The 72,089-nt window shown below is 38.5% G+C and overlaps 1 protein-coding gene and 1 pseudogene across 1 annotated transcript; one reads left to right on the top strand and one right to left on the bottom strand.

The window, feature by feature from the left end:
• Positions 1-7,428: 7,428 nt before the first annotated feature.
• Positions 7,429-8,334, bottom strand: LOC101964682 (growth arrest-specific protein 7 pseudogene; annotated as a pseudogene).
• A 46,811-nt stretch (positions 8,335-55,145) lies between these two features.
• Npbwr1 (neuropeptides B and W receptor 1) lies at positions 55,146-60,054 on the top strand. Its single transcript, XM_078017171.1, has 2 exons — positions 55,146-55,446; positions 55,753-60,054. The coding sequence occupies exon 2, from the start codon at positions 55,955-55,957 to the stop codon at positions 56,945-56,947; it is 993 nt and encodes a 330-aa protein (XP_077873297.1). The 5' UTR covers positions 55,146-55,446; positions 55,753-55,954; the 3' UTR covers positions 56,948-60,054.
• The last annotated feature ends 12,035 nt before the right edge of the window (positions 60,055-72,089 follow it).

Here is a 72,089-nt window from a genome sequence, read left to right as displayed (position 1 = left end):
GTGTGGCATTAGGGCTGAGCAAATTAACATTTCTCACCTGGAGTTCAAAGTCTGGTCCTAAGATGATTGGTGGTAGAGGGAAGAGAAACACTTGACATTAGTTGTCAAAACTGAGCTCCACATTTTATTTATTTTTGGGGGGTGGGGTGGGGTGGGGAGTGTTGCTAGGGATTGAATCCTGGGTTTTGTTCATTCCAGGCAAGTGCTCTCTGTCACAGAGCCACATCCCCAGCTTGAGCCCAACCATTTTAAAATCAATGTCTGTTTTCTTTACAATGACAATTGTGATGCTTAATTTGAAGTTTTCAAATATGAAATTCTAGTTGATGAAATAAGTCACCTTTCCAATGAAGACTCAATTTAGGAAGTCTAATCAACAAAAGGAGAAATTTATTATAATTCATTTGGACAGTTATGCCTCCCTATGAATAAAAGTCACACTAATTTGTTATTTTGATGACCCCAAAACAATTTTTCCAAAATTATCCTTTTTACTTTGAAAACTGAACTTATGAAATTTGTATAACATGACTTTCTTTTTAATGTAAGGAGAGTACAGTGTTTAGTAAAATTAAAGATTAGTTTCAGATTACAGGGTCATAGTTTTCAGCTTTTTTTTTTTTTTGGTTCCTAATCCCCCCCTCCACCCCCCAAACACTCTCTTCCTTTCCCTGTTTCTCTTTGTGCTCAGGATGAATCCAGGGCCTCACATTTGCTAGGCAACTGCTCTACCACTGACCTACCTCCCTAGCCCTTTGAAAGACTTTTTAATTTTGAGACAGGGTCTTGCTAAATCTCCCAGTATGGCCTTGAATTTGTGATCCCCCTGCCTCAGTCTCCTGAGTCACTAGGATTACAGGCATGAGCCAGTGCATCCAGTGGGAGGTTTTTATTTATTTTTTATTTTTTCCCCTATGATTTGTTAGTGCTATTTCTATCTTAGTAGTGACCAAACAAAAATTAAAAGAGTGCATTGTGGAGACTACATGTGGATGAACACATCAAGCAGTGGGAACAAAAGAGAAGAGAGGGTGACAGAAGAGGAAAACTGAAAAACATTTTAGAGATCATCTCCCGCTGGGCACAATTTTAGAAAATAGAAATAATCCTGAAAATGTAGGCTTAAGAAATTGGATTGTCACCATCAGCAATGAAGAGATGGGGAAGAAAAAAAATATATTCAATGAGAAAGAGCAGCAGTTTGGTTTGGTGTTTTGCATTGTAAGTGACATAGAGCATTCAAATAGAATTAAAATAGTGACATAGAGCAGTCAAAAATAAAATTAAAATGCTACATTGTGATGGGCTGGGGTTGTGACTCAGTGGTAGAGCACTTGCCTAGCATGTGTGAGGCACTGGGTTCAATTCTCAGCACCACATATAAACAAATAAAATAAAGGTCCATTGACAACTTAAAAAAAAAAGATACTGCATTGTAGATACTGCACAAGCTACAGGAACAAGAGAGAACAGAGAATTCTCTCTTGCCAAAAAGTTGAAATGCCTAAAGATCCAGGATTATGCAAGTAAATGGGTATCAAACCAATCTTGCACACAATTTTCTAAAACAGGTACCAACATCTCATAGATGGGGAGAAAAAAATAAAATGACTTTTTATTTTACTTTGGTTTTGAAAAACAGGTCAGTGCAATATTTCAGAGAAGTTAGTCGATGTTGGACACTGATTTATATCACAAATCAAAAATATCGATAGTTTGACTCTACCTATGAAAAAGGTGTACCTGTTTTCCAGCCACTTAATTTATACATTCAAGAAAATATTTGACAATACCAAGAATTAAAATGTTTGGTGAAACTGCACAAAAAAAAAACCCTAATGGCTTATAATTCTTTTTAGTATATTCCTTCTTAATGAGTGCTAAAGGAAAATGGTCATGACCACAAAGTTTATAAGAATGGTGATACTTTTGTCCAGAGAGGATGGGATATAAATTAATTGATAAACTAATTGATTAATCCAGGAGAAATCATGGACTCTGCTGGTAGTTGAGGATACAGAGCTGCCAAGACAAGATCAGATCCTTTCCATCAGGGAATGCCCATCTCCCAGGGGATTGGATGGCATAAATTTGTACTAGCAATGTCAATTGTTTCAGAGTGGAAATAAGAACATATTCCAAATACATATTTACTATTGTGTGGTTATTAGGGAATGACCTTTGTACTGTAAGCATTCTACCATTGAACTATATTCCAAGACCTTTTTATTTTATTTTGAAATAGGGTCTCAGCAAATGTCTCAGGCTGGCTTCAAATTTGACATCCTCCTACCTCAGCCTCCCATGTAACTGAGATTACTGGCATACGTCACTGTGCCTGGCTTCCAGATATTTTTATTGTCACACAAATTTTCTTTTGTTATATTTCCAAAGCTATTTGTTTCTTTATAAAGGCAGCCCTCTGTATGGATGGATTAGCATTCACAGATTCAAAGAGACTGGGATCAAAAATCTTCTGAAAAGAAGTTAAATCTCTTGAATGGGTATAGACTTTTGTTTCCTTGTCATTATTTCACAAATAACACAGTGTGACAACTGCTTACAGAGCCTTGATATTGCATCAGATATTATAGGTAATCTAGAGAAAATATAAAGTACATTCGAGGATCTTGGTGCAATGCGGTACATGTTGATAATCCCAGCTACTTGGAATAGGCAGGAGGATCACAAGGTCAAGGCGATCCTTCACAATTTAGTGAGATCCTGTCTGAAAAAAAGAAAAAAAAAAAGACTGGTGATGTAGGTCAAAAGTAGAGATTAGAATGCTCCTGGGTTCAATTACCAGAAATGAAAAGAAACAAAAATATCTGCAAGGATTTGTATAGGTTAATAAAAATGCTATGTTATTTTATATAAGGGATTGGAATATCAGTGGATTTTGGTATCCTGGAGGAGTCTTGGAAAAGAGAAAAGAGGGATGATTACATTCCTAATTCCGCCATCAAGTTCATCACAAAGGTCTGCATTTCACATACTTCCCTCCTAACCCTTCCCTAAGTGCAACTGGATCATCCCCATCTTTTCTCATGAACTTTAATGTCTCCCTGTTACCTACCATCTTAATTCATAGGTCTTGTTTTTTTAATTTTTAAAAACTTTTTGATAACAGGAATTAAGCCCAGGGCACTGTATCACATCCCCAATCCTTTTTTTTTTTTAATATTTTATTTTGGGGCGGAGTCTTGCTGAGTTGCCAAGAGCCTTTTTAAATTGCTGATGCTGGCCTTAAACTCATGATCCCCCTGCCTCAGCCTCCAGAGTTGTTGGGATTACAGGCGTGAGCCACCATGCCCAGCTTAATCTATAGATCTCAACAGAGAATCCAACCCTGTAGCCATCTGCACTCATCCATTTGTGGACCAATGACCAGCTTCCCCAGTGTCCTCATGTAATGCCAGGTTCCTGGGACCCAATAGACCTCCAGGAGCCGAATCCGATGCAATCATACAAGAGTCTTTATTGCAAGCTCGAGCCTGGACTCACAACCGTTCCCCATGCAGCGGTCCCAGGGAGTGAGTCCCAGTCTTTTGTTCAGTGAGATTTTATAGGTTTGGGGGGTACTCTATGCGTCACAACATCACACAGCAAACCATTCCATAACACGGGAAAGTCAAGCAACAACTCTTAACATTGATTAGCATACTCACTGGTGGCAACAAGTTGGGCAGGGGTGATTGGTTAGTACAAGAGGGGGATTCCTTTGAATTGATTGGTTTAGGCCACGAGGGGAGTACTTGCTGAACTACATGGTTTCCCAACATGTTATCAACCACCATAAACTACTGGGGGGTCATCTGGCATCCAGGTATTTTCCCTGTCTCATGCTGATTGGAGGTTGCTAGGGGGTTGCTATGGGTCCTCACCTACCCTGACTTCACCTAGCCTGAGTCAGGGGCACTAGACCACCTGGCGCAGCAGATCTCTCTTTTGATTTGCAGACAAACAACTCAGCAGGGTGGGTATGTGCTTAGGAGTGCTCTGTGGGCTTTTCCCAGGACAAGGGTCATGCCCCCTTCCTTAGGACAGGCCATGAGGTAGAAGCTGGTTTCTCAAGAATGGAGTCACATCAGTTTCTCACTCATTCATGCTCCTTCTTTTCTCATTGTCATTTGTACAATTCTTGAATACATCATCCCCACAAATGTATGAATTTACTCACCTCTTATCTCCAGGCACCCTTCTCCCCAGTTGCCCAGAGGATGTGTCTTAAAATAATCCCCAGGGATACATGTCTTCCTGATTGTTCTCTGCATTTTTTGGGGGGGTGGGGTGGGTGTACCAGAGATTGAACTCAGGGGCACTAGGACACTAAGCCACATCCCCAGCCCTGTTGTCTGATTTTTTTATGGGGACATGTATACAGTTCTTATCTTCTCTCATGAATTATAAGATTCAAGAGCATATCTAGTCCTTCATATATTCATGCTCACAGAAACACAAACATGCCCTGGCCTCTTCTCTTTAGAAGCAAACTCATGGGAGAGGGACAAGGTACAAAGCAGAGGGCTGGAGAGCTTGGTAGGTCAGAATTCTCTTCAAGAAGAACTCTAACAATGAGTAAGACTTATCTGGGTTGGAGGTAAGACAGTGGAAGACCTCTGTGTGGACATTTAGTTCACCAACAAGTCTTCAGCCATGCAAAGATAACTAACAAATATTCTATGAATGAATGAGGTGGCAAGCAGCAGAGCTTGCAGAGAGAATTGCAAAAGCCTTTCGGTTACGTTGAAGCCTGAAGTGAGAGGGCAGGAGCACTGACATAACAGGAGTGATGAGTGGCGCTTTTGTTAAGGAGGAGTTACCTGCCAGGTTAACCCCCTGGACATAGTCTCTGAGGGTGCACCAGGGAGGGGTGGATGGAGGAGGGTGATGAGGGCAGAACTGGGAATTAAGTCATTTGAGTCACAGATGACTCTGGTATTCTGTGAAGGCTACAGGTGAGCAAGACAAGTCTGATGGCAGGAAGAAATATAATTACGTTATCATAGGAGGTCAGACCTAAAACTGGGTAAAGGTTTGTAAAGAAGACAAGGAACTGGAGAAAACCAGCACATTGGTTAGATGTAGACAAGGGGAGAGAACAAAGTAAGTAAAAATGGTGATTTCTTTAAGTTCTAAACATAGAAAAAAGAGCACATAATGGGACAGATGATGAACTCATCTGTTGGGGTACATAGGGGAGAAGCACAGACACTGGTGATTGAGGTTAGAATCAGGTACATTTGGGACCTATATTAGTTAGCTTTCTATTACTGTAACAAAATACCTGAGGTAATTAACTTATAAAGAGGAAAGGCTTCTTTTGGCTCATAATTTTGGAGGTTGTCAGTGGACCAAGCCTGTTTGCCTACCATGCAGCATGCCAATCACTGAAACAATGACTTTTGCAGAAGAGAAAGAATTTACTCTTCAGAGGGCTAAGTGTGTGGAGAAGGGAAAGTTAAGTCTCTAACTACCTTCCAGAAAATGGAGTTCAGAGGTATATATGGAACAAGGAAGCAGGGTGTCTGAGGTGTGGAGAAAGTTGATTGAAAGTAATCAGTGGTCTGCATGTGTGTAATCAATCTTCATAGCTCTTCACTGGATTCATATCCAGAAAATGGCAGCATTTGTGTGATCCGAGGGTGGACTTATTAGCCCTCTGATGCCAAAAGGTCACCCACTGGACATGTGCTCAAGCTGAAGTGAAGAGTCAGTAGTTTCAACAAAAACATCCTTCAAGTCCCTGAAAAGTTACTGAGGCAACAATTTCTCCATAGTCAACATGTCAGAGGTGTTATCTATGGCAAAGCTCGTGGAAGACTAATAACATATTGTTTAACTCTGTCATCACCAAAATCACTGATTTTTTTTGGTTTGCTTTAGTATATTGAACATCTTTCTAAAATAAACTATAAGAAAGCCATTCTAATTCAATGGAAGAGAAGCTGAAAGATTCAAGATTAACATCCATTATTAGCAATGTAAAATGGAGGGAAAGATCAGCGAACTCTGCTCATAGAATTCTGCCCCCATGGGAGACGGAAGGGTCAAGCCAAAAGCCATCAATGGGAAAGATGAAGAAAGGTGGGCTCTCAGGGCAGGGGTTTCTGGCTAGAAGCTGTTCCTTGCTCACTGGGTCAATTTTTCCTCCCCGCCCCCTCAGGCTGATTCTCTAGGCTAAGATGGTGGAGATGGTGCTTGCTGTAGTTGAGAAAGAAAGTGGCGGGCTGAGCCCAGGGGTAGTGCTGAAAAGCTTCCCGAGTCACACTTGGCTGAGGCTTCTCCAGGGAAGATGGACAGAGGAGCTGGAGGCCCAGGTGGCAGGACACGCCTGAATAGCAAAGAGAGAGTCTGCAATGCTCACACAAGGGACAGCAGTCCAAACCCTATCTTGCATAAGCAGATGGAGTCTGACAAAGACTTGCCCGGACCTGTCTCCCATGTGGGACTGACCTAGCCCTATTAAGCCCTTGGTGGGCAGCCTGGAAGAGTGGGGATCAGGGTAGCTCAGTGTTGGACAGGACACCATGGGAGACAGACCCCATGTGGTTTCTGGCTCATCTCCATCTCTCAAAGCTTTTGGACATGCACACAGCTGGAGGAGGTCTCCCTGGCGGAGAGCTTTGGAAAGCTCCCTCTAGTGAGGCTGGGCAGGGGTGGCAGGGTAGGGGTGGGGACGGCCTTGAGAAAGCAGCTGAGGAATGGAGGGATGGGGATTTCCAGAGACTTCAGAGATGATGCCTGGATTGATAGGAACCGTGATTCAATGCTCCCACTTGGGGCTAATTTGCCGAATGAGGTAGTTCCATCCTGACCTCTCTGAGCAGGGTTGGTCAGGGAAGACAGAAAACAGACCTTCCCAAGATCCATGGGGATGAAAAGTGGCCAAGAAAAGCCAGATTTGGGCTCCCAGAATGCAATGAGAAAAAATAGAGAGAGGGCTGTAAAGGATTCTAGGTGCAGGATGAAACTGACAGCGCCTTCTATCCATGATTAGGATCCTGACATTGGCTCGGAGGCAGAGACAGCCCTTCCCTGATCTTTCAAAGCCCCAGAGATAAAGGGACTAGCTGGAGGATGGGCTTTGGGGCATCCAAGGGCACAAGTGTGTGACAGCCACCCCTATGGAACTCAGCAGGGACCACAGAGTTCCAGCCTTAGTTTGTTCTCAGGGTTGGGGGGGGGGCTTCAGTCTTGGACACAAAGGCGGGGTTGCAGGTCTGTCTTCTTGGCCTGGGAATATTTGGGATTCCCCAGCTGGGCCATCCAGATCACCCTTCTGGAATTGCCAGCTCTCTCCTCTCTCCTCAGTGGACAGGAGAGTGGGTGGGAGGGCAGCTTCACCCAGCGGGAGCCACCACCCCCTCTCCACAGGACCCCCAGCCCCTCTCCTGGGCAGGACCCCCGGGGGGCGCACAGTCGTGTCTAGATCTCCATGTCCACGGGGCGAATGTTGCCCGTTTTATGCTCTCTGACCCACAGCTCTCTGTCTTTGGCTGGGTCCACTTTTCCAAGCAGTTGGTCCACAGGCTCAAGCTTTGGTTGAACATGTCTGTCTCATGTGGCAGCTGTGTGTACTGACACAGATCTTGCCAGATCATCTCCACCCTCTCCACCTCCAGCCGCTCCAGCTCCAAAGTGGTGGTCACCATCTCTTCAAACCACTTGGACTGGGCCTGGTTGTAGAGGTCCACGCAGCGCATGGGGTGGTCACCAGCCTGTGTGGACTTTCTCCGTGCCTTCTTGATGTCCTCCTCTGTCTTGTTGCTCAGCTTGATCTCCAGCTGCTGGGTCTTCATCTCCAGGTCTCTCTACCGCTCAGTGAGGGCTTTCTGGGCCATCTCCACCGACGCGCTGCGGCTGGCGAGCTGCTTGCGGAGGTCAGCGATATGGTGGTCACACTTTTTCATGTCTTTCTTGAAGTTCTCATGAAAGTTCATTAGGGGCTTCTCTACCTCCCTGTGAAGCTTGGCGGAGAACTTGAGATGAGCCTCTGCTTCATCTGCCAGACTCTTCTTCACCTGGCCCAGGCTTCTCCCAAGAAGCCTTCCTCCTGTGCAGCCAAGGAGTTCTGAGAGAGCTTAGCCAAGTTCTTTGCATATATTCCTCTTCAATCTTTATCCTCTCTCAGACGAATTCAGACGTTTCTTTCTGCATTTGTTTGCCTTTCAGTTGCTTTTGGAGCAGCAGTTCGAACCCAGCCACCGTGCCATTGCCTTGGGGATCCTTCTTATCAGCCCAGAAGTAGTCACAGTAGCTCCACTCGGTTGGCTTTAGCAGTTGCTGTTCTGGCATGGTGTCTGGGTGAGGGAATGTCACGCAATTTATCATCTTCTCTGCGGGGTCAACTTTATTTTCAAGATTCTATATTTTGTCTTCATTGCCTGAGGTTCCGTCTTCCAAATGGTCTTGTCTGTGGGTGATACTTTCCATTGAACTTTTAAGTTGGTTTAGTGATTCCTTCCCTTCAAGGATTTCTTCTTGATTTCTTTTCAGGACCTCTGATACATCTTTGCAGAAGTGATCTTTCATCTCCTGAAACGAATCTCTCATTTTACTGCTTAACTCCTGCAGTTGCTCTCTTATATCATTCTTTAAGTCGCGGAGCAGTTTTACTAAATACATCCAGAACTCCTTCTCTGACATTTCTTCGACTATTTTGTCAATGGATTCTCTTACGGGATCAGCTTGGTTTGTTTGGAGCACTTTCCTGTCTTGTTTTTTCATTTTGTCTGTGTGTCTTCCCATGGAGCCGTGTGGATCTGAGACAGGACAGTTTCTACTCTGTAGATGTGAAGTGTCCCTGAAGGTTTCCGGAACCTCGCAGATCCAGGTTCCGGTTTCTGTAGGCTCTGCCACCCAGCAGGACCCAGATGGCTCCCCGACCAACGACAATGGATGAACTCAAAATTACTGATTTTAAAAATCAACTAAAAGCAAGTAACTAAAAGCAAGTGAAGCTAGAGGGTTATTCAGCGTTTTCCAATCCACGATGCAATGGCCCCACTGCCTTTGGCTTTTGGTAAGGGTGCTGTTTGGTAAAGGTGGAAGTGGATAGTGAACAAAGCCACACACATCATGGGCCAGGAGCAGAGAGCCAGGGGGACAGTCTAGGGTCCCACAATCCATGGAAGGCACATTCCCAATAACATAAGGACCCTGAACCAAACCCCATTCAAAAGTCCACAGCACCTCTCAGTAGCGCCACCCTGGGGACCAAGGCTACAGCACACAGGCCTTTGGAGGATGGACTTCCAACATCCACACAATATCAGGACTTAGCACATGGACAAAAATTGAAACCCTGAGAGTAAGAGAGTTCAGGGTAAGCGTGAATGGTGAGAAGCCGGCTGATGTTATAACAGCTAAGCTGGAGAAACAGATTGCCTGGGCCAGAGGCTAGAAGGTAGTGAGTGCTCAATAAATGTTTGATGACTCGAAATAAATTATAAGTGAGAAGTCCAGTTTTCTTTTTTTTTTTCCTTTTTTAAAAATTTCTTTGTATGTGTATTTGTGTGTGTCCATGTTGAACTCAAAACTATTAAGGGAGAGGGCTGCATAGGCCAAAATGTGACCATTAAAACTAAGCACTTACAGGAAGATTTGATCAAATTAATGGTGAGATGTCCTAGCTAACACACCTTTAAAGTAAATGTCAAGATACTTGCAAAAATGTAGCTGCTTAACAGATCGGAGATGAAAATACTACTTGATATATTCTCCCCGAATGCTTCAAAACTATTCAGAAGGTCAACAGACAACCAGTCCAAATTCTTTCTGATGAAGAAAGCACATTACCTTTAACTGTCCTTGCACAGGGCAGGTAGATTGTCATGAAACTGACAAATAGTCTCAATTTCCCTTACCAGAATCAGCAGATGGACTCATTAACTTTATTTTTAAGAACTTTTTTTTCCCTTTGTAACCTTCAGAGAAATGCCAGCAATTATAGAAAAGGCAAACCCACAGGCCAAGCAGGTTGAAGAACATTAACCATTGCACTCTCGATAGCCTTTGGTAGCATAAAATCTATCACAAAGTTAATATAAGAATTTAAATATATTTTAATGTAAATCATATTCTATGAATTTTACTAATGACTTTCAAACTCACGATGTCAGTTTCAGCGGCCTTCTTACGAAAGTCAAATTCTAAAATATGAAATCACTTGCCAAACCTAGAACTATTCAACCATAACTGAATATATAGATCACTTTGACAAATCATGCACTAAACACTAAACTGCTCTTTTGGCATTTATGAAATAAAGTACTGTTTAACCAGTGAGACCATTAGAAATTTATTCATTTTTACAAATGTAGTTTGAATTACTTACTTGCATTATTTCTTGGGAAAGCACATGGAAGAAAAAATATTTAGGTGAAATATTTTATATGCTCACAGGTTTCAGCATTAAAATGAACTCTCATACTAATAATTTCATCTTTCTTTCTTTCTTTCTCTCTCTCTCTCTTTCTTTCGTTTTATTTTTCTGTCTTTCCTTCCTTCCTGATTTTGGTACTGGGGATTGAATCCAGGGGCTTTTTACCACTGAGCTAACACCAGCCCTTTTTTATTTTGAGACGGGGTCTCACTAAGTTGTGGAGGCCGCCATTGAACTTGTGATCTTCCTGCCTCAGCCTCTCGGGTTGCTGAGATTACAGGTGTGCACCACTGTGCCAGTCTTTTCAACACTTAAAATAAACATGATATAAAAGTTATAAGAGTAGAACATTGAGTAACCAAGAAAATTCTAATTTTAAATAATGATTTGCTATAAGATGCAATTTTATCTCTCTCTCATGTAGAATGTAGAATGGTGGTTAGTAAAGTCTGGAGAGAAGAGAGGGGAAGGAGAAGAAGGAGGAGATTAGACAGTGAGTGCAGAGTTACATATGATAGAAATAAGTTCTAGTGCTGTATGGCACAATAGGGTCAATGTTATTAGCAATAATTTATCGTGTATTTCAAAATAGCCAGAAGAGAAGATTTTGAATGTTCCTACCAAAGAGAAATGATAATGGTAGATGTGATGAATATACTAATTACTCAAATTTTATATTTAGATATTGTATATATGCAAGGAAACATCACACTCTATCCCATAACTACGTACAGTTATTATGTGTCAATTAAAGGATGATAGCATTTTAAAAATACTTATTTTTAGTTATAACAGTATCTTTTATTTTTATTTTTATGTCATGCTGAAGATCAAACCCAGTGCCTCATGCATGGTAGGCAAGCGCTCTACCTCTGAGCCACAACCCCAGCCCAACAATAGCATTTTTAAACTGATAAAAAAAATTAATGCCAGATGATATTTTGTAAGGTGTTTAAAATTCTCTCCTAACTTTATGAAAAAATTAAAAACTTGATCAAATTCATATAACTGGTTAGTATGTAAATCAAGACTCAAAACTTGAACCCTTATCCTCTGAATTTGTTATTTTTCCACAGTGGATTTTGTCTCAGTATGATCTCTGCGTCTCATTCTCAAACACATGTGTGAAAGGCTACTTCTTCAAAAACTGTAAATGCCTTTTCTTTGGCCTAATGACCACTTGCTGCCTTATAGAAGCAATCGGAATGCCGCTTGAAGGAGGCTGCACATCTTCTAGCCTTCCTCTGCATGTCCTGGTCTCCTCTCTTCTCTCTCTCTCATGGGTATTACTGCTCTCTAGTCATACCAAATTCTATCCAATATCTTGCACATCCATACTCTCTCTTGCCTTGACACATTTTGTTCCCTATGCAAATAATGTCTCTTCCTCTTCCTCTCTTTCCATTTCTAAGAGATGTCTTCTTCTGCTTTATGCTCCCACCATGATTACTACATTGCCACAATCCCCAAAAGTAATGGGCCAATAGACCATGAAATGAGATCTCAAAAACTGTAAGTCAAAATAAACCTTTTTCTCTTTTTAAGTTTATTATCTCAGGTATTTTGTTATAGTAATGAATGAGCTCCAACACATGAGCTCCAACACCATGCTCTCATTTCTTCCTATTTGTTGAATCCTGTGTATGTGGGTGTCTGAAAGTTTGTGCACATCCATCTTTGCATTAAAAAAAAATCAAGAAAAAGTTAGCTTTGCCCTGTCCCATATACCAGGAAATGTCTTCACTGAAAAGTTCAAAAACTTCATTTAACATGTATAACTCTTTAATGAGGCTGGCACTCGTAGGCCCATTTTAAGGATGAGGGAACTGAGTCCCTACTGATTTTATTTTTGGCTCATTCTCTCTCACAATGTTATAATTTTCTTTCTACATTGGCTGAAGAATTTATTAAGCAAGAGGAAGTTCAAGGTGAAAACGTAGATTCTAGATCACAAAAGTTAAATAGGGAAAAAGCAGTGACTCATTAAATTCTTATTAAGTTCAATTTGTTGATTCCTCGTACATACAATTTGCTGTCTGGATAAGCACAAGTCATTTGCTCAGGTGACATTTGAGGTGGAGCAAAGCCTTTTCTCAGAGTCACTCATGATGTGTGGTGTGGTTGCATGGTTCATTTTGTGCTTGCACCAGACATGACAAAACTCTCTAAGCTTCAAATGATTTTTTGCTTGGCTGTAGCCAAGGGGTTGGAAAGAAAAACTACACAATTATAAGCAAAGTGCCTTTTCCCTCCCCTGCTCCTAAGCTGAAGTGCTGCTGTTGAAGCCTTGGCAGGGCTGGTGGGCTGCCAGTTGCTTATCTTCAGGTTGCTAGACGATAAAAGCAGAAAAAGAATGAAATCTGAGTCTCTTCTTTTTGCCTTTTAAAATTTATATTTAAATATCTGATTTCCCTCTCTCTTCTCCTAATTGTCACAATAAACTGTGATTCAGAGATTTGGAGAGATTTGGGGTACCCTCTTTTGGTGTGTGATGGGTGAATTTTACCTCTCCAGCAAATTCATGTGTTGAAGTCCTAACCCTGCTTCCTTACAATGTGACTATAATTGGATTGGAAAGGAGTCATAGGGTTGGCTTATCCTATACAACCAGTGTTCTTAACCAAGAGAGATTAGGACACAGACATAACATACCAAGGGAGAAGGTGACTATGTTAGCCAGCTTTTCATTGCTGGGACCAGAACACCTAACAGTAACAACTTAGAAGCCGGGTGCTGTGGTGCATGCCTGTAATCCCAGTAACACCAAAGGCTGACACAGGAGGACTGCAAGTTCAAAGCCAGTCTCAGCAACTTAGCAAGGTCGTAAGCAACTCATGGAAACCCTGTCTCAAAATTTAAAAAAATTTAAAAAGCCTGGGGATGTAGCTCAGTGGTTAGGTGCCCATGGGTTTGATCTCCATCACCAAAAACAACAAAACAAAACAAACAAGCAAAACAAGTTAAAAGAGGAATGATTTACTTTGTCTCACAGTATCAGAAGCTTCAATTCATGCCTGGCTGAATTTTTGTTGCAAAAACCTCACAGCATATTGGCTTGCATTGTGAAGAGTGGAAGGATCATAACAAAATCAATCTTTTGAGATGTGTGTGAAGATTGTGGCAGAGACCAGGTGGTGTCAGAGTGGGCGTCACAGAATTGTGGGGAGAGTGGGCTTTGTCACAAGCGCCTTCCGATGAAATCCTCGTCTGCCACTCTGGGTGCAGATGGACCTCAGGAAACATGACCTGCAGTCCTCCCTGCTGAAAACTGCAGCTAACAAATTCTTTAATGAGTTCTTCACAGGGATGTTGTGTGTAGAAATGAAGGGAAAGCTTCAGTGTGACCCCAATTTCATTTAAAATGGGGTTAGAAAAGTGGAAGGAAATTCAATAGCAACAGCACAGAGTTATATTATTGCAAGTAGAAAGAGGTAGAAGCAAAGGTTTACACAGACGATGTTGAGATATTAGTAGGTGAATTTGGGTTTGACAAATTCTCAAAATAGCAAAAACACACTGCTGGGCTGACTGATAAGGAGTGGAATTGAAACACTCCATGAGCATGGTAACACAGTGTCTTGCCAACACTTAGTGTATCTAGTACGCTAGATGTCGCAGCTTGAGATATAGGGACTATTTCCAGTTTAAGTAAAATAAAAATTTAAAGAAGAATTAGTAGAACAAGCTATGAAGACAGGAGCACTGTGGTAAATTAAATATTTATGATTTTTATCTGCAACGATACTGCTCTGTGTTTGGTCACGTTGAGTGTTATTTATAAGAATATAATGAGTGGGGAGATTGCCTGGCCTGACAACCAAGAAGTAGTAAACTGTGTATCCATCAGCACCTGCCACTAGATGGTCCTTTGTTTAGGATGCAGCTTCTAATAATCCCTGTTTTCTGTGCCTGAGCAAATGGCTACTTTGGCTTCAGATTCTAGATACCTAAAGTCACCCTCCCTGGACTCCTGGTCCATCAGACCCGCCTCCACATCCAGCCTGGTTTCCAAGTTTAAAGATATATTTTTTTATTATGAAGCCCTACCCTCCCTCCCAAATTATGGCCCATATAGCTCCTCTCTTCTCCCAAACATAAACATGGAAATTCCCTGAAGTACCCCACTTCTCTGTCTTAAAATGTTTCTTCAATCTGTTCTCTGAAAGGCTCATTATATTTTTGAGATGCTATTTCTCTTTTGAGTATTAAGTTGAAATCTGGATCTTCCAGGAGGTTCTAGATCCCTCCAAAACAAATCTGTTCATTCCCTACATGTTGCTGGGGGTTCTATTAAGCTGTTTATCATAGCATTCATCCTTCTATGTTTCTAACTGCCAGGGAGCAAGTAACCATTGTTATCTCATAAAGCTTAACAAAATATTTTCAACACTTGTAGTTATATTTAATATTGATAATTATAAAGCTAAGAATAGTTAATAAATAATATTTTCTTTTTTTAAAAGAGAGAGTGAGAGAGGAGGGAGAGAGAGAGAGAGAATTTTTAATATTTATTTTTTAGTTCTCGGCGGACACAACATCTTTGTTGGTATATGGTGCTGAGGATCAAACCCAGGCCGCACACATGCCAGGCGAGCGCGCTACCGCTTGAGCCACATCTCCCCAGCCCTAAATAATATTTTCTAGAAATATAAACAGACCATGTCAGATATTCACCATTCCTCTGTGTAGACCTATCTTTTTTGAATATTTTCTGGGACAATGGAGGTTATTTCTTTAGAGTGGGCAATAAGTCACTTTCAGATGTATGTGTATAATTCAACTGAACATTAGCTGAAATACATTACTCTACTCGGTGACGCATAGATAACTTGAATGAACTATGAAATAGGAAGAGGTAAGGAGAACATGAAGTCCTTTTACTGCCCAAATATTTTATCTGTTTTGGCTACTAAACGTAACCAACATAGAATTCACAACAATTAATTTCTCACTTCTCTACAGTTAATTGGCCTGATACTTTTTAGAACATCATAGTGATGAGTATACCATTAAATCCATCACACATCTATAGAATTAAAATATAATTAAATTGATCAGGGTAGGGTATACAATTAGCCCTCCATATCCATAGTTTCCACATCTACGAATTTAACCAATCACAAGTCAAAAATATTTTGAAAACTAATCTGTATCTATACTGAGTATGTATAAACTTTTCTTCTCCTTAGACCCTAAACATACAGTTTAACAACCATTTCCATTGTGTTCAGTATTATAAGTAACTTATACATGATTTAAAGAGAATGAGTCCAGGTTATAGCAATTACTACACCATTTTATATAACAGACTTGAGGACCTCTGGATTTTGCTGTATGAAAGGGGGTCCTGGAACTAATCCCCAATGGATACCAAGGGACGGCTGTAATCTGTTGGGGTGACAAAAAATCTCCACATCTCAGAGGCTTAACTACGCGTTACGGATTGCTTATTTGACTTAGGCCCAGGCTACTCTTCATCTCTTCTGAGTCACTGAGCGCCACATGATGACACTGTGGTCCAGGGGCTTTGATCTTCTGGCTTCTGCGTATAAGCATGAACCCACTGCATGATCCCCCCACGACAACAGGAAAGACAGTAAGGAGAACTGGTGTTTTTTGCCACATCACTCTCAGTATAGCTCTTTGGCCAGATCTGCTCATGTGGTCCCACCTAACTACAGCGGGGATAGGAAAGGTAGGGTTCCTGCGACTAAGTGATCTGCCTCACCAGCAGGTGTCAGGGGAGCATTAGTATGGTCTACCCTGGTTTGCCCTTCTGGGCATAAATATCTAATTCATGCTTCTTTCCCCATGTGGAATACAATTCCTCTCCCTCCAGAGAGACAACTCAAAGTCAGCTCAGAGTCCCAGACCGCTAAGTGACATACGGAAGTCTCTGCATTCAGTCTAAGCATTGCTGTCTTAAAAAGACATGTCATCAGCCCTTCCCCCAACATGCATGCAGTGTGCAATAGGTGGAGAGGTATAGGATAGCCACCATAAACATTCAAGAAAGAGAAGAATGGAACATAAAGGGCAATTATTGGTTCTTGGCAAGACTGAAATTTCATGGAGAAGACACTGCCATGGCCCATCACCTCTCTTGATTGGGCCCTGACTGTGCTTAGTGACTTTCTTGTGACTACTGTACTTTGTGGGTGAGGCTCTACTCTCTGGCAGGCTCCCCCTGTACCCTTTGGGTCAACTTAGTGGTAGACATTGGATATATGCTTTCCTTGGGAAAATAAACTTTTATATAATATATTTGAAATGAAAAACTTTTATAGAATGTTACATTTTGGGTTGGGGGTGTGGTTCAGGGGTAGAAAACTTGCCTAGTGTGTGGGAAGCCCTGAGTTCAATCCCTAGTACCATGAGGGGTGGGGAAGAAGTTATATTTTAATAATCACCGTAACAATAGTAGTAGTTGCCATTTATTTAACATATTCTTTAAAGCACTGAATAATATGTTTATTCTCTCCATCACCCATCAAAATTATTATAATCACCATTAGTGCATGAAATAATTGACCAACCAGGGAGATTGTACCACAGCCTCTCAGTTTCTGTAGGAGGGGAGGATCCTAACCTTTTCACTCGCACTCTCTCATCTAGTGTGCCTTGCTCAGAGTTGTACAACCACCTCCTGTCATGAAAATTGACTTTTGATATGGGTTGGGCCACTTAGCAAACACAGATGGCCGTGTTTTCACTCCCCCACCCCAGCCCTTAATTTCTCCTACACTTTGCTTCAGCAGAGTTGAATTCAGTCTGGTATATGACTTATCTTCCCTATTGCAGTATTCCTGAACAAAGTCTTCCTTGTCTATATTTAAAAAAAAAATAAAAGAAAGAAAAAGAAATAAATCATATTGATTTAAACATAAGCTGTATATTCTTTCCATTATATATTTTTTTGTTTTTAAGGGGTTTTTAAATTAAGCTTTTTAATAATGAGATAATTGTAGAATTACATACTGTTATGAGAAGTGATGCAGAGAAATTTTATGTACTCTCTACGAAGCTTTCCCTAGTGGTAACATCTTGTAAAACCATAGCGTATCAGCTAGGATATTGACACTGACGTTGTTGAGATGCAGAATGATTCTGTCATCACAAAGATCCTCATGCTCCCTTTGATACCTGTGATCACTTCTCTCCTGCCCAAGTGGTCTCCTTAGCTCCTGGTAACCACGAATCTGTTCTCCTGTTATATAATTTTTCATTTCAAATATATTATATAAAGGAATCATTTAGCAACCTTTCCCCAGAATTTGTGGGCTGGTTAATCCAGTCAGTCCATATATCCATCATTTATTCCTTCTGTTGCTTGGTCATTTTCCACAGTGTGAATGTCCTGCATCTGCTTTTGCCCTCCAGCCGCTAACGGACATCTAAATTGTCTTCAGTTTTTGACTGGTACGAATAAAGCTGCTCTAAAAATTTGTGACAGGCCTTTGTGCAACTATAAGTTTATTTTCTCTGGAATAAATATCCAAAATGCAATTTCTAGTTTTATGATTTACTGAAAATTTTATTTTAAGAAGCTGCCAGGATATTGCCAGAGTGGCTGTATTATTATATTTACCTCAAAAAGCACAAATGATCCAGTTTTCTCTGCATTTTTCTCTAGCATTTGGTGTTGACATGGTGTTTAATTTTACCATTCTGATAGATATACAGTTATGTATCATTGGACTATCAATTTATATGTTTCTAATGGCTAATATTGAACACATATGCTTACAAGTAATTTGTATATGCTTTTGCTGAATTGTATCTTTATATCTTTTGCTCATTTTGCTGTTTGCTTTTCACTGCTGAATTTTAAGATTGTAGCTTGTTTTCTTGTTATCATTAAAGGTCTTCCAGAAAACTTTTAAAAATGTTTTTAATTTTGATGAAGTTCAATTGATCAATTCTTCCTTTTATGGATCATGCTTTTGTTATCAAGTATAAAAATCATTCTCAGATCTCGATTTGGAAGATTTTCTCCTGTTTTTCCAAAAATTACTTAATTTTGTGTTTTCATTTAAGTCTATGATCTACTTGTCTGGCGTGGTGGTGCACACCTGTAATCCCAGCAGCTTGGGAGGCTGAGACAGGAGGATTGCAAGTTCAAAGCCAGCCTCAGCAATCTAGGGAGGCCCTAAGCAATTCAGTGAGACCCTGTTTTCTAAGTAAAACATAACATAAGGCTGGGGATGTGGCTCAGTAGTCAAGTGCCCCTGAGTTCAATCCCTGGTGCCCTCCCTCAAATAAATAAATAAATAAATAAATAAATAAATAAATAAATAAACTCAATTTAAGACTATGAGCAACTGTGAGTTAAATGTGTAAAATGTGAGATTAGATTGAAGCTGTTGTGTTTCTTTACCTGTGATGTCAACTGCTCTGTCACCACTGGTTGAAGGCTCTCTTTCTCCATTGAATTATTTGTTCACTTTTCTAAAATCAGTTGTACCCATTTGTGTGAGTTTGTTTCTGGGTTTTCTGTTACATTGATTCATGTGTCTGTTACTGTACCAGTAACAGACACACGAATGTACTACACATTTTTAATTACTCTAGCTATATAATATCTTGAAATGGAATTTGACTGATTTCTCCACTTTATTCTTCTTTTTCAAAAAATGTTCTCATTATATTAGTTTTGTTGCATTTCTATAGAAATTTTAAATAGTCCTCTTGATAGCTATAGAGGTTCTTGCTGTGATTTTGGTGGGAATTTTATCAAACCTATATGTAAATTTGAGGAGAATTGACATCATTACTATATTGGGTCTTTCAATTCATGAACATTTTTATGCCTTTCTGTTTACATGATATTCTTTTGTTTCTTTCATTATTGTTGAATAATTTGTAGCATATAGTCCTATAAATATTGTGTTAAATTTACAAGTAAATATTTCTTTTTAAAAAATAATTGTAATTAGTATTGCATTTAAATTTGATATCTATGCATCTATTGCGAGTATACAGAAAAATAATTGGCATTGATGTTATTGGTGTTTGTCTTATATCATGAGATCTTGCATGGCTAACATATTCTGATTCTTATTTTTTAAAAATTCTTTGGGATTTTTCTATTTAGACAATTATGTTATCCATAAACAGGGAAGGCATTTTTTTCTTCATTTCTTACTTATATGCCTGTTATTTCCTTTTCTTGCTTTGTAGCATTCCTTAGATTTAAGATTGTAGCTTGTTTTCTTGTTATCATTAAAGGTCTTCCAGAAAACTTTTAAAAACGTTTTTAATTTTGATGAAGTTCAATTGATCAATTCTTCCTCTGCTGAATAGGATGCCGGAGGGACCATCCTTGTCTTGCACTTGATCTCAGGGTGAAAGCTTTCCGGCTCTAACGATCAAGGCTGGTAATGACTGTGAGATGTGGTAGAGCCTTTTGGTCAAGTTGAAGAAGTTCTCTTGTATCTCTGAAAATTTTTCTGAAAATTTTAAAATCTATAAATTTTTAAAAGAAAAAGTTTTGAAGTTTATCAAATGTTATTTCTGTATCAGTTGATAGGATCCCAGCATTTTTCTTCTTTAGCTTGTTAATGTGATTACATTGACCTATTGTTTATTTTTTGGTACTAGGAATTGAATCCAGAGGCACTTTGCCACTAAAGCACATCTCCAGTCCCCCTTTTAAATTAAATTATTTATTTACTCTAATTTATTATATGTGACGGTAGAATGCAGTTCATTTCCCATTACACATATACAGCACAATTTTTCAAGTCACTGGTTGTACATAAATTATTCTCACACCATTCAAGTCTTCATACGTGTACTTAGGGTAATGATGTCTAACTCATTCTGCCACCTTCTCTACCCCCATTCTTACTCCTTTCCCTTCCCTCCCCTTTGCCCTACTAAAGTTTCTCCATTCCTCCCATGCTCCCCACCCACTCCATTACCAGTATGAGTCATCATTCTCATATCAAAGAAAACATTCGACCTTTGGTTTTGGGGGATTGGCTTGCTGTGCTTAGCATTATATTCTCCAACTTATCCATTTACCTGCAAATGCCATGGTTTTATTCTCTTTTTATGCTGAGTCATGTTCCATTGTGTATATATACCAAAGTTTCCCTATCCAGTCATCTACTGAAGGGAATCTGGGTTGGTTCCACAGTTTAGCTATTGTGAATTGTGCTGCTATAAACATTGATGTGGCTGTGTCCCTGTAGTATGCTATTTTTAAGTCCTTTGGGTATAGACCAAGGAGAGGGATAGCTGGGTCAAATGGTGGTTCCATTCTCAGTTTTCCCAGGAATCTCCATACTGCTTTCCAGATTGGCTGCACTAATTTGCAGTCCCACCAGCAATGTGTGAGTGTGCCTTTTCCTCCACATCCTTGCCAACACTTGTTGTTTGTATTCTTGATGGCTGCCATTCTGACTGGAGTGAGATTAAATCTTAGAGTAGTTTTGATTTGCATTTCTCTAATTATGTCTCCAGCCCTTTTTATTTTTTATTTTGGACATGGTCTGACTAAGTTGCGCAGGCTGGCCTCAAACTTGCAATCCTCTTGCCAGCGCCTCTGAGCCACTGGGATTACAAGCATGTGCCACTGTGCCTGACTGCACTGATTCATTTCAAAACTTATTTGGTCCTGGCGTATGATTAATTTTCATATGGCTGAATTCTGTTTGTTAAGGATTTTTTTCTTGTTGTTGAGATTGATGAAGAATCTTGGTCTATTATTTTCTTGTTGAGCTGAGTATTTTTCCTGTGTTTATTTATTTATTTATTGTAAGGGCAACACTAGCTTTGAAACAGTCAAGGCAAGATTCCTTCTCACATTATTCTTTTAGTTTGAGGTCTTCTTGGTTCAAGTAATTTTTCATTGAAACTGGACATTGTTGTATGGTGTTGTCAGTCTTTTACACTATTTTATCTGCCTTTTTTTTTTCTTTTTCCTTCTGATACTGCTCTGGCAAGAGAAAGAGGGTCTCCCCTTAAAACTGCCAGGTGGACCTAGCAGTCCAGGTTCCCCACCTGGCCTCACCCACACCTAGGTTTTGGGGGACTCACTTTGTTATTGGGGGAGTTCCACCTGCCTAGACAGCCTTCATTGATACCCGATGGCACTAACCCCATTCAAATGGGGAAGTTGGTACTTTGCTGTTTCTGGGTGGGGGTAAAGGTCAGGCCTTCCCCTCTGGTCTCTAGTGACTCTGTTGGGGAGAGCCCTGGTTCCCCACTTAGTCTTGTCTGAGAACAGCTCTTTGGGGATGCAGGGATACATCCTGATGAGAATGGAAGGCTGGGTTTCTCAGTTTGCCTCTGCTGGTGTCGGTGGGTGGATGGGGTACAGTGCTTTCTGTTGTGTTTGGCTGGAGTAGAGAAGTAATCATCTAAAAACTTTCTGTCCTTATAGGTTGCCACTTCCCTGACCCTTTCCTTCATTTGTTTGATTTGCATCTGCATCCAGGTTGCTTGCTTTTTTGGCTTCAAATCTAGGATGTGTATAGCAAGAAGAAAATCCAGAGACTAAAGAATGCAACTCACTTGTAGAGTGCTTGCCTAGCGTGCACAAGGTTGGATCCCCAGCCATGAAACTAAACCAAACCAAACAAAAATCAATGGAAAAAGAAAACTGTTATTCCTAAAGTCTCAATGTTCCCAGCTGGTGTGTTTCTGTCTACATTTTAAATTATTCTTATGTTTATTTTACATGTAATATCCAGGTTTTTTTTTTAAATTTAAAGCTGTCTTTAGAACAGTAGAGAAATGTACATTTACTCCAAGTTGGATTTACTCCTATGGCGGCTGCCATAGGAGTAAATTCCCTTTCTCTTCATGGCTGATGGGTACTCACACTCAATCAGCCACAGGCTCTTACAGTCCCAACTTGTGGTTTCTCGGTGAGATGGTTGCTGGGAGTGCTGCTTAGAACTCCATGTAGAAGTGATGTACTGCTGGTGATGCCAACAGGTAGCCACTGCTACTGATGCCAACAGGTATCCCTCAGCACCACCCCCACCCCCACCCACCTCTTCAGAATGGCCTGAGCTAAAGGCATTCATAACTTGCTCATGGTTATGCACCTCTCTGGGATAGCTCACATCCAAAACTAGTCACTTACAGGGATATACAGCCATTGTCTCTTTCTCCAGTTGGTGATATCTCCCAACATGTCACCCTGGCTTCAGAGTTGCAAGCTTTGCTGGCACTCCATCAGAACCCAGCTTCTCCTCTGTTGAGTCCAGCTTCCTTTTCTTCTCTTCTGCAGTAAGATCTCTAGAACATTCCTGGGAAAACTCCTGCCCACTCATCTCCCTGGGAACCCAACCTGCAGCACCTAGCAGTTGTAACACTCTTTGAAACCTAGCAGATGTTTAATCTACTTGATTCCCATGAGTTCTATTCTCTAGCACCATTCCCACAGTTCTTTGAGAGACTGGTTCAAAGATTCCATTGCTTTCTCAAGCCCAGCCACTTATTTGCAGCTTAAGGTGTATCTTGACTTGCTCTGGCCTCAGTGGGAGACCTATTCTTGAGGTCTTTCCCCGTTTGAGACATTCCACACAATTTAAAAGAACTAATGAGTCTTACAAACTTAGTTTGTTCTTTTGTCTGTTGGCACCTTCATTCATTGTAAGGCTTAATGATAGGTAGAAAGGCAAATCTTTAATTTTTATCCTCTCCCCGAGCCTATATTTCAGTGGCTTTTGATGCTCACATTTTTTTTCTGGGTTTTAGCTCCTAATTGGAATCAAGAAGCAATGGGCTTTTTCAACTCTGCAAGAATCCATTCCTAAAATTCCCATTTCTCTTCATTTCTGCTTGCAAACTGGCTGTCCATTTCTGAGTTTCTTTCTTATACATTTTTTTTTGTCATTTATAGTCAAAAGCATTTAATTCCAATGGCTAAAATTCTGTCTTCTAATCTTGTTCCCTAGAGTTACATGTTCATTAGGTACCTCACCTTTAGCTAATGGGTGTTAGTCAGCTTTTCGTCACTGTGACAAATACCCTGAGAAAAGCAACTTAGAAGAGGAGAGGTTTATTTTGGCTTATGGTTTCAGTGCATGGTTGGTCTGAAGTGAGGCAGAGTGTCATGGCAGAAGGGAAAGGAAAGATGTTCAGCTTATGACAGCTGGGAAGGAGACAGGGAGTGGGGACGGAAGAAGGGAGGAGAGCAGAGTACAGGGGAGGGGAGGGGAGAAGAGAAGAGAGAGGGAGAGAGAGAGTGAAGAAGGAGCCAGGGACAAGATATAATCCTCAAGGGCATGTACCCAATGACATAGTTCCTCCAGTCATGACCCAGCTGCCTATTATAGTCTATTCAAATAATTAACCCAACAAACGGATAGATCCACTGATCATTATAGCCCTAATGATTCAATCATTTCCAAAAGCCTCCCCTCCCCTGCTGCCAGACACATTGCTTTTAGCACATGGGCTTTTGGAAGCGCAGGGGAGGGAGATACTTCAGATTCAAAACTTAATAAATATTAACTGAGTATTATCCAATACGTGCCACTGCTTATTATAGCTTCCCGCCTTTTGACTACTAATTATTGCTATTCACATTTGAGATCTATGTCAGAGCAGCACTCAGATATTGCCACAATATTTTTATCAGTCAAGATAAAGTTGGTTATGCTTTGGTACAAACACTCCCAAATCTTGGTGGCCTAACACAGCAAATATTTATTTCTTATATACGTGTCATCTATTCTGATTATGGAGGGGACTCTAAGGCAACGCAGTGGCTCAGATTTCAACACTTGTTGGTACTGCCATGTCTCTACTCCACTGTGAAAATTATTCCATGGTAGTGAATCAGAGAGAACAGAAAATGAGGCATCAACTTCTCAGCGTTATTGAGTCCTAAACCTCTAAATCAGAGGTTAGACTCTGGGGTACTTACAAATGGGATCTGGCCACTTACCTCAAAAACCAAATGAAAAAGTAATAGTGCAGAACAGAGAAGGAACTTTATCAACATGGCCATTTGGGGAAGCAAGTGAGATCAAGTACTCAACTCTGTCTTCAGAGGTACTGACATAACTTTAGGTTTAAATAGAGGAAGAATTGGGGGTCAAGAGGTGGGCACGATTAAACTGTCAAACCATGGTCTGGTTGGTCATTACTGAAGCACTGGTTCATTAGGGTGGCTCTGGAGAAGTATAACTTGAGGGGAAAACTTCATTTGTTTCTCAGGATATTTATCTATGAGACCTGTGATCCTGGAGAGGGTGGTGACTCAGGTCCCATGAAATGACTCCTCCTCTTAGGGGTGCAGTATCATCATGGGGTGCTCTGCTTTCAAGACTGCACCATGTTCCTGGAAGGTGTAGGGCAATGATTAGAGACTTCCAGGTTTCATTCCAAGGATCTTGAACAGGGGTTATAAAACTTGGCAGTTGACTATCCCTGAAAACCTTGAAAATACCATACGTTACTCTTACCTTACTATTCTGAGTTTTGAATGGTGCAGATGATCAGCTTTAGTTGAACGCCTCTTAAATGATCAACATGCCTCTGTGCAGAGATGAGCAGAACTCAGACCCAAACTTTAAGGTAATACAGGAGATAGAGTTATAATGAAGTCAGTGATGTCCAGGTTTTATCCTATTTTTAGTTACCCATTGGACATCTTCAAGCCCAAATGAAGAATCAGTGCTTTTAGCAAAATCAGCTTCTAATTTTAGCTTCTGTTATTCTACAACCCAGAATGGACATACATAATTTATCTATCTATCTATCTATCTATCTATCTATCTATCTATCTATCTATCTATCTATCTATCTATTTATTCTTTAGTGTATGTAGGCACAATACCTTTATTTTATTTATTTATATGTGATAGTGAGGATTGAGCCCAGTGCCTCATATATGCTAGGTGAGCACTCTACCACTGAGCCACAACCTCAGACCCAAATTTTATTTTTTAATGGATCATTGCACAGAACTCTTACTTGCCCACAAAAGTGTTCTTGTCCAGGAAGTGTTCTGTCCATGTTCAAGGGAAGGAAAACAGATATTGTGAGCACCCAGTAGAAGAATGTGTATTGACTATAGTAATGTGCATCACCATCATCACAGGTATAGGGTTCTGCTTAACTCCACTCTGAACACAAAAGATAAATAAAAAATTTCATTTTTAGTAACTGAAGTTAGTTGAACCAAAATTTAAAAGTAGTTAGACAGAGCAAAGAAGGTAAATTTCTCTTTCATTTACTTATTCTTTTTTTTTTTTGTGGTAGTAGGGGTTGAACCCAGGACTTTTTGTGTGCTAGGCAAGGACTATACCAGTGAGCCATATGCCTAGCCCAGGTCAACTTGAAACATCTTTGAATCACAGATAATGTTAAACCATTGAAGTCTGATTATTACACCACACACAGTGCCTGTAGGTAACTGTTGCGTGCTGCATTAGGATCCTAGAATCTACATCTTTGAGCATTCTGAAAGATCTGTTTTAGCTACTTATGCTAGTAATTATTATATTATTATTATTACCCCAAATTGTTGAGAGCCACGGCCAGGTCAAGACGGTGCCTGGCATTTTGCCAGAAGGGGCGGCTCCTGCTGCCTCGGGTGCCTGCTACTTTTGAGTTCTCTTGGAGTTTCTGTTGAGTTCCCGTTGAGTTCTCCTGAGTTCCTGTGGAGTTCACGTGGGGGGAATAAAGTTAGTTCCTGTTTAAACCTACAAGTGGCTCGTGACCTCCCGGTTATTTTGTACCCAGCCAGATTGCGGCATCAAATAATAGACATCTTGGTTAAACTGTTGTCCATACTTAACTCTGCTTATTTATTTATTACTTAGGGGCCCAGAATCCTGTGACCAGAACTAGTTGAAAACAGTTACGGCCAAGATGGCTGCCTAGATGACCTCTGACAGAGGTCAACAGTCATTATAATCCAATTTCCATGCTCAATGACACACCCTTCAGCACCATGACAGTTAATAAGAGCCATGGCAACAACCAGGAAGAACCACAAAAAGAGTAAAAAGAGGTGGTACCTGAATTCCTGGAAAAATCTCTACCCACTCCAAGAAAAGACATAGATATTCCTCTTCTTTGTTCATCTATCCCTCTCCTTTATGTCTTTTTTTCTATACCTCTGTCTTCCCCATACTCAATGGGTTGAGAAATTCTTTTGTGAGACTTGACTTCCACTTTCCATTCTCTGGCCAGTAAATGAACTTATGCTATTGGTGCTCATCTTTAGATATCTTCTGGCTTCATAACATCTAACATAAAAAATAGATCCCTTGGACTGGGGAGTGTGGCTCAGTGGTAATGTGCTTGCCTAGCATGCCCAAGGTCCTGGGTTCAATTCCCAGCACCCTACACACACAAAAAAAAAATCCCTTTTTTTTTGTGGAGTGAGGAGATGTCTCCTCTATAGGGGAACAAAATTTGTGAGTAGCATTATTCCTATTCTATTCAGAGCAAGAAGCTTTAGAAAAAAGTATATAATGTGATATGAATCTTTTCAAACTGTATACATTGGTTTTAAGAATCAGTAATATGATGATTCAGAAACACTATTTTAGAACTAGAATGCGTATTTTTTATGGCAATATTTTAGGATATATGGTTGTGTTGGCTTTCTGTTTCTGTAACAAACATATGATATAGTCAGCTTATAAAGAAGAAAGGTTTATTTTGGCTCACTGTTTTGAAGCTTTCAGTCCATGGCCAGTTGGCCCCATTGGTTTTGATCCTGTGGTAAGGCAGAACATGAGGGCACTTGGCAGAAGGTTTTCACTGGGAGGAAAGAGAGAACAAGGAAAGGTCTGGGGTTCCACAGTTCCCTTTGAGGACACTCTTCTAATGACCTAAATCCCTCCCATTAGGCCACACCTGCTAAGTTCCATTATCTCCCAATAGCATCACAAACCAAGTTTAAGCCTTTCATATATGAGCCTTTGGAGAACATTTAAGACACAAATTATAGCAATGGTCATATTTTATTTAAGTTAGTATAAAATATTTCACAGGATTATGACCACTAGAACGAGTAGAAAAGATATTTAGTTCAACCTCACACTCGTTTGCATTCTTAGAGTACACATTAACTAAACACAGATTAGTGTGGCTGGTATTGTCAAGAATCTATCCCAGGAAATATAATTGCCCACTGATTAGCTGTACCATGGACAATCTGTGAAATCTTAAGAAGACGGTGACTCATGACCAATAAAAGAACATTGTGTGATTTTGAGATACTTAACCAGTACTGGGGATGTATTGCCACTTTTATTCTCTCACTGAATTGATTTCTTAATTATATCAAACCTGTGTCCAAAACTATTTAAGGTAGACTACAATGAGAAACACAGGTAAGGTGACCTTCCACTTCTGGCCAATGAGAAAGCATCTAACTAGCCCTCTTCTATATAGATCTGCAAAACTGGACACTTCTTTTCAAGGTTTGGATGGGTACAGTAGCTGACTAGTCTCTCAGGGAAGGTGAACCACATGAGGAAATCCCTTTTCTCCATCTCTGCCAGGGGCAACATCTCCATAGCTCAGAAGGCAGGTGAAGGACAACTAAGCACAGCAGTGTGGGGAGCTGGGAGTCAGGGTGGCATTTGGGGTCCCAGAAGTAGGGGACCAGGTTGGGCAGGTGTTGCTCAAGAGGGATGGATGCACAGGGGCCTCCAGCTCACGTTGTCTCTAACAGATTGGATCCCAAAATCACCTGCAAAATTTGATATGAGTCTTTCTTACTGGAGTTTAAATCTGTGAAGTCATGAGTCAATAAGACTTTATTTCAAAGTTTTAGGTTTTTCTTCCACTCCATCTGCTGAGTAACACTGTAATTACATGAATTAGTCACATCCCTGAAATTGTCTTTCAGACATTAGGTGTTCATCCAATTTCCAAATAAAATGGTCACTTTTTCCTCCCCTGGACACACTCTCATAAGTTTTACAATCACACTTTTAGAAAGTGACATTACAATATGCTAAAACACTTAATTTGTGATGAAAATAAGGGAAACATGTTCTTTTTTTTGGGGGGGGGTGATGTCATAATTGAACCCAGGGCTCCATATATACTAACTATATGCTACTTCTAAGTTACCCCAGCCCTGTTTTTAAAAAAAGTTTTATTCTTAAAATTACATTAAAAAATCATTACTCTTCCATCACATTACTCTTTTATTTTATTTATTAACACTTCTTTAATTTTTCTCTTCTGCTTTTATTCATAAATTTTTCTTATTTTTCAAGTTGCTACTCTGTTATCCTTTCATATGATTCTTTCACTTGCTCTCGTATTGATTTATTTCCAAAGACATTGAAAATTGAGGTACTTTGCCCTCTTAGCTGATTATAAGAATCATTTGCTGAACTTAGAAAAATGGATCCCAGCAGGTCCAATGAAACAATTCTTCATGGAGGAGCCTAGGGATATATTTAAATAAGCCCTACAGGTGTACCTTATTATAAGCTGAGTATGGAAGTCGATCTAAATAAAAGTTGGTTTTATGTGCTTTTTTTTCTCCCAACATTGGGGTTCAAACCCTTGAACATGATAGGTATTTCTGCACCACTGAGCTACAGCGTGTTTTTTTTGTTTGTTTTTATGAGTTAAATAGCCACAAAGTTAACTGTGTCTTTTCCAACCCTTATCTAACTCAGTATATAGGTCTGAGGGCCCTCAATGACTAAATTGAGATTTAAAAAACATTATATATTACATTGTAATATAATATCTTATTAAATATAAATATAAACATGCTGTTAAAATGTGGATGCATTTAGCTTTATTTGGCCTATTACCTGAATGTTTGCCCACTGGGAAATTACAATGAAATGAGCTTTTACTAAAAGTTACTTGTTATTTTTTAATTTATGATATAACCTAATAACATCTGATCATAATTCCTATCTTTGATGTTTATACTTAGGAGGGAAAGATCCACTTTAGTTGATAAATTCATTCAAAAAATGATGACTGAATTACTACTAGCCTTATTCTAAGTCATATGATTACAAAAATGAACAAAAGATGTACAAATCCTTAACTTCAGAAAGCTCACCATCCTGTTGTTCCATTTCTCATCTACTCACCTGTGCAACTCAAAGACAGGCCACTTTGGATTTCAAGTATATTCAGTTTGCTTCAGAATGATTTTAAATTTTCTCAGTTGACAAGAATAAGTATGACCTAACAAATACTTCGGTGACAATAAACCAAGAGAAACTTGGCTTGCTTTCATGAAAAAAATTTAGTGGATTTAGATACTTTTCCTGAGAATGAATACTGTTACACACAAAAATGGGTGGTAAAGAAATAAGAAGAAACCTCCACTCAGAAACTCAAGACATTTTGATAATGTTTCAAGCAAAAGTCTAAAATTCTTCCTCTTATAATGGGACATATGAAGACAAATATTCTTGTGATAATTTTTAATAAGGTAATTCTCATTTTAAATATAATTTAATAGCTCTATTTATATATATGAACCAGTTTATTTATTTCCAAAATCTTTGGTTCACTATATACTTCAACTTTATAAACATTAAACGTTATGTTGATTATGCCCATGTTTATAGCAGCACAATTCACAACAAACAAACTATGGATCCAGCTAAGATGCCTGTCAATGGATGAATGAATAAAGAAAATGTGACATATATACACAATGGGATTTTATTCAGCCACAAATAAAAATGAACTCATGTCATTTACAGGAAAATGGATGGAACTAAAGGCCATTATGTTAAGCAAAATAAGTCAAACTTAGAAGGTCAAGATTCTGATGTTTTCATATGTAGAAGCTAGAGAGGAAAAAGGATGAGAAAGGTAGGGACAGATCTCATGAAAATCAATGGGAGAACAGTAGACCAAAGGGTAGGAGATGAGGAGGGAGGGGGCATGTGTTGAGGAGTGACATTAGCCGAATTATATTGTTACACTGTGTGCATGTATGAATTGTCACAGCAATCCCATCATTATGTACAACTATAATTCATCAATAAAAACGTGGAATAAAAGTTATATTGATTAAAAATTAGAGTAATAACTCTTAGATGTTTAAATTGTGAAAACTATTCTTCAAATTGCTATCAGACACAGGATAAAAGTTGTATTTTGTCTCTTAAATGGGTAAGTTAAAATAGCCATGTCTGACTGGGATGGAACCACCATTTGACCCAGCTATCCCACTCCTCAGTTTATACCCATAGGACTTAAAAATAACATACTACAGGGACACAGTCACATCAATGTTTATAGTAGCACAATTCACAATAGCTAAATTGTGGGACCAATCTAGATGCCCTTCAGTAGATGAACAGATTGTTTTAAAAATGTGGTATATATACACAATGGAATACTACTCAGCATTAAAAGAGAATAAAATCATGCCATTTGCAGGTAAATGAATGGAGTTGGCGAATATAATGCTAAGTAAAGTTAGCCAATCCCCAAAACTAAAGGCCGAATGTTTTCTCTGATATAAGGATGATGTTATATAATGGGGAATATGCGGGGGGGGGGAAGCATGAGAGGAATGAAGGAACTTTAGATAGGGCAAATGGGAGGGAGGGGAAGGGAGGGGGCATGGGGGTAGGAAAGATGGTGGGATGAGATGGACATCATTACCCTAAGTACATGTATGAAGACAGAATGGTGTGACTCTACTTTGTGTACAACCAGAGACATGAAAAATTGTACTCTATATGTGTAATATGAATTAAAATGCATTCTGCTGTCATACATAACAAATTAGAATAAATAAAAAAATAAATAAAATAGCCATTTCTGGGATAGAGGGGTGTAGGTCAGTGGCAGGGTGCTTGACAAGCATGCATGAGACCTTGGGTTCCTGACCCAGCACTGAAAATAATAAAATAAAATAACCATTTATCTTGTGATCTATGAAACAAAAACTCTAACTCTACAGAAACCACATGCATGGAAGCAGTAGGGGAGGAGAAAAGGGTAAAAAATATCTTTAGATTTTTATTCCTTTTTTTTTCCCCTTAGCTATCAGGGAATGAATCCAGGGGCACTTAACCACTGAGTCACATCCCCAGTCCTTTTTAGTTTTGAGACAGGGTCTCGTAAGTTGTTTAGGTCTTTGCTAAGTTGCTAAGGCTGGCTTTGAACTTGTGATTCTCCTGCCTCAGCCTCCCAAGTTGCTGTGATTACAGGTGTGTGCCACCGTGCCCTGCATAGATTTTTACTTCTAGACAAATCTTTATGAACCTTTTGTAGGACTATTTTTAAAAATATATGAAGAGATTCCTGTAGGTAAATATGCTGCTTTATGGATTAAGCTCTTTATTTAAGTTCAGTTTGCCATATATACACATGTGAAATTCAATGGGTCCTAAGTTTCAAAGAATATGTACTTTAAACTCTGTTGGTAATTATCAGGTAATATAAATATTTTGCCTAGCTGATCATTCTTTTTTTTTTTTTTTTGCTCTTGAGTCACCGATTTATTAATTCTCCTTCAAAATAAAAGTATAAGACAAAGGTTCTGAAGTTCTTCTGCCAAGACCTTTTATATGCAGAAAGATAGAGGTGGCAATTAAAAGTTACCCTTAACAATTCATTAACATATTATGTTTTGAGATTAAAGGTCACATGGGGGGGCGTAAAGCATTAAATCTTTGAAAATAAATATCAAAAAGGAATTTCTTACAAATAAACTCAAGTAACAACAAGTAAGATCGACATTTTTGCCAATATTTTCAGTTTCATCTACAAATTTATTTTAAATGACTTTATTGTTCAGAAGTCCATTTCCTATTGCACTGTAAACAACTAACTGTTCCCTCTAGATTCAATGTTCCTTTTTTATTACCAGCTCTGAATACAAAGGCTTATGACTTCCAGGCTCAGGACTGTATTTCTTCAACTCAATCAGAAAATTTATGGAGGGGGCTTGAGAAATCTAAAACTTGTACATAAAGAAATCATTCTATTTTGTTCCTGACAATATTATTTTAGTTTCTGCTTACGTATGTAAAGTGACAAAATACTTACAACCTTATAAAGCTGATCCCTGAAATCAGGAAAGGCCCAGAAATGATGTTTGCTAAATTCAGCTTTCAAGATCCTGGATGTTATACGTGTACATACATATATTTATGTATGACAGGTGTTTAGGAAATCTGGCTTCGCTTATCTGTGAAGGTTACGAGTTGGTTATGTAAAGCTAGGAAGAGTTGTAGTTTAAAATTTCTTATTCTTCAGAGTAAACTGGAAATGTCATCTAGGCACCAGTAAACGCCAGTCATGCATTTTAAATTACAAAGACCACCTTTGTATTTGTAGATTATCACTGGGATTGGGAGGGTATCCAGATGGGTAGGCAGAGATTCCACTTGGCATGCCTGGCATGTAGGAGGTATTTGGTGGCCCTGTTGCTTGGTATGGTGGATAGGATGCTGAAATAATAGGACGAGAGAAGGCTGGTGGTTCATCTCCAAATACCACAATCATAACCTGAATAAGCCCCAACAAGTCTGACTGTGGATGTTTCCATTCATGTAGATAAGGAAGACATATTTTCCCATTTGCATCAACATGCTTTCCTGTCTTAATAGTCATTGAACTAGTAGGTTTAACAAAACAGATAGGGGGATTATATGGGTATGTGTCCAGCAGCCACAGGCATATTGAAATGTTGTATGTATTACCTCTATAAGGCACAGGAATTGTTCCAGTAAGATTCATTAATTCCCTGGAACTGCCATCATTAAAAACATATGAATCCAATACAGGTTTGAGATCTTTGTACAGAGTAATAACATTGACAGTTTCACGTACAGTTAGGTCTCTGTATTTGTACTTGGACACCATTTTCTTGAGCTGGCTCTCCGACACCGCCATGACAGACGCCTAGCGACCCCGGTCCCCGAAGGCAGAGGGTCAGCCGCTCCCGGGACGCCCAGGCAGCCCAACACAATCGCACTCCAAAGATCATTCTCTTCTATGGTATTATTTAACCATGCTATTATATGTTCATAGATTTTACTTTACAATTCCTTGAGTATGTGATATTTGTTTCTTATAAAGGAAAATTAGGTAAATATATATTTTTTCTTTACTTTTCAGGAAAAGCCTAAAAACACTAATTTATGTTTTTTTAAAAATGAAAAGTATAAAAAGAGATAAGCACCTTAAAATTTTGTAGGACACGCCATTGAGGAAAGGATATAAACATTCTTTATCTTATTGTTATAGTCCACAATTACTCAATGATGGCTATTACTTTATGCCTCATCAACATAAAGATACAAAATACTTATGACTTTTGTAATTTAAGAAAGAACAAAATAATTGTTTAGATAAGGAGGCTCCAGCACAACTTTTAACACACTGTGTTTTTTATTATTAGAGTATTAAGAAATGATTATCATTATGACATTGGAACACACACAAAAATGGTAGAAACAGACAGGAGAATAGAGAAAAGAAATAATCTAAAGCTCTGTCAGCCTGTCTTCAAAGATAATTTATAATTTTATTTTTAAGTTGAGGGCTCCATTTATGTCTGCTTCCTTATTTTTCCTAATAAAATGGGAAGACAGGCTCAGTATCCACCTTTCCATCTTGAATGCTTCCTGACAACCATGAATATGGTCTATTTTTGGCTAAGCGTGGATATTGGTGATATTTAATGCATTATAACAAGTGAATGTGCTGCTCAGACACCTCTGAAATTCATTTGGGAATTACATAAATTACCACTACATTAGGTTGCCATTAGTAACTTACTTAGAGATCAAATAATTATAATTCCCTTTCAGAATTAATTTTTATCATCTATGTTTCCTATTCCTTTCAAAATTTTTTTTCTTTTAAGAATCTCAAAATGAAATTTAGATATCTGAGACTTTATTTATTTATTTATTTATTTGATAAATAAATAAACTAGATATTAAACTTAGGAGCACTTGACCACTGATCCATATCCCTAGCTCTATTTCGTATTTTATTTAGAGACAGGGTTTCACTGAGTTGCTTTGCACCTCACTTTTGCTGAGGCTGACTTTGAACTCATGATTATCCTGCCTCAGCTTCCAGAGTTGCTGGGATTATAGGCATATGCTACCGAACCCAGCAATCTGAAACTATTTTGTGTAACAAGGCAAATAACCTCAAGCAGGTACCCCACTGTGTAAGGTACCTTAGACAACTGTCAAAAGCTTAAGGCTCAACATCTTTGGTCCCAGGGTCATCATCTGGGAAATATTATAATGAGTTGGCTACTCAATAAGACCTGGATACTGCTAGATTAAAGTAAAAGTGGATCCTTCAAAGGTTTCTTTAACTTAAGAAAATACCAAAAGAATTTATTTGATACAAAATTTTAAAATAGTAGTCAAATTTTCTGATCATTCTTTTGTAATTTCTGCTTCCAAAAGATGTGCTCCAGTTGCTCCTGTTGCATGCAGTGGCACACGCTTGTAATCTCAGTGACTCAGGAGGCTGAGGCCGGAAGGTTACAAGTTCAAAGCCACCTGGGCAATTTAAGAAACCCTGTCTCAAAATAAAAAAGATAGGGATTTAGCTCAATAGTAGAGCACCCTGGGTTCAACCACAGTACTGGAAAAAAAAAAAGCACTCCAACCCATCTCCATCAAAATATTCACTTATACTTTATGATTTTAGTGTTTATAGTTACTCTCTATTCTATTTTTTGTTTACCATTCACAAAATATTTTTGAGGTTATTATGAGAGGTAGCACCACATTTAAGCATTTCAGATTTAAGTCTTCTTGATTTTGCACATAAATGTGACTCAATTGGGTATAGATTGATGTGTCACATTTCTTCTTCTTTTTTTTGTGCCTTTAGAATGCAATCCATTTTCTTCCTGAATTAGCATTGACAAGAAGTGTGCAATTAACCTGATTGATTGTTGCATCTTTTATCTGCCCAGATGCAGGATTTTTATCTTATATCTCTGAGATGACAGCAAAAGCCAGGAAGACTGGGTAGGTTTGGATGATGATCTTTCATTGATTTTGCTTTGTGTATGGTGATGATCTGTTCTGTAAGGGCTGAAGCATTTGGCCTTACTCTTTTATGTGTAGTACAGCCCAACTCATTTGTTCCTTCATTTATTTATTTACCTGGTATACAGTTTCCAGGAAATGTCATGGGAAGCCTACATCATAAGATAAAATGGGAATCTTATAATTTTGCACATTCTCTTTTCTCTCCCTCTCTCTCTCTCTAATTGTATTTCAAATACTGACTTTGCTACTTTTACCATTTTAGTGTTTTCCTTCTTGAGAAATATAAGAATAAACAAAATTAGGCAGGTAAAACAAAATATTATCATATGTGTTTTTCTAATATTTCAACCTAGAATTTGTAGAATTATCTTAAATTTGAATTAATATTTTATCTAAAGAGACAGCAGAAAAATTAAGAGATTATTATCCTATCACTTTTCTTAATTAAATTTCGAGTGGTACCACTTCATGTCTTCTTGAAATTTCTAGAGCATCAAAGTAACAGAGAGTCTCTTTGTGCAGTGTCTTCTGTTCCTGCGTCACACCGTCCTCCTCCCCTTCCCCCACTCTAGTCTGACAGTCTAGTCTCTCTGGGTTCAGCAACATGACCTCCAAGGGCTGCACCCACCCTCCCTTGCCCTAGAGGATAGAGCCCCTGCCTCTTTCTTCTCCTCCCCCCACTCCTCCCTGCTACCTTCATGGTACACTTGAATCTTATTCTTACTTATTTTTCTAAACATTACCTTCCCCTTTCACAGTTCTTAAGACTTCTCAATTGACCTCATTTTCAGGTGCTACTGTATTGCCGTTGGGGCTGAACATACCTTAAGTATATTTCAACAAAAGTCTGCAACTGGGCACTGTCTGAGGTCTTGAGCAAACTTTCAAGAGCTACATTTCCTAGTTTTAAAGGGTAAAAGAATAGACTAATTATAAAAGAGAAATTCTATTTCCTTATAATGTCTCATGTAACAGAATTTATATTTTAATTTCCTTTTAATTTGAAATAAACTTTAATTATTTAGAAGCTTTGTTTGTTAAGAAGAATATAAAATATGAATGTAAAATATTATATCACACTATGTTAATGAGCATTTTTAACTATACCTGACCTATAATAGAATGTCTGGGAGGCAATAAATACTTATTAAATGAATGGACTGTAAAAAAAATAAAGAATGGATTGTAGAGAAGTACATATTATCACACTTGAATTAAGTGAATATATTTACAGAAGAAAAAAATCCTTTGAAAATTAAATTTGGCTGGAGAATTGAAAATAAACATGATTTTTTAAAATAGGCTGCCTTTTACTTGAAAATTGTCCCTAGCCTGAGAAGTAAAAAGAAGATAGACAGATGAGTTGGGAAAGAGGCAATTAGAGAACAGCTCCACAGTCTTCTATGATCGTCATTCCTTTGATGATCACAAACTGACTGGAAGTGATCTGGATGCAAAAGATTTAGTATATTACTGACATTTTAAGTGATATCAAGGACCAACATTTCAAGCAACATTTTAGCTGGTAAACAGATGTGTTGCAGTCTGGAAAAATATTAAGCAAAAGGGCTGTTTTTATTGAGTCTAATTCTGATGCTTTATTATACAATTGATTTTTTTTTAATTTTAAGAATTTCCTCTTGTGTTACTTATTTATAAAGCAATGGGATATCACACATTGTTTTCTGGTTGATGGCAACAACTCAGAGGGAGATGCAGTTTGGAGGAGTACTTTGGATCCAGGGTACTGACACCAAATGTCCTGGCTCTGAATTCTCTCTCTTGTGTTTACTACTTTGTGAACTTAAAAAGGACTCACCTCTCTATCCCTCAGTTTCCTCATCCTGGATCTGAGAAATCGATGTCGAGATATAGATAAACCACTTCAATGCCTGGTACTTCATATGCAATCAATAAATATCAGTTATTTTTCTGAGAAGTGATCTTTCTACTGGTCCATCTCCAAGAATACCCCATTTCTACCTGGCTAGAATAGTAGGTGAAATGAAAATATTCATTTGATCAACAGGGAAAATACAAGATTTTATGACTATTTTATTAGAGATGAGTTAGTCTTTAGGAATATCTTTAGTCAATCTTTAGGGAAAAAAAATAAGCTACCTTCATTCAGTTTTCCAGTATAATTACCATTTGAGAGAATGATGTGGGAGCCCTCAACTCATATGATGTCCTTCTCTTCATATTATCAAGAGCACTTTAGTTTTTCAGAGTATCTAGTGTATTTCTAGTGTGATATTGTCTTATGACAACCTACTGTGGTGTCCAACACTCTGTGGTAGTCAGGTCTTGTGTATGTGACACTCTTTTTCTTTCTCTTTTTGGTGTTGGAATTGAACCTAAGACCTTGCACATGCTAAGCACACGCTCTACCACGTGCTACACCTCCAGTTCTGTAACACTGTCTTTGATTCTCAGAATCTGCACAGTATTTTAAAAGGCAAAGGTTGTCTGAGGAGAGCTTACTCAGGAAGCACAGCAGCAGAATTCTCAAGTTACAAAGAAAGAAGAGGAAAATGTTGCTTAGAGATGCTAAAATCTGAGTAGTAAATTAACATACAGATACATGGTTATTAGACTTTTTCTGATTCTCCATATTGTATTCTAAGTATCTCAATAAGAACTTCAATGAGTTATCAATTCTATGTCTGTGTTGCTCACGTAGGGCCATAAAAGAAAGCAGATAAATGACAACAACCTTTAGTCTTTTATTAAAGTTCTGTGACCTTTAAGTTACAGAAACTTGGGCCATATAAACAAGCCAAGCTGACATGGTGACAGAGTTAAGCTGTAAAAATGTCCAATTTCAAGGGCAACCTCACAAGTGACTCAGCTGGTCAAGAAAGATGATGGAGAAACCAGAAATAATGACTTGTTACTAAATGTTGATACTTCTAAGTATGAACACCATGGGCAGCATGCAGAGGGTTTGATTTAGGAGGTGTAGAGGCAGCCTTGCTTACAAATATTTTTCTACTAGCTATCCCAGTAGCTGAAAATCAGAAATATTTTATTTTATGGTGCTGGGAATCAAACCCAAAGCCTTGTATATGTTAGGCAAGCAATGTATCATTAAGCTACAACCTAGCTCAACTTTGAAATATTTTAAACAACAAATATTATCTAAGATTCTTTTAAATTAACTAAGTACATCCTTTGATATATTTATTTGAGTTAGTGTATTCATTCAGTAAGTGTTTATTGAACACCCACTATATGGTTGGCATTGAAAATACAGAGATGAAGGCTCCATTCACCACTTTCTGTCAGCATTCAAACCAGGTAGAAATGGGGAAGTAACCAAAAACATTAGCCTAGGGTGAGAAAGACTATGGAAAAGAGATTCAACTGTCATGAGAACACAAAGGTTGAGTCTATAGACATGTTAGGGGCTAATGGGTTATGTCTCATTAAAATCTAATTCAATTAAACAATATAATTCAATTTAAATAATACAATTTAGTTCTTTTAAATTAAGGAATAGTGTGATCAGATTTGGACTTGAGTGCTATTCACCCACATAGCAATATCAAGTAATGAATGCGGCCAGAGGGCTGGGGAAGTAGAAACAAGGAAAATAAGAAAACCATCTGTCATGGTTTGAATATGAGCTCCTGTGTTGATTCAAGAATGATAGAAGTAAAGTGACTGGATTGTAAGGGCAGTAACCTATTCAGTCCTTCCTAGTTTGAATGGGGAACTGCAGGCAGGTTGGGCATGGCTGGAGGAGGTGGGTTAATGGGAGCATGTCCTTGGGGATTATATGTTGTCCCCTGGATCCTCCCTCTCTCTTTTTGTCTCCTAAGAAGAGTTAAATTTCCTCCCATGGACTCTTTGACCATGGTGGTCTTCCTCATGGTGCTTTAGGATGGAATCAGTGGACCATAGATTGAACCTCTGAAACTGTGAGTCACAAGAAACTTTTCTTCCTCTAAGTTGTTCTTGTCAGATATTTTGCTCAGTGATGAAAAGCTAGTTAGCACACTATTTTTCTGGACAAGATATGATGAAGCACTGAACTTGGCTGGCTCAGTGGAATTTTAAAAAGAATCTAGATTCAAGAGGTATTTAAGAGTCAGGATCATCAGGAGGGCTGATTAGAAATTTGAGTAAGAGGGGAAGTTTCTGGGCACAGTCACTGCATATGCATGATGGTGTCATTCACAAAGCAAATATGATAGATTTGAGAGATAGAAGGGTGATGGATTAGCTATGGAAAATTGGGTGTCTATGGGTGTGCAAAAGAAGGTGGCCAGTAGGTACTGGATATAGATGCAGGGAGAGATTAGATAGGGAGATATCAGGGCTCAGTGGCAGATGAGTTCATTACTAACATACAGAGCCAGCTGAGACTGGGAGTATGGAGTCATTTCCTTTTAAATGTTATATTACCAAAACTGTGATAAAATCTGGGTAGTAAATAAACACATGCTACACACAATCACAAACAACCCCATATATGCACAGGCAATATCATATTATGAAAATATGAACACACTGTGTTACAATGTTGAACTTATGGGAATAAGTTTATTAAAAAATAAACAAACTGAAGATACCTTCCACGCAAATAAGACTCAAGATTTGGAGAAAAGAGGTTTATTCTTCAGTAATTAGCAGAAGTTTTTTTTTTTATCACGAGTTTGTTAATGACATGTAGAGTTCTTAGAGTTTAATGCTTTATTATAAAGCTCCATATTTACTTTACTAATAATTATCCTAAGTGATTATGAACTTAATTATTCCCTTAAAAATCACTATATGTTTATTCATGTTCTCAGTAGTCAAGAGGGCGTATGCTTCATCTACCTGTTGTGACTGCTAATGGAAACAGCACCTACCACTTAAAGACTAGGTGTATAATTACATGAGTCATTGATAATGTGCCATCTTTCTTCCTGAGAAGGAGTCCTGTCTCCTAGGGATCCATTAGAAAATGCTAAAATGGGAAAAGTGCTATTCTACAAAGTTTTGTAAATGCAGAAGTTACAAATTTTGACTTTAAGATACTTGTATATTTCTTGAGTATAATCCCGAAGCAAAATATATAAGCAACATGCCCTGAGACAATAATTTTCTTTTAATTATATAGTTCAGACATCATAACTTAGTTGGGTCTTAACCAATATGAAAAAAATATGATTTAAAAGGTCTCATCATATTAGAATATAAAGTTTCTAGAGTGCTATTTTTCAACCAAATTCTTTATTTGATAATTATAGGACCCTCCCAGTTAAAATTTGAAATGGGTTATTTACATTGATATTCTGATTAATAGAGCTAGAAATGCACTCCTGTTTTTACTGTGAAGACATCGAATGTTATACAATTCCCAGAATAATTGTATGAAAGTGCTATTTTCAAAGTTTCTGCATGTAGACTACTTGGTTAACAGCTATTTGTTAGTGCTTTCACCATTGTCGATTATCTTCATATATAATAACTGTATATTTCTAAAAAACATGAAGAGTTGAAATGAAATTATTCTAGTAGCTATATTACTGAGAAATGAAATCAGAATAATAGAGGCAGTCTAAAATTACTCTCTCCAATTGTATAATTTACTTTTCCTCATTCTTATTCATAAAACCATGGGTAACTTTTCTTAAAACCCTGAAGTTAAAAAATTGGAGGTCATATAGATGAAAGGTTGAGATTTATTCGTATGTATGTGTGATGGTTAATATTGGTTATCAAGGGGCTGGGGATGTGCTCAGTTGGGGATGTGCGCTCAGTGGCAGAGCACTTGCCTAGCATGAGAAAGGCCTTGAGTTCAGTCATTGGCCCTACTTTTAGTCAGTTTTTTTGCTGCTGTCGCTAAAAGATCTGACCAGAACATTTTTAGGGAGGAAAAATTTATTTGAGGGCTCACAGTTTCAGAGGTCTTAGTGCATAGAAGGTCAGCTCCATTCTTCAGGGCTCAGGGCAGAATATCATCGCAGAAGAGTGTGGCAGAAAGAATCAGCTTGCATGGTGATCAGAAAGAAGAGAGAGAGAGAGAGATCTCCATTTGCCAGATACAAATATATATCCCCCAAACCACACCCCACAATGCCTCACCTCCCTTCAGTTATCACCCAGTTAATCCTATCAAGTGATTAATTCACTGATTGGGTTAAGGCTCTCACAACCCTATCATTTCTCCTCTGAACCCTCACATTGTCTCACATGTGAGCTTTTGGGAGACACCTCATGTCCAAACCATAACAGGCCCTAGGAAAACACACACACACACATACACACACACACACACACACACACACACACACGCATGGGAAAATATTGGTTGTTAAATTGAGTGGATTGAAGGATGCACATAAAATTAATAAAAAACAGTTCTGAGTGTCTCTGTGAGAGTTTCCAGAGAAGATTGTCATGTGATTCAGTGAACCGAGTGGTGAAGACCCCTATTCAGTGGTGGTGCCACCATGAATGAAGGTGGCATCATCCGATCAGCTGAGGACATGAGTGGAGGAGAAAGCAGAAGGGAGAAGATGACCTGGCTTGCTCAAACCTGGAGTATGTATTTTTCAGCTGCTGCCATTTGCAGACATCAGACACCAGGTTCTTCAGCCTTTGAATGTGGACTTGCACCAGTGGGTCTACGCGGGGTTTTTTGAACTTCAACCTTGGACTAGAACTGCATCATTGGTCTTTCTGTGCTGAAGCTTCCAGTTCCTTGGACTGAAAATCTACTGATTTCTCAAGGCTCTCTGTGCTGCAGAAGGCCCTATGGGACTATTCAACCTCTGACCATGTAAGTGAATCTACTAAATCCCTCTTATATTTATATTCATTCATTTGTTTCTCTGGAGACCCTTGACTAATACAACATGTATTTATTTTCCTCTGTGCCATGAATGTACTGTTTATAAAAGGGCCAAGCAATACTACAAAACCACATGTTCATTTTTTTTTCAATTAGTATCTACCAAAAGCCTATTCCAAGTACTATTCTTGAGATGTGCAAGTCTCTGCCCTCTTGGGGGTACATCCTAATGGGTAGGACAGATGATAACCATACAAACAAAATATAGTATAATAGCCGGTGGTGTTATGAAGGAAAATGGAGAATGAAGTGTTAAAGAGATGTAGGGAAGTGTTACTATAGATTGAATGTTCAGAGAAGGCTTCTTTCAAGAGAAGATATTGGAGCCAACCTAAATAAAGTGAGGACATTTTAGGAAGAGGAAACACCAGGTGCAAATAGCAAGAGTGGGGTTGAGCAGGGGGGAAGAAGGGGAGGGGAGATGTAGGAGATAAAGGGCACAGAAGAGCTGAGGAGAGTGGAAGGAGAGGGAGTTTTGGAGTGGCAGAGGCCAAACCGCAGGGAGCCTTGTTAATCATGAAGAGGAATTTAAATTTTATTCCCGTTATGAAAGGAGCACTGCAGAAGCTTTTGAGCAGGGAAGACTCTGTGCAATTAATGCTTTTAAAGGATGATGCCAGCTGCTATGAAATGCAGATGCTACAACAATGGTTCTCAACCTAGGGTAATTTTTTTCTCTAGGGGACTTTTAATATTGAGATTAATTAACTAAGAAAATGACTGAATTACTAAAAGTTTTTTTTTTTTTTAAGATAACTCCAAGGAATGTAAAAAATGCATCTGAAAGGAGCAGGTAAATAGGAATGAATGAACAGCTTGGAAGAAACTCCCTCACTTCTAAGGCTGAAGTCAGGCCTCATTAGAGATGCAATAGCTGCTCTGAGCACATACCACCTTCGAAACATGAAGAAATGTTTTCTGGAGGGGAGAAGCTGCAGTGTCTCCATAAGAGGTGAGTTTCTCAGTGGGTTTGGCAGCTATATCATAGAATGAAGGATACTGGAATCAAGACATATCCTTTTCCTTTGGCCTTACACAGAGAGATTTTTCAGCATCTTCCATTGACAAAGTCTAACACTATGTCATGTGATGAGGAGAAATACTTATGGGGTCTAACTACAATATTGTAATACAAGTCAAAGAAGGGTGGATTCGATATCAAGAGGCAATGGATTGATGATTGCCACCAGGTACTCCTTTGGTTACTCAGGTTCTATATGCCCTCTTTCTCAGACATTTAAACTTCCATATTATAATTAAATGCTTTTTCTGTTTTCATTTGTTAGGTTGCAGCTATCTTTCCTACAAGTGAGGACATTTTTATCCTTTTCTCCCATAATGATGTGAAGCAGAGTCCCAACCATCATTACATCAGTTGCAGACCATATTGGTAACTCCTCAAATCAGTCTTCTTCCCTGAAAATTCTGTTACTTATAGGCTAATTTCCAAAGTTAATATCCAGGGAAGACAGGTATCTGCCTCCACCATGGTGGAACACATGCAGTGTAATCTACCTGCACCCAGGCAGTTATTGCAAGTTGATTCCTCTTGGAGAATCATTCCATCTTTGGGGCTAGAGCATTTCTCTGTTGTTGACAGATCAGGCACTCATCCAAAAGGGCAGCCAGGTCAGCTTTGGTGAAGAGTTCATGTTGTCGAGCACATGAACTTATCACTGTGGGCAGTTTGCGCCAGGATCCATGAAAAAGTACTGTTGTGCTCCGGAGAAAAAAGGCCAACTGACATCTACAGAACATGCCATGTGTCCACCTGATTACGGACAGCCTTCTCTGCAGGGGATGCTCTTTGATGAAGATTCACATGAGATGCTGCAGTAGGCAGTCTGCTAGGATGGTTCCTGATGATTCATGCCCTCAGGTACGTACATGCCTTCCTGTAATTCCCCTTTTGATTAGAGGCTGGACTTCATATCTTGCTTCTAGGAAACAAAATATGGCAGAAGAGATGGCATGTCACCACTGGAATTAGGTTATAAAAGAATCTACCTTTTTTCTTGCTGGCATTCCTCTGGCTCCTCTCGAATACTTACCCTAATGGAGAGGGAGGGCTGCCTACAAAAGAAATAAAGGGTGACCTTTTCTCAGTAGCCAGCAAGGGCCTGCAGTCTTCAGATTCAGAAACTGAAATCTTGCCAGCAATTAAGGGAGTAAGACTGGAAGTGGCTTCTTCCCCAATACAGCCTACAGTCTCTTCATTTGAGACTGTAGCCCTGGTTGACCTTGTCACTGTACCTTTTGAGACCATGAATCACAGGACCAGGTAAGTTATTACTGTGTTGTTTTTTTTAAGCCATGAGTTCTAGGGATAATTACTTACATGGAAATAAATAACTCATATCTTTATTAGATAACACAAATATATTTATAGTCTAGACCCATTTTCAGAGACCTATTCATAGCCCTCTTTCCCAAACTTTCTTGTCACCAGTCTTCCAATCCTGTCCTTTCCTCTCTCTTAGCATTCAACTGATCCATTAGCTACTGCCCATGAATTAATGTAAATGATTTCTTCCGACCACACATCAGTCCAGACAAGGCAGACATCTTTTCTTTCAAATAACATGAATGATGTTTGAAAAATCAGGATTAAATTTTACTATAGTTTTTGAGGTCTTACTGTTTGTGCCGTATGTTAGAAGATGTAAACTTTCATTTTATCCTTAAGACATTTGTGTGTACTAGGATTGTACATTTTATTTTTGCCACTATAAAGATGGTCATGATTTTGATACCTTTATAAATACTTTATAAAGTAACTTGCTTTCTGAGACATATGAATAATGGTTACTAAGGATTGTTCTCTAGTAGGTTACTTTATCTTTTCCTATATTTTTGCATATTGCCTATGGGAGAAGATCAAGTCTTTATTGTCCCTTCAGGGATTATTTCTAATCATCAGGATTAAATTTCCAGTTTTCTCCTGAAATTTCATCAGGAACTTCTTGCTCACAGATTTAACAAGTCCAAAATAATTCTTGACTTCTATTTTCTACATGCTATTTCCTTCATCTTCCAGGTCTTCAGGGTCAAATTGTCCATTTTCCTATCATCAATAAATAGTACCATTATCCTGGGTTTTTAGAACAGAAACATCAAAATCGCTCTCTTTTCATAAAACACCATGCACTTTCATGCCTCCATTTTTTCTCATACTCTGTCTTTGATAAGGACTTTCAATGTCACTCAGGACTTAACTACAAAGCCACTCTCTCAATAACATCTCCCCTAATTTCTCTGTTTGGCAAGAAAATGCCTTTCACAAGAACTGCCTGAACACTCCTTCGCCTTTATCATAGTGCTTTGTTCTGCATTTTAAAAAGTATATTCAGAGGAACACTACTCTTTTGGAAGCACCTACATAAAGAAGTGGGTTTTTTTTTTTTAATAAGAAGTGTTTTTAGTAAAGAGTTTTGCCTACTGATATTTGTCTTAGTACTTCCCAATTTGCAGACTCTGAAGGGACCTGTAATAAACAAACCTATACAGCCTTAACTTACCTTGCTCGTTTCATAATTTTCTACCTAGTAGTTTGCAGAACATTTCATTTTGCACAGATCAGCTTTCCCATGGACATTTTTTGTACCTTATATGTTGTCTTCAATTTATATCAGTTTATATTCTTCAAGATTGTTGGATGAGCTGTATGTCCAGATACATTTCAAACAACATTTTGGTGATATTTTCTTGGCAATGGTGCTAGAATTTTAACCAGGCCTTGGAAACTAAAGGAAATAAACTACTAGATTACCACCAGAAGGAACTGATTGGGAAATTAGAAGTGCTGGAGGTTACTATTGGTAGAGGAAGTGAGAAAGATGAATAAACTATACCATAGGATTTTATTTTGTTTATTTAAAAAAACCTTTTGAAATATTATCACTGGCTTGTTGACAGAAGACATAAAAATAAGAAACTTAATATTTAAACTAAACCTTATAGCATTGGTCAGTACAGTCAGAGAAGAATTCAATCTTTCAAAGGTGGTAGATTCGTTTAACAACTTGTACTAATGCACAAATTGCCATATTGCCAAGCAAAGATGCTCATGATTTTGATACCTTTATAAAGTAATTTGCTTTCTGGAATATGTTTGGATATAATGGCTTGGTTGGCCATTGTGCCAATGCAATGTAGGTATTAATAGAATTTAAGTCCACTGTTTCATGAATCCACATGCTACAGATCTGCCCTCTCATATGGTGAAAACGTCCTCCTGATAATGTATTAATAGACCCAGTGAACACGTGGTCATTATCCTCGTTTCTTTTAGTGCCTTCTTCAAAAGTACAGTGTGCAGAAAACGGAAAGCAGTATCATCTGCTTGGTGTCATCAAAAGCATTTCATCTTGAAACAGTAATAAACAAGCAGCTTCAACTGGCTTTATTCCAAAAACATGAACACAGATGAATGTCACAACTTATTTCATTATGTGAAATGTCTTCCGAAGAACATCTGTGTAAACAAAGCTGCATCATGCACACTTCTTTCCTGCCACTTTGGGATGCATGGTACCTTCATCAACTGCATGAAGACACATTCTGTTGTATTTTGGCCATTTGTGTTCATCATCTTATCTTTGTACAGTTTATAAACAAGTGGATACCAGAATGATTTCTTTCATCTGTTCTATCCTCTGCCTTAAATTCTATGAGTGAAAAATGATTTATCAACATTAGGAAAAAATAACAATTGATGATCTGGGACTAGTCCCTCAGAAATATAAAAAACTGAAGTTGATTTGCACAGATTGAAAAAGGTCATTTTCTTACAACTGAGAAGTCCTTTCATCTTGAAGCCTTGGTTGGAGGTGCTATTAGGTTTAAACCTTGAAGTGAACATAGATTAGCCATCATTAGAATGACGGATACATTTCTTAGAAAAAATGTTTATCTTATTTATTTAATTATTTTTTATTTGGAAAAATGTTTATCTTAAAGTAGCTGGTTCTCTTTCCTCTGGCTGTCCTGAAAGAAATGGATTAGATCTTAATTAAAAGTGTAAAAACTATAGAGATGTATTTCATATTTGAATCTGAATGCTATATATGATAAAGCAGTTAGAAGGATTTGACTTTGACAATTTTTGATTTATCAACAAATGTAAAACATGTGCCTTGAATTTCACTCCTTGGCTTACAATTACAGAGTAGTAAAATCAGTGAAAGCGTGACTATATAAATGACCTGGGTTGACTTCTTACATGTATGAATATAAGCTTGCTGCATTTGTAACAAATCATCAAATTGATTACATCCACAGAATTTTTTCTTTTTGATATCCTCAGTCCTTTTTATTTTGAGACAGGGTCTTGCTAGGTTGCTTACAGCCTCACCAAGTTGCTGAGGCTCACTTTGAACCAGTGATTCTCCTGCCTCAGCTTCCTGAGCCGCTAGGATCAGGGGCATGTGCCCCTGCTCATGGCTACATTTGCAGATGTTTGAAAAAGTCTTCCCATTGACTTTTTTCTTCTTTTTTTTTTTTTTTAAATAAAGAGAGAGTGAGAGAGGAGAGAGAGAGAGAGAGAGAGAGAGAGAGAGAGAGAGAGAGAGAGAGAGAGAGAGAGAGAATTTTTAATATTTATTTTTTCGTTCTCGGCGGACACAACATCTTTGTTGGTATGTGGTGCTGAGGATCGAACCTGAGTCGCACGCATGCCAGGCGAGCACGCTACCGCTTGAGCCACATCCCCAGCCCCTTTTTTCTTCTTTTTAACATATTTTTATTTTTGGACCTTTTTAGGTTTACAGAAAAATGGAGCATAAAATACAGAGACTTCTCATGTCTTTCCTTACCACCAAAATACAGAGAGTTCCCTTACGCCTCTCCCCACTGTGAGAAAGTGTAGTGTTTCATTTTCAACATCTAGTATTCAGCCTTAATTGGATTCAATTGTAGCCCTTCCTTTTTGCTGACCTTAATTCTAAAATTAGCTAATAGCATAGGTTGTACCCCTGAACTCTTCCTAACAGGAGCAAAGGACAGTACCTGGCTAGGGATAAATGTTAGTTAACAGCTGCCCATGTGTGCTTGCTTGGATTCTCTTTGGGACCACACTCTTTTTCAGAAGTAAAGGTTTGCCTTGCCCACCCACTTTCCAGCACAGTGTTTGATTTCTTCTTGGCACCCCGTTATTTCTAACAACACCCACATATTTTTTTTCTATTAAAATATTGAATTAGTAATGTACTTGTTACAATGGGTGAATTATAATCTATTTTAAGTTAGTTTTTATGGCAGGTATAAGGTTTGTGATTAGATTTTTTTAAAAATGTGGATATTTGTGTTTAGCAATGTTTAAAGACTGTCTCAATTGAATAGTCTTTGCGCCTTTATCAAAGATAAATTGACCGAATTTATGTAGGTCTATTTTGGTTTCTCTATTCCTTTTGTTGATCTATTTGTATGATATTTACCAATATCACACTCTCATGATTACTGTGTCATTACAGTAGGTCTTGAAGTCAAGTAGTCTGTCTTTTCTTTTGTTTTTCTTCTTCTGTATTATGTTGGTTATTCTGAATTTTCTGCCTTTCCATGAAAACTGTAGTATTGGTTTGTTAATATCCATGAAATAGCTTGCAGGAATTTTATATGGAATTTCATTGAATCTATAGATCAGGTTTAAAAGAACTGATAATCTTAACAATATTGTATTTTCCTGTTCATAAACATGGAATGTCTCTCCATTTATTTAGATTTTCTTGGATTTATTTGAAAGGAGCTTTGTGCTTTTCTTCATATAGCTCTTACACATACTGTGCTAGATTTCTGCCTGAGTATTTATTTTTTGACACAATGTAGATAGTGTTGTTTTTAATTTCAAATTCCAATTGTTCAAATAGCTGGTGTATAGGAACAAAATTGACTTTTTAATATTAATTTATATGCTGCAACCTTGCTATAATTGCTTTTTTTAATGTTGACTAATAGACATTTTTCTACAATCATGTCATATGTGAACTAAGGCAATTATAATTCTTCCTTACCAATCTACATACTTTTTATCTTTTTTTCTATTTTATTTAATTACTTAGAATTTACAATACAATGTTACATAGGAGATAAGAGTAGTGGGAGAGTTATTCTTGCGTATTTCTCATCTTGGGGGCAAAGCATGTAGTTTCTTCTTATTAAGTATGATATAAACTATAAGGTTGGTCTGTTCATTTAGTTTCAGTAAATGTTGCTCATCCAGTTGATGAAGTTCCCCATTATTCTAAATGTCAATTAGATCTAGTTGGTTAAGGATGCTGTTCAGTTAATTACATTCTTACTGGTTTTCTGCTTTGTGATTCTGTCAATTAGAAAGAGGGGTTCTGAAGTCTCCAGGTATAACAGTGCATTTGTCTATTTTTTTGCAGTTCTAATTAGTTTCTACACTAATTAGTTTCTAATTAGTTTGACACACTGTTGTTAGATACGCTCATATTGTGGGATGTTTTGTGTTCTTAGAGAACTGATCTTTTTACTATTATCATCTGATAATTTACCTTGGTCTAAAGTTTGCTTTGTTTGAAATTACCTTGGTTTTGATTAGTACTAGCAAAATATATCTTTTTCCATGTTTTTACTACTTCACTTTACATAGCCTAAATTATCTTGTGTCTTCATATTTAAATGAGTTTCTAATAGACAAGGCAGATTTGGTTCTTTCTTTCTTTTTCAATATCTTTATTTATTTATTTTTATGTGGTGCTGAGGATCAAACCCAGTGCCTTACACGTGCAAGGCAGGTGTTCTACCACTAAGCTACAGCCCCAGCCCCCTATTTGGTTCTTTTTAAAAAATACACTCTGATGGTTTCTGTGTTTTAATTGATATATTTGGACCATTCACATTGAAAGTGACTATTGGTATTGTATTAATAGCTACTATATTTGCAGTTGTTTTCTATTTGTTGCCCTTGATCATTTATCTTTATCTTTTTGTTTTCTAATTTTTCCTGCCTTGAATGTTTTTTGTACTGGGGATGATTAAACCCAGAGATGCTTTACCACTGAGCTACATTGCCAGACTTTTTCTATTTTTATTTTGGTACATTGCCGGGTTTCTGTTCTCGAAACTAAAAGGCTCAGGGGTCACTCCAGGAAAACTGGGCTAACTGGGCCACACAAAATAACCACACAAGAGACACAAACACCTTTTTTATTGGGGTCACTGTGATGGCTCCTCTGACCTTAAGGGTCCACAGGAAGAGAGAGAGAGAGAGAGCACACACATGCTGACCCCTTTTATTAAGGAGAAAGCTATTCAAATGAGACAAGGGGTCAGGTTTCAGGGGGTCTATCATGAATCTATCCTCATGATGTCCACTGTCAGCAGGTTGACTGACACTTGGGTAGGCCACACTTAAGAGCACAGTAAGAGGAGGGGACACACACAAGGCACTTCCATGGAAGATTCTATCCTAAACAGGGCAAGGGGTTATATTACAAAGGAACAGGTGAGCATAGCTTCACCCTGGGGCTGTAGCAAGACACACCCATGCACTGACCCTGGAAGCTAAGAAAGGTGGGGAAAGCTCTGCCACATTTCTCTAAGTGCCTCAGCACCCAGCCGAGGAGTGTGACTCAGTCACATGCAAAGTTGGTCTCCCACAGTACAGAATATTACTAAGATGCTGACGACGTCACTAAATTGCTGAGGTTGTCCTCAAAATTGCGATCCTCTAAGGCTCCTGTGTTGCTAGGAATACAGGAGTGCACCACTGCACATGGCTGGTTTTAATTATACATTTTATTATTCATTTTTATCCCTTCTCTTGACATATCAATTATAGGTTTAAAAGTGTTTAGTGGTGCCATGGAATTTGAAATATAGATTTACAACTAAACCTAAACTCATTTCCAAATCACATTATATCCCTTCAGTGTACATTTTAAATACCTTTTTAACATAACATTTCCAATCCTTCCATTCTATTCTTCATTATATTTATCATTAATTTTATCTATAATATATAATATATTGCTTTGAACATTGAATATGTTGGATCAAATAAGAAAAAATGAAATGTTTTAACTTCATTTATACCATCTCTAATGTATTTCCTTTACTTATGTAGATCCAACATTCTGACCTATATAAATTTCCTTTTCATTGAAGAACTTTCTTTAGTATTTCTGGAAAGATGGGTATATGGCAACAAACACCCTCAGTTTTTGTTCGTCTGAGAAAGTCTATTTCTTCTTCCACTTTGAAGGACAATTGTGCTGGATATGGAATTCTCGATTGGTGAGATTTTTACTTTCAATAAATTAACTCTTGCTTGCACAGTTTCTGCAAAGAAGTCCAGTATAATGCTTATCCTGTTATTCTACTGCAAAGATATTTTTTTCCCTCTGGATTTTTTTAAAAAAAATTTTTTTCTAAGAAAAGTATGTGTGTGTATGTGTGAATTCTATAAAAATAGAAGAAAAATCAGTTAAGGAATGAGATGGAGGGAGGGGGAAGATAAGAATAAGGGAAGAAGAATGGGATGGATATGACCTAACTTTTCTAAGTACATATGTGAATATGTCACAGTGAATCTTGCCACTATGTATATCTACAAGGCACTAATTAAAAAAAAAATAACTAAAAGCAGAAGGATCAGTAGAAGGAGGGAATGGGGGAGGGAAGAAGAAAGAGAAAGGGGAAGTTCAGTACTGAATCAGAGCAAATTATATTTCATGCTTTTATAATTATGTTAAAATGAACGCTAATGTTATGTTTAACTAAAAAGAACCAATAAAAGTATACAAGAAAAAACCAAAAAATATTTTTATCCTTGTCTTTGATTTTTCTGTATTTTTAATGTTATGGTTTAGATATGAGATGTCCCCCCAGAATCCTGTGTTCATTCAGAAATGTTTGGAGGTAAAAATGATTAGATTACAACTAATGATAGGGAAAATAGAATGGAGAACAAATAATGTAGTAGGTATGTACCCTGTTCTTAGCTCTTTCAGGTTGCTATAAAAAATACCATAAGTTGGCCTAAAAACCACATGAATTTATTTCTCACTGACTGCTGCCCACTATCTTGAGAGAGTGTATCACACTATGTCTCCTAACAGAAAAATATGAAAAAAATTAAATCTAAACTATAGTCTCTATGGAATGTGTATTGTTTTTGCACTATCATAAAGTTAAAAAAAATTGTAAGTCAGTAATTGTCTATATATTATTATTATTATTATTTTGTGTGTGTGAGGGATACAAACATTCTGGAGGCTGGGACATCCAAGATCAATCTACTAGAAAATTTAGTCTGGTGCTAGTTCACTTTTTAGACAACCATCTTCTTGCTGTAACCTCACAAGGTGGAAGAGAAAAGGGAACCCTCGGGCTGGGGATGTGGCTCAAGCGGTAGCGCACTCGCCTGGCATGTGTGCAGCTCAGGTTCGATCCTCAGCATCACATACAAAGATAGATGTTGTGTCCGCGAAAAACTAAAAAATAAATATTAAGATTCTCTCTCTCTTTAAAAAAAAGAAAAAAAAGAAAAGGGAACCCTCCCCAATCTCAAAGATAGATAGATGTTTCTACAAAGATAGATGTTGTGTCCGCCAAAAACTAAAAAATAAATATTAAGATTCTCTCTCTCTTTAAAAAAAAGAAAAAAAGAAAAGGGAACCCTCCCCAATCTCAATTCATGAGGGCGCCATTCTCATGACCTAATTACCTCCCAAAGCCCCCATCTCTGATATTATCAATCCGGAATTAGTTTCTCATAGTTAAATTTTGGAGGGGCACGTTCACATCATAGCATTCTACTCATGAGTCTCCCTAAATTTTGTCCTTTTCATACACACAACATTTTCATTCTAATCCAATATACCCCAAATTCTCAAGTCATTCCAGCATCAACTCAAAAGTCTAAAGCCCCAAATCTAATCTACATTTCTAAATTAGATGTGAGTGAGATTCAAAGTACAATTCATTCTAAGGCAAATTGCTCTCCAGCTGTGAAATCCAACATGCTGTGTGCTTCCAAAGATACAGGGGTAGTAGAGGCATAGGATAGGCAAAGAGTCAGGATTCACACACAGCATACTCATACACATGGCTCTGCTGGTCTGGAGTCAAGGGAATGCCCCACCCCATAGCTCTTCTGGGTATTTGTGGCCCCATGCTTACTGGGGCTTTTGTAGTCTGGGCCTGTGATGGTGGAGGGCACTAACATTTCAGAACAGATGCTCCTCACTTGTGATGGAATTCTGTTCTTAAAAGCCTAATATACACTGAAAATTTCGAAAGTCATATTTAATCCATCTAACCTACTTAATGTCATAGCTTAGCAATACAGTACACTGTAGAGCATTGGTTGTTGATTGCATGGCTGACTGCTGCCCAGTATCTTGAGAGAGTGTATCATACCAGGTATCCTAACAGAAAAATATGAAAAAAATTAAATCTAAACTATAGTCTCTATATGTGTATTGTTTTTGCACTATCATAAAGTTAAAAAATCTTAAGTTAACTATTGTAAGTTAGTAATTGTCTATATGTTGTTATTTTTTGGGGGGATACAAACATTTAGAAGATGGGACCCTAATATTATCTATAACTGCATTAAATGAATTATGAACTAAATACTCCAATTCAAGGACAAATATTGTTAGGCTGGGCTTAGCAATTTAATAATACATGGAACATACTTTAAATATAAGAACACAGAAAAATTTAAAGTAACAGGATTCTAAAGAAGGATATTCCCTGATAATAAGGAAAGAGTGTAGCTATTCTGATATCAAACTAATGGTATATATATACAGCAAGGAGCAGTGAGTTAAGGAGTTATAGTGAAAAAAGAATCCATTTCATGGGAAAATACAACAATCTCAAATTGGTGTGCACCTAATAGAATAGCATCAAATCATGTAGTAAAAACTGACAAATAAAAGTATAAGTAGATAAATTCACAATTATTGGTGGAGATAAACACATATATTTAGTAACTAAAAAAAACAGACAAAAATATCAGTAGAGAAAAGATTTGAACAAAACATGAAATTTCAGAGTAGTAAAGTTGATGCAGATACTGATTTTTTTTTTTTAAAGAATAGGTAAAGGAAAGCATTTTTATTTTTGAACCTTTAGGTTTCTTCCCCCATCCACTTGAGATTTGTCTCAGGATCTCCTCAGAAATGCATCATAAAAGAAAGAACCTGACATGTACTGTATTTGAGCTTTGTTTGCTTTTGTAGCAGGAAGTTTATTAGAGAATACAATCTAGTTTTCTATTTGCTGACTCTACCAAAGGGAAGGTGAAGCGGCAAAAAGACTTGGAGAGAAACAATATTTAATTTATTTCATTCCACCCTCAAAGGAACTGGTGGAAGAAACCCAGGTCCAGGGAGATAGCAATATTAGTGTCCAACACTGCTTTTGCTCTGCTTACCTTAGCAACCCCACGCAGACACTGTAAGTAACTCTCATTACCCTGAGGATTAAAAATGAGTATTTGAAAATCAAGAGAATGTATTGAACAATTTGCAACGTTTTATGAAACATGCATTAAGTCACAGGGTGTCCTAAAAAGATGTTGAAACAGTTTGTCTTTATTAATCAAGTTTCACATGTATTTTTAAAGAATGTGAAACTATCTCAAATAATTTATTTGACACTAACAATGTTTTAACTTTTGAAGACTGTAGTATTAGAAAATGATTTTTTTTTTTTTACTTTAAAATCACATACACTTTCCCCTACAGTGTAGCAGTGTGGTATGCAGGCAATCGCAGATTCAAATTACATTATTTCCTTTGGGGCATGGTGTTAAAAACATAGAATGGGAGCCTCAACCGCATTGTCCTCCTTTTAAAACAGTTTATGAACACCTTAACTTTGTTTTTCTTAAATTCAGTTCTTAACAGGAAAGCTTTTTATTATTGGAGTGAGGTTACACTTCCAGAAGGAACAACAATAAAAAAAATCCCTTATATTTTAGAGGAATGCCGTTTTCTGTTAGTTCCAAGGGATTTTAACTAAGAATGGTGGTGGTGGAAGGAGGGGGACTGTCAGTCGTGTCTGGGACCTGTGGCAGCCACTGCGCAGTCCCCACACTTGTAGGCGCTCTGGAAGGACCCGCGGAGGCGGTAGCGGCTGCCTCGGGGGACGAGGGGGGGGGCGCCAGAAGGCTTATACCAGCGGGCGGGTGCCACAGCCTCCTCCCACAGCCAACGGACTCTCCTCTGGACCTCTCCAGGAAAGGCAGACTGTTTTCTGAGGCTAGCCAGGTAAGGTAAAAATCGATGTGGAGCTTGCTTTTACCGAGGGCTCTTGGAACTGAGGGAGACTTAAGCATGCTTCTGCAGAATTCCGTGGGGTGAGCGGGTGTGCCAGGGGTGTCCTGAAACAAGGGAGAGGGACTTGCATTTTCCTATGAAGATGTCTTTTCACTCTGATGTATTCAATTGGTTGCAAAGAGATTTCAACAGGTAACTCTCACTTGGTGGGGGTGGGGGAGGTTTGGGGTGTTGGCCCCATCTCGGCTCCTAGCTAGAGCTGTACGTCGATGAGCCTAATCTGTGATTTCATTTCAGCTTTCTAGCCCTAGAAGCCCGCAGTGACAGTGCTCTGAGGAGTGCCAGGAAACGCCCCTCCCCAGGAAAACCAAAGAAGCTCTTGGAGAGCAGCAGCTGGGGTCCTGGTACTCGGTGTGCCTACGAGGGCTTCTGAGCTGCGGAGACGCGAGGGGGAGGCTGTGGGAGTCTGGGGGTCGGCAGCTCTTCTGCTCTTGTCGAGATGTACAACGGGTCGTTCTTGGAACCCGGCGGGGTCAACGCGTCTTGCTGGGGTCCTGGGCTGGGATGCCCCAACGCGTCCAACCCTGCGCCTTTGCCGCTGCCACAGTCGCTGGCTGTGGCGGTGCCGGTGGTCTACGCGGTGATCTGCGTTGTGGGGCTTGTCGGCAACTCGGCTGTGCTGTACGTGCTGTTGCGGGCGCCCCGCATGAAGACCGTCACCAACCTGTTCATCCTCAACCTGGCCATCGCCGACGAACTCTTCACCCTGGTGCTGCCCGTCAACATCGCCGACTTCCTGCTGAGGCAGTGGCCGTTCGGGGAGCTCATGTGCAAGTTCATCGTGGCCATCGACCAATACAACACGTTCTCCAGTCTGTACTTCCTCACGGTCATGAGCGCCGACCGCTACCTGGTGGTGCTGGCCACTGCCGAGTCGCGCCGGGTGGCTGGCCGCACGTACGGCGCTGCACGCGCCGTGAGCCTGGCGGTGTGGGGGCTCGTCACGCTGGTGGTGCTGCCCTTTGCCATCTTCGCCAGGCTCGACGAGGAGCAGGGCCGGCGCCAGTGCGTGCTGGTTTTCCCACAGCCCGAGGCCTTGTGGTGGCGGGCGAGTCGCCTTTACACGCTGGTGCTGGGCTTTGCTATCCCGGTGTCCACCATCTGTGCTCTCTACATCACCCTGCTGTGCCGACTGCGTGCCATTCGGCTCGACAGCCACGCCAAGGTTTTGGATCGCGCCAAGAAGCGAGTGACCTTCCTGGTAGTGGCCATCCTGGCCGTATGTCTCCTCTGCTGGACGCCCTACCACCTGAGCACCGTGGTGGCGCTCACCACCGACCTCCCGCAGACCCCGCTAGTCATCGCTATCTCCTACTTAATCACTAGTTTGAGCTACGCCAACAGCTGCCTCAACCCTTTCCTTTACGCTTTCCTGGACGACAGTTTCCGCAAGAGCCTCCGCCAGCTTATGGTGTGCCGCGCGGAGCCCTGAGGACCCCCGCGCGCGCCTTGTTTCCCCTCCAGCCTTGCTAGCTCCGGTGGGTCCAGAAGTTTGACAATTTGGTCTCCAACAGGCTTTCCCGGAATCCTGGGGTTGCAGATTCTCGGGTCCCACGCAAGGCCTAGTCACTAGGAAGCACACTGGCTGCGCCCGCAATTTGAGTTGACCAAATCCTTCAGATGATGATGAGTGTGAGGACCACCTCACACTCAGTGTGCAGCCGAGAACGCGCACTGACCGCTTCCTAAAGCAAAACCGCAGGGATCCACACCTGAGCTTGGCACAGCGCCCCATTAAGTGTAGTGGAGAAGGGAGGTATTATTGCTGGAAATCGACCCCCTCTTTCTCTTCCCCGCGCTCCCCGCCGGGCGATTTGCAAACAGAAGAGGGGCCCTCCAAGCCCTCGAGAGGAGGGTGTCGCTGGTGCCCCCACGCGTTGGCTCAGCGCTCGCCTTCAGCAGCTGTCTGTGCTTTTTGTTTTCTCGTTTTGCTCATGCTGCCTAACATGGCTTGGTAACTCGTTCTCGGCTTTATCCTTTGCGGACTAGGGCCAAGGCCCGCGCGTTCCGTGCCCACCCCTCTGAAATGAGGACAGCAGCTAAGGACACCTGTTTTTTTTTTTTCTTTTCCGTCTGAGAAAAACGGAAACAACTGCTGGTGCACGGCAGGGTGTGGTTGGTGCGTGTGTGAGTGTGTGTGTGTGTGTGTGTGTGTGTGTGTGTGTGTGTGTGGTGTCTTGGATGATAGGGGATGAAGAAGCCTGGAGTCTGGCGGTGACTGCCAAGAATAATGATTCCAGCTCCCTGTTCCAAGCTTTCATCTTTGTCTCTCGGGGTTACAACCCCTGATCTCACCTGAAAACGCTCCTTGACTCTCGCTCTATGGGAACCCCACTTGCCCTGGTACCAAAGTCAGGACCGGGAGAAGTCGCCCGGGAGCGAGGTTCCAGCGCCCCCTTGAGGAGCTAGATGCCCATCCCTGAGCGTCCTGAGGTATTTGCACCTGCTAATGGCTCTTTAACACAAGTCATTACTGCTTTCTGCCAAGGACTTAAATGTCCCCACACCCCTTTGCTCCAATCGGCCTCTTGCTCCAATTGGTCCAATATGACTTGGACCAGTTCATTGTAATTGTTTGTATAAATGCTGCTTTTCTGGACAGAGAACTGGGTTAATATTATATATATATCCTTATCTCACAAGTTGCTTTAAGGATCAAAAGAAATCAGAAATGTGATCTGCTTCCTCCTTTGTTCTGTTTTCCCTCACATTCCACATTGTTCTCGACTTCCCTCTAGGGAAAGCAAATAAACTGAGAGGACCAGAGGTCTCAGATTTCCCTTGGTAGGACACTTTTCCACATTCTACAAGAGTTACGGATCACCTGTACTTTACTCCTTAGTCCTGGACAGTGACTGGTAATATTCTGTGCAAACTTGGTAAATATCTGGTTTGGGTTTCACAAGGGAGATTGGTCAGAAGCTACTTACTTATATCTCTAGTGATGGGAGACAAAAGCAGAGGAAGAGAGAGGACTGACCCTTGGGTAGGCCAGTTATCTCTAGTTAATCTCGGAAGTGAGGCAAAATTAGCCAGACTCTGATAATCCATGACAGAGTTTTAAAAGGTATTGTTCTTTAAAATGAATTCCAAACAGGAATGAAAATTTCTAATTACATGTGAGAAAGTGTATTGCTAAGAAGTTTTTTTTAAATATATTTCATGCAAATTTATTTATTTATTTATTTATATTAGTTACACATGACAGTACAATGATCTTTACAATTCTGCCAAGAAGTTTTGTTTGCCTAATTTGATTGGTACTTTAAATCAAATTCTTAATTATTTAAATTCAAAATACCTTTTAAAAATATATGGAAGAGAAATAATCTACCTTGGGTGGGGTAAGTCCAACCCCTAATTTTAGCAAATGAGATTTGTTCCTTAGGTCTTAAAGTTATTAGGAACATTGAGATTATTCATAGCTACCAGGTTAGAAAATATAAATTTAGACACTTAACTGCCATGGGTGTGAATAATAGTGATTTTTTCATAATAAAGTTTTACATCTCTAATGCATTTTTAAATTTTAAATTTGTTTTGGTTGTAGATGGACACAATACATACCTTTGCTTTATTTTTATGTAGTGTGGAGGATCTAATCCAGGGCTCACATGGGCCAGGCAAGTGCTCTACCACTTAGCCACAACCCCAGTCCCTCTAATGCATTTTGAATAATGACTAACATGGCATTTGAACAGAACTCTGATTGGTGGTCTTCAGGGGCCTCTTGGAATCTTTGTTATTATCTTTCAAATTTCGAGGAAACATTCTACAAGTTTTCTTAAAACTCAGAAAATTCTTTTATGAGTCTCTGTAATTGTTCAAAATTAAAGTTTTAAACTTAGAGTAACTTGTACATTATCCACAAAGAATGAAGTAGACATTTGCCCACAAACTCAATCAAGATCATCTGGCTTTGAAACTTCAGCTGCCTTCACGAACTCAGTAATGGATCAGAGGGAGATCCAAGTGATCCACCTGTCCACTGCATCATCTCTACTGTAGATGGGCCTGGAGCTTCTTGGGATCCATGGACATGACTGTTAGAAAAATACAAGGCCTGGCATTGCTGTAGCGACGCACGGATTGGCAGCCTATTATGCATGTGGGATTAAATATGACTCAGTTTAGTTTGACCTTGGGTTGGTAAATCACTGGATAAATTATTGTGTTAGCTATAGATTACTAGCCTTCATATGGGCATGTAGGAATTGAGACTGTATGTCTATAGAGTTCCTTTTTATCCATTAGTTAATAGGTAGAATACATATGCAAATAAGTCATGGAAAAGTGAAGTTGATTTACATTGTATTGCAAAAGTTTTAATTCTGTGTTGAATTCTTGCAGTCTTTGTGTAAACTCTAGTTGTTGTTGTTTTTTTTGGCAACTTCTGGTATTTAAAAATGTCTGTTTGGTTTTACTTGATTTAGTACAGTTGCATAATGTTTTGTGCTCATGCTTACTCTTGAGAAATTCAGACTCTGCTAGTCCATTGTAGAGGAGTTCAGTTTAAAATAAAACATTTGGTGTTGTTAATGAATATTCTGTTTCTTGAAAACATGGGATGCATAATTTGGTCATGTCAGCATTTATATGCTATTGATTTTTTTAAAAGACTGTCTTCATGGAAAAGTTATCTAATGAATAGGCAGTGAAAAACAGAAATATTTGACAGGACAAAATTAAGAATTCACGCTCCCCCTAACTCTTAAAACTTCAGTTGATTGTGAAAATGATGCAAAGCTGTTGATTGACTGAGATGCTTGATCTTACATTGGTCAGGGAAATTTCATTTATTGAATATATAACTAGATATGTAAAGGGTGAGAAGCAAAAAGACATATTTCTTAAATTATTAGCACACATCTAGCATTGAGTTAGCAATACACATAGGCATGTCCAAAATTTGTACAAGGTACAGAATCTCACTTAGAAAACCCCACGAACTCACTGTGAACTCTCCTTTCCTCAGAAATGTGCTAAGAAGACAATAACAACAAACAAAATCCATGATGGGTAGGAATCATCTGTGCTTATGCACATTAAGAAAGAGATCAGAGAAATTCTGCACACAGCTTTGGATCTGTCACTTTGGTCCCCATTTTACATATAAAGAAAGCAAAATATAAAGAAGTGGTTTGCTTTAGCCAGGTACACAGAGACCAATCAAGACCAATTAGAGAAAAACAGTAGTGGAGAAAAACACAGAGCTATCTGGTTCCTATTCTAGAAATATCACATCCTATTTTGGGCAGAGATGGACTGTAATGTACAATTTGGAAATATCAAACTATAAAAATCAGATATCTTTGAAATATTTAATGGATCAAGCAAGGTACACCTACTATTCTATCACAGATATCAAAGGAGGCTCTAGTGGGCCATGACCAGGAGCATTGTTTTGTGATATCTGGATCCTCTAATAAAAACTGTATGGCCAGTGGGGAGGAGTATTGCACTCTGTAATTCCAGCAACTTGGAGGCTGAGGTGGAAGGATCAAAATCAGCCTTAGCAACTTAGTGAGGCCCTAATTATAAAACTTCAGGGCTGGGGCTCTACTCATGGTGGATTGCTTGCTTAGTATGTGAGAATTTCTGGGAGAGAGAGAGAGAGAGAGAGAGAGAGAGAGAGAGAGAGAGAGAGAGAGAGAGAGAGAGAGAGCGCGAGTGCACATGCATGAGATAGATCCCCAGTATATATATATATATATATATATAGAGAGAGAGAGAGAGAGAGAGAGAGAGAAATAATAAATAATAAAACTTCAGCCCTAGCTCAGAGCCTTATAAGCCATATGGCTACATAAAAGTTATATAAAAATAAAAATTTATTGAGCAGAGCTGTCTATGTTGAGCAGATATGTAAAGGATGAGAAGCAAAAAGACACATTTCTTAAATTATTAGCACACATCTAGCATTGAGTTAGCAGTACACATAGGCATTTCTAAAATTATATACATATAGGTGCCATGTGTATTGCCATCTCCAAGTCTTATGCATGCAAAGGTGTGTTAGTCAGTTTTCTGTTGCTATGATCAAAAAGCTGGACGAGAAAATTATGGGGAAGTTTAGTTTGGCTCTGGTTTCAGTGGCTTAGTCCATCTTGATCAGATTCATTGTTTGGGGAGGCCAGAATTGAGGTGGAGCAACATGGCTGAAGGGCCCAGCAGCTCAAGGCAGGGCTAGGAAGTACAGAAAGAGTGGGTAAGGGGCCACAGGAAAGATGAACCCTTCCAGGGCATGCCCTTAGTGACCCACCTCCTCCAGGTGTGCCCCACCTGCCTACTGTACCACCCACTCAGTCCATTTAAACTAGGATGGAGTGATTAGGTTACAGCTCTCTTAATCCAATCACTTCATCTCTGAATATTTCTGCATTAACACGGGAGCTTTGGGATACACTTCATATGCAAACCATAATAGGAGGTGAGCTCCAGATTCACTGTTTATATAAAATAGATTGTTAGTGGTGTCCCTATTTTATATAGAATAGTTTTATAATGATGATGTTCCTCTTGAATTTTAGGCAAGGTCCAGTTTATTTGTTTATATCAAATCTCATATGGTTATATCATATCACATCACTTAAAAGAGGAAAAAGATGAAAAAAGGGAAGAAAAGTTAAAACGATACATTTTTAGAAACTATTAGAATGGATAAATTGGATGTACCCCACAATTCAGAACAGGATTCCTCTTTTGTCAAATATTGCCTAGCAGCAAAAGCAGATTGCATTCCTTACTAGTGCCCTTGGCTATGCTATTGCACAAAGAACATATGCTCTAGTGGGTCACAACCAGGAGCATTGTTTTGTGATATCTAATTCTTCTAATAAACACTGTGTGGCCAGGTGGGTGCAGTGGTGCATGCCTGTAATCCCAGTAACGGGGGAGGCTGAGGCAGGAGGATTGCAAGTTCAAAACCAACCTTAGCACTTAGCCAGACTTTAAGCAACTTAGTGAAAATAAAACATAAAAATGGCCAGGGATGTGGCTCAGTGATTAAGCACCTCTGGGTTCAATCACTGGTACCAAAACCAAAACAAACAAACAAATCTCAAAACTGTGTGGTCAGTCTTCCTTTATTCTGAGGTATCCAAAACCAGAATCAGTGACTACAATAACCAGCTCACCGCACACCCCAGAGGAGTGGATTGATTCACTATTGAATTGCATGTTACTCAATAATGTGGGAGAGACTGAGTTATTTCCAAACATGAGGGGCCTATCATTTATGAATGTTAAATAGTAGCAACAAAATGAACATTTTAATGATTCTTCCAGTTGGCAAAGTAGCTTACTATAAACAGCAACAAGTTATCTGGTAGTGGAGAAAAACACTAGCCCTTTTCAGTCTATGTGGTAAGAATGAAGCAATCAAGTTAGAAAAGATGTAAATATCTACAACCTATGATAGTACCAGCATTTTACCCATGTTCTCCTGGTTAATGCTCTTTTGGTTCCTGTAACCGCTCCCTCCTAATAAGAATACCACTCCTCTTGCTACATTTCTACTGTTCTCTTTACAAAGGAATTCCAGGGCTCCTAGTTAAAAGGGAGTTTTAACTAGACACATAGACCAATGGTAAACAATATGTAACAGAAGTGAGTCTGTATTATGTATTTGGGGAGTTCAAATCTCAATTGAGTCGAATGTATGAAAGATGATATGTCTTGAGCTCTGTAATGTTTTGAACAATCAATAAAAAAAAAAAAACTAAAATAAAAAAAAAAAAAAAAAAAAAAAAAAGAAAACACAGAGACAAAACCACATGGATTCAGTGATCTGATCCTTGATAAAGGTGCCAAGAACACATTGGAGAAAGAATTTTTAAACAAATAGTAATGAGAGAACTGATTATCCATATGTAGAAGAATGAGGCTAGACCTTTCTCACCCAGCACAAAGTCAACTAAAAAATGGATCAAAGACCTAGGAATTAGGACAGAAACTATGCAACTCCTACAGAAAAATACAGGGTTAACACTTCAGCATATAGAGGGAGGCAACGATTTTTCTCAACTGGGTTCCTAAAATTCAGAAAATAATGTCAAGTATTAATAGATGGGATGGAATGAAATTAAAAAGCTTCTGTACAAACAAAGGAAGCAAGAATGTGAAGAGAGAATCTACAGAATGGGAAAAACATATTTTTTTAGCCACTCTTCTTACAGACAATTAACATCCAGAATATATACTCAAAAAATTTAAGCCAAAAAAATTAACAAGTGGGCAAATTAATTAAACACTTCTCAAAAGAAGAAATACAAATGGCCAACAAATATATGAAAACATGATCAACATCATTTGCCATTAAGAAAATGCCAGTCCAAACTACACTGAAGAGTTCATCTCTTTCCAATTAGAATGGCAGCTGCTGGAAATACAGACAATCATAAATGCTGAAGAAGATGGTGGAAAAAATAAATGTTGGTGGGATTGTCAATCAGTACAACCACTATAGAAATCAGTGTGGAGGTTCCTCAAAAGACTAACCTGGAATCATTCAATCACCCAATTATGACACTCCTCAATGTTTGTCTTAAAGAATTAAAATTATCATACTATAGCAATACATGCATATCCATGTTGATAGCAGCTCAATTCACAATAGCCAAACTATGGAACCAGCCTCCGTGTCTGTTAATAGATGAACTGACTAAGAAATGTGGTATATATATATACATTGGAGTTTTACTTAGCCATAAAGAAAATGAAATTACGTAATTTGCAGGAAAATGGATGGAATTTGAGAACATTGTGTTGAGCAAAATGAGTCAAACTCAGAAAGTAAAGGGTTGTATTATTTTTTCTTTCATATGTGGGAACTAGAGGGGAAAAAATAAAAAGAAAGTTGGGATCTCCTGAAAATTGAAGGGAGATCAGTAGAGGAGAGGAAAGGGACCAGATGGAGGGAAGAGGAGAGGGAAAGAGAAATATCGGGAACTAATATTGGCCAAATTATATTGTTATATTGTGTGTGTATAAATAGGCAACAACAAATCCCACCATTAAGTACAACTGTAAAGTACCAATGAAAATATGAGAAAAAAAGAAGAAACTTGTTCTTCACAAGTGATGATTAAATGAAGATATTTTCTGATAAGAAAAAAAGGGGGGGATTTTTCACATGATTTTTAAAAGAAATTGCTATTTGGGTTTATCATATTGCTATTATAAAGAGTACAGTATACCTTTAAGCTTTATTTAAAATGCAAATACATTTTAAGTGTACCAAGTATGCTAAGTAGAGAGTTTCTTATTTTTTTTTAAATGCTTCCGGTTGAAAGGAATAATATATCTATAAAAATTTTGTATTTTTTTAGGAATGATAATAAAAACAATAATCCATTCAATTTTAAACTTTCATTTAAAAATTTTGAGCCCAATTTTTGTTCGAATTTTTATCTGACATAGTTAGATTTTTTTCAAAGGAATACATATACATGATTTAAAGTTTTAAACATGATTGTACTAAAAGACTTATTATAAAACCTACAGCTCCATGCCCAGTCCTTTCAGCCCTGATATCTTCTGAGAGCTACTTTAACTATTTATTCTGGGATTAAGTTCCTATATTCATTAATATCAGACATGGTTGGGAGGATGTGGTAGAGTTTAGGCATTTTTGAAAGATAGCTGTATTCAAGGGGTTGGCCTCTCCATTCTGTTTTCAGACTTTCACTTCATATTATCACATATTATCCCTGTGTGCAGCATAGCTCTGGGGACATCTCTGGGCTGTGAACACTCCTTCTCCTGCAAGGTGTGTGGAAGGACTCATCCAGATGTAAGAGTCAGATTTGGGGGTTTAACCACTCCTATTCAAGCTTTCCTTCAGCCTCCCTGTGGGTGACCCTGCCGCTTCCCCCTTCAATCCCCTGGGTGGTGCTGTGGTCTCTTTGGGGGTGCTTTGCAGGCAAATCAAACTGGATGAAGTTGGGCATGACCCTCTAGACATTTCTCCTTTTTTGTTGCCCAATACCTTTTCTTCTACTTACCAGCCTCTCAAAATGGACTGATATCTCTCACCTGTAATCTCTTACCCAGTTTTCTTTGTCTATTTTTTAAAAACATGTTTTACCTTTTCCTGTAGTAGGGTTTTCAGAGATAATACTAATAATAAATATTGCACAAATGCCATCATTTTAAAATGGAATGTATATATACAGACGTGTGTATGTATAATAGGTCTGAGAAATTTTTAGTAAGCCTTTTTGTGAAGAACTCAGTAAAAAATCAATTACTTAAAAGAAGCTTAGTATATAAAGATAGATATGTCATTCAAATGTCATGAAATGTCTGGAAATGAACTGATACATTTAAGCAATCTAAAATATTAGAATTCTTTGACAACAAGCATTTCAATTCTTGGAGAAATTTATATGTATCTGTCGAGAAAGCATAACCCAGCTGGGCATAGTGGCATATGCCTGTAATCCCAGCAGCTTGAGAGGCTGAGGTAGGAGCATGGCGAGTGCAAAGCCAGTCTCAGCAACTTAGTGAGGCCTAAGCAAGAGTCTTGCTAAATTAGGCTGGGGATGTGGCTCAGTAGTTAAGTGCTCCTGGGTTCAATTCAAGGTACCAAACCAAACCAAACTAAACTAAAACACCCAATCTGGATCACAGTATGAGTCATGTGGAACAGTCAGGCAGATGGCATATATCTCTGTGAACAGGAGAGTAAATATGCTCATTATGGTTTGAATGTATCCCCCCAAAGTTCACATGTTGAAAACTTTGTCCCCAGTACAGCAGTATTGACAGGTGAGACCTCTACGAGGTGATTGGATCATGAGGGTTCAGCTCTCATGAGTAGATTAAACCATTCATGGATTAGTGGATTAATGGATTATTGCAGGGGTGGCTTTGTTATAAAAAAGAGCTTTCTTTGGCTTGCTATATGTGTCCTCTGTCAAGTTGTGACCCAGCAGTAAGGACCCTGGAAGATGCTAAGCAGATGCCAGTGTTATGATATTGGACTTTTTAGTCCCTAGAAATATGAACAAAATTCCTTTATAAGATACCTACTCTCAGGTATTCTATTATAGCAACAGAAAACACACAAAGACAGCTTGTTATCACATATCACAGAGATATGGGGCATTATTATGGTAAAAGCTGAAAAGCCCAGTTTAATTTTATTTTCTTACCTAACACCAACAACTGATTTGGTGGCTGCTTTTAAAAGATCTTATTCAGAAGGCACCACTTTTTCTAGCCTAATTATTCTTTAATTTATATTTTATAATAATAATAATGATAATAATAATAATAATTAGCTAATATAATTCAGTAACCAATACCAGTTACTAAAGTATCAAAATAGTTTGTTTAGGCTCTTGGGAAAGAGGTTTTTTTTTTTTGTTGTTGTTATTTTTTTAATTCCTTTTCCTCCTTGGTATGCTTCAAAGTTCTAATTTTTTCCCTGCCATAAATATAAATAACTTGCTAAAACAAACATTCTTCTTGTGAATAACAGTTTATGTTCAATGAGTGAAAAAGAAAACTGGTTTAATTAATTCTGTTTGCTAGTCTCTGTAGGGGGAGCCAAGCTGATAAACTAAATCTCCAGGAGCTACTTTATTTACTTTCTTTTAGTCAAGGCATTTGTGAAAAGTGGATTTGCCTGCCACCTTAAGGAAGGATCATGCACAAACACAGGCTTCGCACTTACAAACTAGCTTAAAATAAATAAATAAAAAATAAATAAATCATAGAATGTCCCTATCTTAAAACCTCAACAAAAAGAATCTTGACTTTTTTTTTTTTTCCAAACTTGCTGGAGTTTCCATCTTCTTGTAGGTTTTCTAACCATTGTTTTTAGTGACATAATATTTCACAGAGATTAAAATGGGACTTGCCCTTTCTATGTTGCTATTTCATTACTGTTCCTATTTTAACTGTTTCTTTTTTTCTTATTAAGACTATAGGTAGGCATTTTATCTTTGTTGTTTTTTAAATCCTTTCCTTAGAGTGTGCTTAGAATGGACTTTTCTCTTTACCTTCTCACCTTAATCTTCCCCCCAACAATTCCCTCCCTTTCTCCTGTCATTTGCATGAGGTTTCTCCCCAGTCAAACATCTGCTGCTGCAGCACATGGCTCTCCATTCACTTCCTTGTCACTTTCTTTTTTTCCTCCTCCACCTCCTCCTCTTCTCCTCCTCCTCTTCCTCCTTAATGGTATTGGGGCTTAAACTCAGGTGCTGTACCATTGAACTACATCCCTTGCCCTTTTCATTTTAAGACAGGTCTTGCTAAGTTGCTGACATTGACCTTGAATTTTTGGTGCTTCTGTCTCAGCCTCCCAAGTCCCTAGGATTACAGGCGTGTGCCACTGAATCTGGTTCCTTCCTTGTTATTGTCCAAAGACTTTTTTTTTTTTTTTAAACTATCCTCTTATCTAAATCATCCACATTCACCTTCTACTTAATAATAATCATGACCATTCAAACATCCTAATATCTTCAACTTCAATCATTGAGAAACGTTTTCTTAAACTCTTCTTTGCAGATGAATGGAAGTTAATGAATATAGAAGGAATAACTGAATTAGAATTATCACCATTTTGCAGTTAAATATCAACCACTTTACAATAATTGCTTCAAACAAGGTTATCAATGGATACTGTTGGGTCAGGACTTGCTGGGAACAAGGACATTCACATGGTGCCAAAATATCACTCCAAAGGTTGATTGCTAATTACCAGAGTAAAAAATAGCTTTTTTTTTTTTTTTTAAAGAGAGAGTGAGAGAGGAGAGAGAGAATTTTTTTTAATATTTATTTTTTAGTTCTCGGCAGACACAACATCTTTGTTGGTTAAAAATAGCTTTTTTTAAGAGAGAAATTTGGTTGTATTACCAAGTAACCCAACCTAGTATGACTAATGACAAGATAACCTGGCATTAGTGTCCCATGTAACACATGCACTATAATACATGTAGCACTACGTGTGGTGCATTTTTGCTCAAGATGTTTAATCATTACCTAAACAAATGTTTGATAAACTTCTAGTTAAGAGAAAGACTAAGGGATAGAGGAATGGGAAAAAAAATACCACGAGGAAATAATCACACACCTCTAGAATGTGAGAAGTTCTATAAGACAATTGTCTTAATGTGCTCTTCAAAAAGTCAATTAAAAAAAAAAAGTCAATGTGACACACCTCGCAAAAGTGACAGAGAAAATGATAAGGTTAAAATAGAGCAAAGAAAAATACAGGCAGTCATGCACTTATTTGAAATACCAACTCCAACAGAGCTTTCAGAGACAATTGAAGAAATTTGAATATGGATTAAATTGTAGAAATAATTAGGGATTTTTTTTACTGTTTACAGAAATGGTTTAACATAAAATCTATTTACAAAGTGTTATTCTGCTAATCATACTTTTACATCAAACATTTCTAAGTGTGTAGAAACACTAGATATTTCATGTAAGAATTTGTTCACTATGTACGTGGCACTATTAAATAAAACTGCACACATGTAACAATGGTTATAATCTGAGGTATTTTCTGAATATTTTTCTGAATTTTGGCTTTGACTCTTTCCCTCCTCACTTCCTTCTTTCTGCTTTCAATCTGGTGGACAAACACAGGCAGATGCAAGACTTAGAAATGGTTGAACAAATTTATACCCAAAAGTCATTTACAGAAGACAAGATTTCCTATGAATTTTAACAGAGAATATACAGAATGTGCTAATTTTGCTAATTGTTCTGTCATAAGTAGGCAACCTTTTTTGCAATCTAGAGACTAGATATAACAAAATGAAGATCATTTGTCCATTATATGCACTATATGCAAAATAAAACAAAACACAGAAAACATATAGAGAAATGGTGTCTGAAAATGTCTAAGTGTTAATACACCTTTTGCAATTCCTTCCCATCCACCTCCTCCAAACCACTGCATGTATGGTAGAACTATATTGCTCACAAAGGCAGCTTAACAATTCCATTCCCAAAAGACAATATTTCATATGATTTTTGGCAAAAAGATATTTTCAAAATGTTATATAACACATACAGCACTACCTGTGGTTTGTTCCTTACAAAAACATAGAGAATTCACTATATCTACATTTAATATATGTTGGATACTTCTAAACTTTAAGAAAATGAGACAGATGCTTCAAGTAAGGAATTTTTAAATGTATATACACCAGTTCTAAATAAACTGCACATGTGTAATCATACTTATAATTTGGAAGTGTCTTTAAAATATGAATATTCTTGCCTAGAACCTTTTCCTTCTCCAACTCAGTGGGCATAATTCTCAAACTTTCAGAAAACAATCTTTCCTAAGAATTTTAACATTACTTGTACAAAATTGATTAATTTCTTAACTATATTTTTGTTATACACTGTCAACTTCTTTAATACCAAGAAAGACTAGATGTTGTAAACTAGGACTTGCTTATATAGTATGTATACTATATACACGGCAAAGTAAAACTAAATACACAAACATAAGGGACAAGGGTTAACCTTGCCTCAAGGTATGCACATTGGCACAGAGCTCTTTACATGTCCTTCTCCTCTCTTCTCCCCTAAATCATGAAGAAACATAATGTATCCTATTAAAAAGGAGGTTTGGGTCCCACCCCCACCCCAATCAGAATTTCATGTGAATTTTAGCAAAACAATTTACAAAATACGTTGTTTTACTACCTCTGCTTCTAACATGTACAGGTACTTCAGAACATCTAGAAAGACAATGTATTTCAAGAAAGTACTTAACATTGTAATTAATATATATATCTATATATATGGAATAAAATGCACACACAAAACAATGGTTATAATATGAAAATGTCCTCTACAGTTAGCCTGTCCAGTGTGGAACCTCTTCTCAATATCTTTTGCTCCATGACCTCTAACTCACTGAACAAGCATGGCCACTTCTGGTCTCACTTCAATACAATCTAACTCCTTTTCAAAAAGTCATTCCCAGAGACATTTCTTTTCTATGATTTTTTAAAAAAAAGAAATAAGCATTTACAAGACATGTGATTCTCTTAACCATGCTTTATCATGTGTCACCAACCTCTTTACATCTAATATGCCTAGAAGCTTTCTTTTCAACTATTGGGGAAAAGTTGAGAGCAGATTTAAAAATATTGTATAAACAGGCCTTCTCTAAATATTCCCCCAAAGTGGTGGTTTTGCTCTACTATTTCTCTATTATGGTATCAGGGTCTGGTAGAACCAAGACCAGCTGCCTGATAACCAGTTCTCCCCACCATCGTCCAGGGTTCTATTCACTTTCTAGGCCTGTTATAAGATAAAATTACAACAAATGTAATTTTGCAGATCTCAGAACCAGGCCTTATTTGCAACTCTAGAACCAGGCCAACCAAAAATGGTTCAGAATGCCTGCTCCACCACATGGGCAAATTAAACCTGTGGCCAGAGAACAGGAAGTGATGTACAGAGAAAGGAAACAAGGTACACAGATGGCTTGATGGATAACAGCCCATGGCTGAATTATTTGAACTCAGTTTGAACAGCTAACTGCTTGTAATCGGCTATGACTCTTGTTGCAAGAGTAGATGACAGTGTATTTGCACTTAAAGTTAGGTTGTAGTTCACCACACACAGAGAGATATTTAAGCCAAATTTAAAATATGCATGGAGGCAGCTTCGGGCCTTTGGTCTGGTTGGGACAGGGTGGTCCCCACAGACAGAACCTGGATCTGGACCACTCAGTGGTCTAAAGAGGTTGTCAAGTTTGCATCCATAGACCTGTCTTTTGGGCTCCTTGAAGCCCCTGAGGACTGCCATTCTTCTTGCCCTTGCCATGCCTACTGCCACCCCAGGTCATATGTCCTTGTTTGCTTGGTGGGGTTTCACCTAAGCTTGGTGGAAGATCTGGTAGCCTATAAGGTCCAGAATTTGAGAGGCTGCTGTTGCCAGATTCTCTGCTGCTTCCAGTCCTGGACTTAGCCCCTAGGCAGCCACAGCCAGGGCTCTGGGTGTCCCCTGACACCCCATGTCACCACCAACTTGGTCCTGGAGGATCATCTTTGCTTCTCATTGAACACTTTGCTGGAACTCTATTAGGTGCCTTTTATTATATTTTATTTTTAAAAATTTCCTTGTTTTTGGTAATGATGTTATTTTTAGTTACATAGAATTTCTATATTCTTAGGATGTAAAGTCAAGCACATATAGGGGTGAAGTGTTAATGATACTTATAATTTAGTTTAAGTTATTTTGCAAAATATCTGTGAGTCCATATGTACCTGCAACAACAAAGCAAATATATAAAGATATTTAGAGCAGAGGTAATATGGTCATTCTTTATATGTTTTCTTTCGATGGTTTTGGATGTTTAGAGACCCTCATGATAAAATCTGCAAGTAAACTAGAAACTTAAAAAAGAACCACTGGCCACACAGTCCACCTGTACCTAAGGTTTCTCTGCTGCAGTGTCTTTGCATCTGCTCCTTGCTTGGCCAGTGATACTTCCCTAAGATGGGGCCATTTCCTTTTTTATCTTTGGGGTTACTTTAGATTGCATGTCCTTAGCCTGAAGACCTTGCCCTACTAGGCATTGCTTTCATGGA

This window comes from Ictidomys tridecemlineatus, chromosome 7 (assembly GCF_052094955.1).
Source record: "Ictidomys tridecemlineatus isolate mIctTri1 chromosome 7, mIctTri1.hap1, whole genome shotgun sequence".
In the NCBI taxonomy this organism is placed as follows: Eukaryota; Metazoa; Chordata; class Mammalia; order Rodentia; family Sciuridae; genus Ictidomys; species Ictidomys tridecemlineatus.
This window is presented reverse-complemented; position numbering and strand designations above follow the sequence as displayed.

Excerpts from the sequence above, each read along its gene's own strand:
- Npbwr1 (XM_078017171.1), top strand. The coding sequence starts at position 55,955 with ATGTACAACGGGTCGTTCTTGGAACCCGGCGGGGTCAACGCGTCTTGC.